The following is a 72,089-nucleotide window of genomic DNA, read 5'->3' as shown; positions in this document are numbered from 1 at the left end:
CTGAAGGCCCCTCGCCCGACGCCTCGAATCCAGGATAGAGTGAATAGAGTACGCCGGAGGGGGCGGAGGAACCTCCCGCTCCTCAGACTCCTGGAGCGGGCCAACCACAACCGGCCTGAGGAGAGACAAATGGAACGAGGGGTTAATACAAAAATCAGGAGGAAGCTGTAACCTATAACAAACCTCGTTCACTCTCCTCAGGACTTTAAATGGCACCACAAACCGCGGACCCGGCTTCCGGCAGGGCAAGCGGAGGGGCAGGTTCTGGGTCGAGAGCCAGACCCGGTCCCCCGTTGCGAACACCGGGGCCTCACTGCAGTGGCGATCTGCGCTGGCTTTCTGGCACAGCATGGCCCGCTGGAGAAGAACATGGGCTGCATCCCATGTCTCCTCCGCGCGCCTGAACCAGTCGTCCACCGCAGGAGCCTCGGTCTGACTCTGATGCCAAGGCGCCAGAACCGGCTGGTACCCCAGTACGCGCTGGAAGGGGGAGAGGTTAGTGGAGGAGTGGGGGAGCGAGTTCTGAGCCATCTCGGCCCAGGGCACGAACGCTGCCCACTACCCTGGCCGATCCTGGCAATACGACTGCAGAAACATGCCCACATTCTGGTTCACTCTCTCCACCTGCCCATTACTCTCGGGATGAAACCCTGAGGTAAGGCTGATCAAGACCCCCAGACGTTCTATGAACACCTTCCAGACCCTCAAAGTGAACTGGGGACCTCGATCAGACACTATATCCTCAGGCACCTCATAGTGCCGGAAGACGTGCGTAAACAAGGCCTCCGCAGTCTGTAGGACCGTAGGGAGACCGGGCAGAGGGAGGAGACGGCAGGACTTAGAGAACCGATCCACAACGACCAGGATCGTGGTGTTTCCCTGTGAGGGGGAGGTCGGTAAGAAAATCCACCGACAGGTGCGACCAAGGCCGCTGTGGAACGGGTAAGGGGTGTAGCTTCCCTCTGGGCAGATGCCTAGGAGCCTTACACTGGGCGCATACCAAGCAGGAGGAAACATAAACCCTCACGTCCTTGGCCAAGGTAGGCCACCAGTACTTCCCAAACTAACAGCGCACCATCCGACCGATCCCAGGATGACCAGAGGAGGGTGACGTGTGGGCCCAATAGATCAACCTGTCACGGACAGCAGACGGAACGTACAGACGCCCAGAGGGACACTGGAGGGGAGCGGGCTCTGAACGTAACGCCTGCTCAATGTCCGCGTCCAGCTCCCCGACTACCGGCACCACCAGGCAGGATGCCGGGAGTATGGGAGTGGGATCCATGGGCCGCTCCTCTGTGTCATACAGTCGGGACATACAGTCTGTTTTCACGTTTTGGGAACCTGGTCTGTAGGAAAGGGAAAAAAGAAAACAGGTGAAAAATATGGCCCATCTTGCCTGGCGAGGGTTCAGTCTCCTTGCTGCCCAGATGTACTCCAGATTGCGGTGGTCAGTCCAGATGAGAAAAGGGTGTTGTCAATGTCTCCACGTCTTCAGAGTTTTGACGACAGCCAACAGCTCCCGGTCCCCCACGTCATAGTTTCGCTCCGCCGGGCTGAGCTTCTTCGAGAAGAAGGCACAGGGGCGGAGCTTCGGTGGCGTTCCCGAGCGCTGAGAGAGCACGGCTCCAATCGCAGCCTTGGATGCGTCCACCTCCACTATAAACGCCAAAGAGGGATCCGGATGGGCCAGCACGGGAGCAGAGGTAAACAGAGCCTTCAGGTGACCAAAAGCCCTGTCCGCCTCAGCCGACCACTGCACCGGGCCCCCTACACTGCACCGGGCCCCCTACAGCAGTGAGGTAATGGGAGCCGCTACCTGACAAAAACCCCGGATAATGCTCCGGTAGTAATTGGCAAAACCTAGGAACCGCTGCACTTCCTTTACCGTGGTGGGAGTCGGCCAATTACGCAAGAATGAAATGTGGTCACTCTCCATCTCCACCCCCGAGGTGGAAATGCGGTACCCTAGGAAGGAGACGGACTACTGGAAGAACAGGCATTTCTCAGCCTTGACGTACAGGTCATGCTCCAAAAGTCGACCAAGCACCCTGCGCACCAACGACACATGCTCGGCGCGTGCAGCGGAGTATATCAGAATGTTATCAATATACACCACTACACCCTGCCCGTGCAGGTCCCTGAAAATCTCGTCTACAAAGGCTTGGAAGACTGATGGAGCATTCATCAACCCGTACGGCATGACGAGGTACTCATAATACCCAAGGTCGTACTGAACGCCGTCTTCCACTCGTCTCCCTCTGGATACGCACCAGGTTGTAAGCACTCCTGAGATCTAGTTTGGTGAAGAAGCGCTCCCCGTGCATTGACTCAATCGCCGTGGCGATAAGGGGTAGCGGGAAACTATACCTCACCGTGATCTGATTTAGGCCTTGGTAGTCAATACACGGGCTCAGACCTCACTCCTTTTTCTTCACAAAAAAGAAACTCGATGAGGCGGGTGAAGTGGAGGACCGAATGTACCCCTGGCGCAGGGATTCGGAGACATATGTTTCCATAGCCTCCGTCTCCGCCTGTGAGCGGGGATACACGTGACTCCTGGGAAGTGCAGCGTCTACCAGGAGATTTATCGCACAATTGCCCTGTCAATGGTGCGGTAATTGAGTCGCCTTCTTTTTGGAGAAGGTGAGAGCCAAATCGGCATATTCAGGGGGAATGCACACGGTGGAGACCTGGTCTGGACTCTCCACCGTAGTAGCACCAATGGAATCCCCTAAACACCACCCCGAGCACTCTCGCGACCACCCCGTGAGAGCCCTCCGTTGCCAAGAAACAGTGGGGTCATGACAAGCTAACCAGGGTAGGCCTAGCACCACAGGAAATGCAGGAGAGTCAATGAGGAAGATACTAATTCTTTCCTTGTGACCCACCTGCGTCCCCATACCCAGAGGAGCGGTGGCCTCCCTAATCAACTCTGACCCTAATGGTCGACTGTCTAAGGCGTGAACGGGGAAAGGCACAGCCACGGGAACAATGGGGATCCCTAAACTAAGGGCGAACGATCTGGCTATAAAATTCGACGAGCGCTGACCCTTGTGCTGACCCTTGTGCTGACCATCGTACGCAGCTGGAGGTTGAATGTTTGAAGGGGTACGGGACCATAAAAAGTTTGGGAACCACTGTATTATGTGGACATGTCGATTGACCGCTCTAACAATGGAACTACGTGTCCTCAAAGATAGAAAACGAGGAGAAGGAGAGATCAGGTGTGACAATTCTAACCAATGAGAGGGCAGATACGCAACTCTTCCTCTCCGCTACAGTTCAAACCCCCTAGTTGCCTCGCTGGGTGAAGAAACACTAAAATTTAGAAGCGAAGCAAATAGCCTTAACATTGATTAAACTATTAAAATACACAGACAGCCCCCAATTTCTAATTTAACATTTAGGCATTCTTTTAATGTTATATTGTAATACATGATGACTTCTGTTTATAAAGCATTTTATAAATGTCATGTAGATGGCTATACCTATGTGTTATAAAAGCCAATCTAATGACATATTAGGCTATATGCAGGGGCGGACTGGGACAAGTTCAACCCTGGCATTTCAGCCAAGAATACCCCTTCCTAACTGTTTTACATTCCCAAAAACCAAGCTGAAATGTTTCCTTAGCCAAATATTCCAAGATTTTCATAAAACAGCCACAAGTGGTCTTTTGTGTCTGCATGACCAAATTTTGCCCGAGGTAAAAGAGTAGGCTACATGTGCTTCAATTAGTTGGTTTGGTGCAGTGGGAGTAGGGGTGTAGTGCTGGATCTTATAGACACTCAGCCACTACTCACAATGGTGCTCTTAGTAAAGTTAGATCAATGCTGAATCAATTGTCTTAGAAGATCAGATAAAGATTAATTAGTGTTCTATATAACATAACCCAATATAATAGCACAGTAGCATAGTATAACGTTACTGCTACATCAAAAACACCACATTAGTCATTTCTCATGTTTAAGACAAATACAACATGTAAACTGGAGATACAACTCACCACTATAACTGGGCCTTTGTTTTCTCCTTGTTGTGCAGTCTGAATCTTCTCTGCTTTCACTCTGTCTGTTTGTCTGTCCTTCTCCTTCCTCTTCTCTGTTGTCACTGTCTGGCTTTGCTTTTTCTTGTGCTCCTCTGTTGTCAGTCTGTCTATCTGTCTGTCTGTGTCTGTCTGTCTGTCTGTCTGTCTGTCTGTCTGTCTGTCTGTCTGTCTGTCTGTCTGTCTGTCACTCCTAAGTGTTGCTGTTACGTAATAGAGCCAACATATTGGTGAGGGAAATTCATTTCAGTAAAGTGACAGATAAAACATTTTGAATAAGAATTGCCACTCCACCACTTCTACCCTGTCTGTCAGCGCTGAACACATTATAACCCTCAATATTGATATGATTCCAGAATGTCCCCTGAGATCCATGTTTCAGTCAACAGCAGAATGTACGGTTTTGTCTGCATAGCCCAGATCTTGATGTATTCCAGGTTAGGAAGTAAGCCCCTAATGTTCAGATGCATCAACCCAAGTTCTTTACGAAGTTCCATGTTGTCTCCTACTCAAATTACAACACCCCTGTCAGTGTAGACAACAGTATGACGATAACACTTAGAAAGGATGGGAGGTATTACCTGAGAGGGGCTTGGTCTGTATCTGAGTCAATATCTTAATGTGGCATTGAAATGTGAAGAGAGGGTCCATGATCATTTGATTTATGCATTATGACATTTTATTGATGGTTTGTTCTCAGATTTTCATTCCAGCACATGCTGAATAAATTTAAACTCACCGAGGGTGAGATTAAGGAATAGCCAACTCTCAGTGTCCTTCCTTCTGCCAAACCATCTTACCGTGGTTCACCTGTTCACCAATTTTCTCCTCCTGGCCTAACCAGTCACCCAAGTGCCCACACTAATTTTCAAAAACGTTTCTGTAACCGTTACTGAGAATGTGGTTGTAGTTCAATTGTTCTGTTTTTTTTGTGTCAGAAAACTTTGAACATGACCACTGTCAGTTTGATGCTATTTGAAAAAGGCAAGTGGCAGATAGGAGCAATCATAAATATTTCAAAAAGGTCTACTGCAATCTTGTTTGTTATTCCATTCTGCAATATTATTTTAATTTGAAATAAAACTTTTGAATGTGACATACGTTTTTTAAGGTGAAAGTAGTGAAAGAGAATTTATTTACGGCTAAAAATATGCCATAGAAACAATTAATCCCCCCAAAATACGTATTTTTAACATCAGGAAAAGTATTTTAAATGTCCAAAAACAATGTATTTTCAACATCCGGAATAGGCGTCTTTTAAACTTTCATTCAGAACTGAACATGTACGTGATTTTATGTCTAGAAAATAGACATTTTCAACATAATATGGCTCACTGGGAGATGATGAATATGCAAAGCAACATAGTTTTCTATATAGGCAAAAATAATTCCAGACTCCATAATTTATCAAGGGTATATACGACTGTATGAGTAGCTACAACAAGGGGTGGGAAATGCCCAGTGGTGGAAAAAATACCTATTTGTCATATTTGAGTTGAAGATACCTTAATAGAAAATGACTCACGTAAACGTGAGTCACCCAGTAAAGTACTACTTGAGTAAAAGTGTAAAAGTATTTGGTTTAAAATATACTTAAGTATCAAAAGTAAATGTAGTTTCTAAAATATACTTAAGTATCAAAAGAAAAGGTAAAAGTATAAATAATTTCAAATTCCTTATATTAAGCAAACCAGATTGCGCAATTTCATTTTTAATTGACAGATAGCCAGGGGCACACTCCAACGCTCAGACATCATTTACAAATAAAGCATGTGTTTAGTGAGTCCACCAGATCAGAGGCAGTAGGGATGATCAGGAATGTTCTCTTGATAAGTGTGTGAATTAGACCATTTTCCTGCCCTGCTAATAAGCAGCTAAGTAACGAGTAATTTCGTATTCATTCCTTTACACTTGTGTGTATAAGGTAGTTGTTGTGTAATTGTTAGGTTATATTAGTTGTTAGATATTCCTGCATGGTCGGAACTAGAAGTAGAAGCATTTTGCTACACTTGCATTAACACCTGCTAACCATGTGTATGTGACAAATACATTTGATTTGATTTGATTTAATTTGGGGTGTCAGGGAAAATGTATAGAGTAATAAGTACATACTTTTCTTTGGGAATGTAGTGAAGTAAAAGTAAAAGTTGTCAATAATATAAATAGTTAAAGTAAAGTACAGATATCCCCAAAAAACAAGTAGTACTTTAAAGTATTTTTACTTAAGTACTTCACACAACTAGAAATGCTATTCCTAATGTGACCATAAAGCAATGAATGAAGATGTGAAAAAGGTATGCTAACTCTTATTCATGACTCCAATTCCATTGCATTACATTGAGCCATTGGACATCCCCTTTAGCTTTGTAAGGAAAACACTTTGACACTCAGACTCTGCCCAAATGCTGTCTAAATGCAAATACGTCTCCCACACATACAGTGTACAATACAGTACTGAAAACATTTGGAACTTAACTTTCATATAAACGAGAAATAATTTTCCTAATACAAAAGATACACTTACAATACACAGTTTAGGAAAGTTGCACCCGGCTGTATTCTCAAGAACACCGCCTCCAACTGAAACGTTACTTCATCCCCTCCCATTTCTGCTTCAAACGTCTCCAATGGAGCATAACTGGATGGGAAGTTGTGTACCTCGGCTGTGGGGAGTGTTTTCCTTTCTCCTGCGGGTGCAACAAGGTTGCAACTTTGCTAAACTGCATACATTAAGTGTATATTGTTTCAAAACGTTAAAACAGAGTATTGGGATTGTAGTTTACATGTAGTCAGCTTTCCACCATACCATCAGCTGAGAACCCAAGACCAGGACCGGATGTAAGCCCCATTGGATTCTCTAGAGCAGGGATTCCCAAACTCGGCCCCTGGGGCTTCCCCTGGGTGCATGTTTTGTTTTTTGTCCTAGCACTAAATCGTGCGGCTGGGGCCCCAGGACCGAGTTTGGGAAACCCTGCTCCAGAGCTAAGGTAGGCTAATTCCTTAGACTCGAGACCCCAACCTCACACTCTCTGCAATGCATGCCTTTGTAAAATACTAGGCAGCATGAAAACAAACAAATTAATCAAGCCACTGGCTTCCCATCACATGATTTGGCATAAATGCAGTGAAACAGATCAACCATATTAGCCTAGCCTAATCAATGAGATGTGGTGACTTCAAACATGTCATATCTTAAAAACAGGGCATATTGTGCCATAAATGTCTTTTTGCGTCAATGCCAGAATCATCTTACCTTGAAGTCGCACCTGTCTTCACTCCTCCGTCCTGTACGCTCAGCCTCTGATGCTGACTCTATTTATTTAGTTGCACACCTCACCTAGGTAAGCTAAACACGCCTCCTTTATTCACCCGGATGGAGGGTTTCAAGTTGTAGGTTCAAAGTTGTGTAGTACTGTAACAGGAACGCCCATTTGACAAGACAGAAAGTTATGTGACTTTTGCCAGGAAAGTTTTTCAGTTCCTATGGCAATAACATTATTTCAAGACTAAATGGGACCTTAAGAAAAGTTAAACAGTGCAGCTTTAGCAAACTCCATAATCTTGGCTTCAGAGTAGTCCTCATAGTGACCCAGTCAACCTAAATAAAGTGACATGATTTACATTTACATTTAAGTCATTTAGCAGACGCTCTTATCTAGAGCGACTTGCAAATTGGTAATTGGTGATTTGACAGTAGGCTATTTGGGCTGAAGTTCATAATAGTATTTTAAACAATACAGTTGCTCCAGACAAAATACATACAAAATGGCACTTTATTTGCCACATGACTTAGAGACAAACTAAATAGATGAATATAGATTAAGGGTATATCTTCACACTCCTTTACTCCCTATTGGATAAAAGCATGTTTGCTCCCTACAGAAGAAAAACTGTTGTTAATTCTTCTTTAACATTCTATGGTAAACGATGACCACAGTCTGTGTCTTGCCCGCACTGTTGCATGCAATCAATAGAAATCATGCAACTTCGATTTTCTTTCCTTCCCAGCTAGCACATTTGATTCCTTGGAAGTTGTGCGATCGTGTGTTTTGGGATTTCACATTGGTTGTGGGAATGAAGTTAGTAAAACTGGGAAGTTTTTTATAAACGTTCTGAGAACAGATGTGAATATTTCACCTGTTCTGGGAACATTTATTTTTAGGTTGCAGGGAGAACAATTTATTCTGGTTCTTTCAAAGTTTTCCTGGGTTTTATTAACACTCAGAATGGAAATTATAGGTTATTTTGAGGTTTTTGAATAACTTCCTTAAAACCTTCACTGTGTCACGTTCTGACCTTAGTTTTGTTGTTATGTCTTTGTTTTAGTATGGTCAGAGCGTGAGTTGGGTGGGTAGTCTATGTTCCTTTTTCTATGTTATTCTGTTTCTATGTGTTTGGCCTAATATGGTTCTCAATCAGAGGCAGGTGTCAGTCTTTGTCTCTGATTGGGAGCCATATTTAGGTAGCCTCTTTGTCATTGTGTGTTGTGGGTGATTGTTCCTGTGACTGTGTTTTTTCACACGGGACTGTTTCGTTTTCGTTCGTTCACTTTGATGTTTTTGTTTCAGTGTTCTATTTCTTTATTAAAATATGGACACTTACCACGCTGCGCATTGGTCCTCTGATTCTTCCTACTACTCCTCCTCAGAAGAGGAGGAAGAAGAGCGTTACACACTGAATGTTTCAATAAGACTTAATAACATTGTTAGCTTATTTTGGATTAAACTTTTTTGAACTCCAAGCATAGATAGGACACATGGAATTAATTTCCTTGGCATTAGTCATGCAAACACATGTATTTTTTATTGTGACACAGCACCTGTGAGATTCTGTATAATCTTCTGTTCTCTATCCATGAAAATGAGTCAGGATGGAGCTATTATGCTATGTTTTTCTACTCATACAAAGCATTTAATTTGAGTCTATTCAAACAGACCCCATTTCAAAGGTAACAAGCACTCATTATGATCAGTGGTGTAAAGTACTTAAGTAAAAAATACTTGAAAGAACTACTTAAGTAGTTTTGGGGTATCTGTACTTATCTGTACTTGTATCTGTACTTTGCTATTTATATTTTTGACAACTTTTCCTTTTACTTCACTACATTCCTAAAGAATACTATGTACTTTTTACTCCATACATTTTCGCTGACACCCAAAAGTACTACTTACATTTTGAATGCTTAGCAGGATTGGAAAATGGTCTAATTCACACACTTATCAAGAGAACATCCCTGGTCATCCTTACTGCCTCTGATCTTGCAGACTCACTAAGCACATGCTTCGTTTGTAAATGATGTCTGAGTGTTGGAGCGTGCCCCTATCTATCCATAAATTTAAAAAACAAGAAAACGGTGCTGTCTTGTTTACTTAATATAAGGAATTTGAAATTATTTATACTATTACTTTTGATATTAAGAACAAGTGTATCTTTAATTCTATGTAAAACATGTATCTTTCATCAAAGTTTATGATGAGTATTTATGTTATTTGACGTGGCTCTCTGCAATTTCTCTGGATATTTTGGAGGCATTTCTGAACATGGCGCCAATGTAAACGGAGGTTTCTGGATATAAATATGAACTTAATCGAACAAGACATATATGTATTGTGTAATATGAAGTCCTATGAGTGTCATCTGATGAAGATCATCAAAGGTTAGTGATTCATTTTATCTTTATTTGTGCTATTTGTGACTCCTCTCTTTGGCTGGAAAAATGGCTGAATTCTTCTTTGAGTTGGTGGTTACCTAACATAATCGTTTGTGGTGCTTTCGCTGAAAAGCCTTTTTGAAATCGGACACTTTGGTGGGATTAACAACAAGATTACCTTTAAAATGGTATAAGACACATGTATGTTTGAGGATTTTTAATTATGAGATTTCTGTTGTTTGAATTTAGGGCCCTGCACTTTCACTGGCTGTTGTCATATCGATCCCGTTGCCGGGATTGCAGCCATAAGAAGTTTTAAGGTATCTTTACTTTTACTGAAGTATGACAATTGGGTACTTTTCCCAGCAATGATTATGATTAGGTGTGCCAATTAGGGGGCGCGGTGAATACACCTGAACAAACAAAAGAATATAAAGCAGGGGCATCAAACACATTCCATGGAGGGCCTAATGTGTTACACCCTGATCTGTTTCACCTGTCATTGTGCTTGTCTCCACACCCCTCCAGGGACACCCATCTTCCCCATTATCCCCAATGTATTTATAGCTGTGTTCTCTGTTTGTCTGTTGCCAGTTTGTCTCGTCAAGCTTATCAGTGTGGTTTTCCATGCTCCTGTTTGCCTAGTCTCTGTTTTCTAGCCCTCCTGCTTCTGACCTGTTCTGCCTGCCCTGACACTTAGCCCGCCTACCTGACCATTCAGACTGCCCTGACCATGAGCCTGCCTGCCCCATGTACCTTTCAGACTCTGATCTGGCTAATGAACTTCTGCCTGTTCTCGACCTGCCTCTTGCCTGCCCTTTGTATTTTAATAAATATCAGAGACTCAAACCATCTGCCTCCTGTGTCTGCATCTGGGTCTCGCCCTGTGTCGTTATATAATGTAGTTTTTTCCTTTCAATTAAGCCCTAGACAACCAGGTGAAGAGAGTTCCTTACTAATGAGTGACCTTAATTCATCAATCAAGTACAATCAAGCGACAACCAGCAGACACTCAGCCCTCCGTGGAATGAGTTTTCCACTACTTAGACGTTGCATGCATCAACCAATAGTTGTGTGCCACGTCATCAACTGTGTCATCAACTGACAGATTGCTACAACATGATGTGGTTGGCTGATAAGTAAAATACCTATCCAGGCATTGTACGATCTGGTAACGTCAAAGCAGTGGAGCACGACCAGAGTTAGAGCTGATGCTGAGAATGGAATGTAAATGTTTTTAAATAACATTCATAGAACATTCTCTGAACGTTACAAGAGTGTTGTGCTTTTTAAGGAAATGTTGCTTCCTGTTCTGGGAATGGATTGTATGTTTTTCAATAATATTCTTAGAATGTCACTGAAGTTTTCTTGTGGTTTTTATGGAATGTTTTCTTAACGTTCTCAGAACTATATGAGAACATTCCCAATGCCAAACCAGTTGGAGAACAATCCAAGAACATTCCAACAATTGAAACAAATGTAAATGTTTCAACTTCTGGGAAACCTTCTGTTAAAGTAATGAAACACCACGAAAAAAATGTACGCTAAGAATTTTCCAAACATAAGCAACTATTCTGCACTATTCCCAGAATGTTGTGGGAAGGTTCTATGCAAAATAACCACCAGACAACCGCACTCTCACTAAGTTCTCACTCACCAAGAAACATATTGTTCTCAGAACGTTATGTCCTAGCTGGGCTGTCTCTCCACATTTTCCATTACAACCTACACCACTCACTGATATGAGCTGTGGGGAGAATTGAAATAACATATTGAAATAGAAACAAGGCAACCAAGGCAGACACCATTATATGCCAAGTGAATCAATCATCCCTGAGGTTTTTTTGAAAAAAATGTTTGGGGACCCACCAGTACATGGACATGTCATAAGCAATACCAAAATGTGTAGAATTGCAGGAAATTAGCTTTAACGGTCGATTTTAGGCACAAAAAAAACGGTCCAACTTTTCCTCTTTCTCAATTTTCACACAGAAATGGGGTGTGCCTTTGGTGGTTCATCGATGTGTCATTCTGGTCATGCGCGCCCCGACCGACGTAGATAGTTCGTTAGCTAAGCTAGCCACTTGTAGCTAGACAGTCACAGGATTTGTTTTTGTACGGAAGCTGTAGAGATCGGTAAGAAATGGCACTTCTGTAGCCCAAAATCATATTTATCTCATATAAATCATATTTATATATATATACATTTTTGGCTAATGTCGAGATTTAAAATATTTGCTTTGGTCACAAATCCAAGTATAGGATGAGTCAACAATATTATTTGGGAATTAATTAACAGAATATGAACTTTAAAAGTGAGATTTTGAAACTGAAACATTTTCTCTCAGCCTCCTGGCAAAATGTGTAGAGTAATAGGAAATGTGCTTCAAACCACAGAACCTTCTCTCATTCTCATCACAACATGTAAAGAATAGCATGAGATGAGCTATAAAACAGCACATTTTTATTTGTAGAATTGCAGGAAAATTGCTTTTCTTTGCCCCACGGCAAAATGTAATAGAATATAAAATGGGAAAAAACGAATCTGCGGATGACTCCCCGGACCACCATCTACTGTTCCTCCACCCCAATTTCTACACCACAATTCCACCTTTGGTACATCTTCCTCCTGCAGACCAAGTCCCTCTAGTTATCAGGACTGGAAATATAAATCCAATGGGCGATGATAATGATTATTATTATACCATACAAAATAATCACATAATCCACCATAGTATAATTTATTTCAGCTAAGGTATCCAGCTTTCAGTCTGCCCTTTAAAAATAAATCATAATTTGAAAATTAATCTGGGGATGACAATATTTTTTCTTGTCTTATTGTATTGGAGGTGATTGGATCATTTATTAAACAACAACACAAATACATTATTCTACAAATACTATTCATACATTTCCAATGTTCATAACCCCTCCATCTTTCAATAGCCTACATGCACACAAATCCACTATTTGTTTGCTGTTGTATTTGTGCTGTTGCCAGTGTCTTCTGTCTGTGTTGTCCGTTTGCCTTAAAATGTTTTTTTCTTCATTTTTTTCTTCCAGCCCCCGTCCCCAGAGGAGGCCTTATGTCTTTTTCCAGGCTGCCATTGTAAATAAGACTTAATTCTTAATTGACTAGCCTGGCTAAATAAAGGTTAAATAAATAATAAAACCTCCAAATGCAGTTATCTTGCTCTCTCTGTGTTCACCCATCCATTTCTTCCCCTCACTTTCTTTAATACCTTCATAGGGGTAGATACTGTACATTGTTTGTTCAAATAGGTTTGTCACTATTTTATACAAATTCTCAATCTCATTGTTATACTCAATACATATAGTGATTACATCTTTCATCTTTCTTTGAATTAAGAAGTAATTTCTTGGAGAAAGTCAGTTGCTCTACTAGCAGTTACAGTAATTAAATTGTCAGTCTATTGACTCCTATTAGCCTTTCACATTATCTTGCCTATCAATACTGCTCTGAGCTGGCTCAGCTATTTCACATTCACATTGTCCTTTCACGCATTGTTCCAGCATGCATAACCAGGCCAGTGCAGCACAGCTTCATTCAGCTCCGCACAGCTTCGTTCAGCATGGTTCAGTAGTGAGAAAATGTACAAATGTGACGTCGCACGCGAACAGGGGCGGAAGACGGACGTTACTACTTCACAGGAGAGGCATTTGAAACATGATATTATCATTCTTTCATCAAAATGCATCTTTTTGGTAGAAATGGCTTCTTGAACATGTGAACTTTCACTGTGGAAAGAATTCATAATCTGGTTGATGCCTAGTGGGAAGGATTTTATGAAAGTGTCAGTCTGCCATGATGAATCATAATCAAAAGATATGCAGGTAAGATTCTACAGTTAAATAGTTTGCCAGCTGTTGTGTATAGTAACTGAAGACTTTACTCAGTTACAAAGTTCCAGGCAGAGAGGTAAGTTTTAACATGGCTTTACTCACATCCGTCTTATCATTCTTCCAGTCTGCATTGCTTCACCTCTTTATCCATACAAGTCATTAATCTTGACCTTTCTAACAGTGACACCTTGTGGTGAACATATTAAGTGAAAACAACATCTACCCTTAACTTAAAACAAAGCACATTTCTGAAATGTGTGTACATATGCCGTATCTTTTGATCATCCTGTTGTTGCAGGAATTGTTTAAAAAGGTTTCTAAATTTTGTAAATTCCCTTCTTGTGTAATCCCTTACAAAGCTCATGTTGGGTACTATACTTCTGAATCATTGCTTTTAAAATGTTTGAAAAGCAGAATGGAGCATTAAAACATGTTTGGATATACAGTACCAGTCAAAAGATTGGACACACCTACTCATTGAAGGGTTTTTCTTTATATTTACTATGTTCTACATTGTAGAATAATAGTGAAGACATCAAAACTATGAAATAAAACATATGGAATCATGTAGTAACCAAAACAGTGATAAAAAAATACATTTTATATTCTTCAAAGTAGCCACCATTTGCCTTCATGACAGCTTTGCACACTCTTGGCATTCTCTCAACCAGCTTCATGTGGAATGCTTTACCAAGAGTCTTGAAGGAGTTACACATATGTGACTCGTTTTAGGAAACTAGGCGTATGTCGCGGGTCACTACTTCACAGGAGAGCCGTTAAAACGTAAACCTTTTTTAAATCAAAATGCGTTTTTGGGCAGAAATGCCTGGAATGTGAACTTTCATGTGCCTTAACATGTACTGTTAGCTAGGTAACGTTAGCTGGTTGGCTCGCTAGCTAATGTTACGTGTATGATCTTATTATTCATATCTAAGAGCCATTTGCTTTGCTAGTTATAGCCTAATGTTAGCTAACATTGAACATGGTTGGTTAGCTACCTGTAGATTCATGCAGAGTAGTAACGTCATGAGTTTGGATTATGGTCAATTGCTAGCTAGCTAGCTACATGTATTAACAAAAGACTCCACTATTCAAGTAACCATTTTGGGTGCATTCATAAATTCAGTCTGGCCATCTACTCCAATTTCAGAGCACTCTCGTCTGAGTGTGCTAGAGCGCAGAATAACTGATACATTTACGAACGCTCAACACCCGTTGAATAAGTCTGGTGTCTGTAAACATCAGCAAAAAAGTGTCATTAAATTGTTGCCAGCAGTACAGTTACAGTCACCAACGCTCTGGATAACATGAAAACCTAACAAGCTCTGCTAGGGTGAGTAAAATGGTCAGAGTGGGCTATTCTCTAATTTGTGTCTGGACGTAACTAGCAAGCTAGCCAATGTAGCCAGTTAGCTTGGCTGCTTGACTGCCGTTGTAAGGTCAGAACTATTGGATCAACCCTACTCATCGGCCAGAACGTCCAGTGTGCGCTCTGAATGCTCCGTGAGTGAAACGGTATGTGAATTTACGAACAGACAATCTGACAACGCACTGAATTTATGAACGCCCAGAGCGAACTCTGGCACTCCAGATTAAATTTACGAACACACCCTTCAATAGAATGTCACTGAGACAACTGTTGATAGACATAGCTGGTAAATTAGCTTTGGCTATTTACTCCGATTTCAGAGCACTCTTGTCTGAGCGTGCCAGAGCGCAAAATAACTAACGAATCTACGAACGCTCAACACCTGTTAAATATGCAAAAAATGTTGACAGCAGCACAGTTGCAGTCACCAACACTCTAGTTATCATAAAAACAGCCTAACCAGCTCTGCTAGGGCGAGTAATGGTCAGTGAGCTGTTCTCTCAATTGTGTCTGGAAGTAGCTAGCAAGTTAGCCAGATAGCTTGGGTGCTTGACTGCTGTTGTTCGTACAAACACTCAGATCAACACATAAAGAGATGGGTGGGGTTAAAGCTTAAGAGGGTGTGAATGATCAAATCAAATCAAATGTTATTGGTCACATACACATGGTTAGCAGATGTTAAAGCGAGTGTAGCGAAATGCATGTGCTTCTAGTTCCGACAGTGCAGTAATGTCTAACAAGTAAGCTAACAATTTCACAACAACTACCTTATACACACAAGTGTAAAGGGATGAATAAGAATATGTACAAATAAATACATGGATGAGCGATGCCCGTGAGGCATATGCAAGATGGGGTAGATGGTATAGAGTACAGTATATACACATGAGATGAGAAATGTAGAGTATGTTATCATTATATAAAGTGGCATTGTTTAAAGTGACTAGTGATACTGTACATTTATTAAAGTGGCTAAAGATTTGAGTCAGTATGTTGGCAGCAGCCACTCAATGTTAGTGTTGTCCTTGAGATAGAAGCTGTTATTGAGTCTCTCGGTCCCAGCTTTGATGCACCTGTACTGACCTTGCCTTCTGGATGATAGCGGGGTGAACAGGCAGTGGCTCGGGTGGTTGTTGTCCTTGATGATCTTTTTGGCCTTCCTGTGACATCGGGTGATGTCGGTGTCCTGAAGAGCAGGTCATTTGCCCCCAGTGATGCGGTGTGCAGACCGCACTACCCTCTGGAGAGCCTTACGGTTGTGGGCAGAGCAGTTGCTGTACCAGTGATACAGCCCAACAGGATGCTCTCGATTGTGCATCTGAAAAAGTTTGTGAGTGTTTTCGGTGACAAGACACAATTCTTCAGCCTCCTAAGGTTGAAGAGACTGTTGCGCCTTCTCCACCATGTTGTCGGTGGGTGGACCATTTCAGTTTGTCCGTGATATGTATGCCGAGGAACTTAAAAATTTCCACCTTCTCCACTACTGTCCCGTCGATGTGGATAGGGGGTTCTCCCTCTGCTGTTTCCTGAAGTCCACGATCAACTCCCACGATCATCTCCTTTGTTTTGTTGATGTTGAGTGTAAGGTTATTTTACTGACACCACACTCTGAGGGCCCTCACCTCCTCCCTGTAGGCATCTCGTGGCTGTTGGTAATCAAGCCTACCACTGTAGTGTCGTCTGCAAACTTGATGATTGAGTGGGAGGCATGCCTGGCCACGCAGTCATGGGTAAACAGGGAGTACAGTAGAGGGTTGAGAACGCACCTTTGTGGGGGCCCAGTGTTGTGGATCAGCGGGGTGGAGATGTTATTTCCTACCCTCACCACCTGGGGGCGGCCCGTTAGAAAGTCTAGGACACAGTTGCACAGGGTGTGGACAAGACCCAGGATCTCGAGCTTAATGATGAGTTTGGAGGGTACTATGGTGTTAAATGTTGAGCTGTAGTCAATGAACAGCATTCTTACATAGGTATTCCTCTTGTCCAGAATGGTTAGGGCAGTGTGCAGTGTGATTGCGATTGCATCGTCTGTGGACCTATTGGGGCGGTCGGCAAATTGGAGTGGGTCTAGGGTATCAGGTAGGGTGGAGGTGATATGATCCTTGACTAGTCTCTCAAAGCATTTCATGATGACAGAAGTAAGTGCTACAGGTCGATAGCTAAGGTAACTGAGCTGAACAACTTTTTTGGGGACAGGATGGTGGCTGTCTTGAAGCATGTGGGCACAGCAGACTGGGATAGGGATTGATTGAATATGTCCGTAAACACACCAGCCAGCTGGACTGCGCATGCTCTGAGGACGCAGCTAAGGATGCCATTTGGGCCAGCAGCCTTGCGTGGGTTAACATGTTAAAATGTTTTACTCACGTTGGCCACGATGAAGGAGAGCCCACAGGTTTTGGTAGCGGGCCGTGTCAGTGGCACTGTATTGTCCTCAAAGCGAGCAAAGAAGTTGTTTAATTTGTCTGGGAGCAAGACGGTGTCTGCGACGGGGCTGGTTTTCTTTTTGTAATCCATGATTGACTGTAGATCCTGCCACATACGTCTCGTGTTTGAGCCATTGAATTGCGACTCTACTTTGTCTCTACACTGACGCTTGTTTGATTGCCTTGCGGAGGAAATAGCTACACTGTTTGTATTTGGTCGTGTTTCTGGTTGCCCTGCCATGATTAAAAGCAGTGGTTTGCGCTTTCAGTTTTGAGCAAATGCTGCCACTAATCCACAGTTTCAGTTTAGGGAAGGTTTTAATATTCACCGTGGGTACAACATCACCGATGCGCTTGCTAATAAACCCGCTCACCGAGTCAGCATATACATCAAAGTTGAATGGACAAAGACGAGCTCTACAGTAGGTGCCAAAACATTCAAAGGCCATTTTCTCAAAAGTGGGTTTACAAGTTTATAAATTTTCAGAGCAGAAATGTTCCTCAAATGTAGTGTATGATATACCATTTTGTAGCTCTTTGTCTCTGCTTTTATTCAAATTTAAAAACACAATTTCAAATTTTGCAACATAAGACATAAGACCGAATCAAGGCAGTCACATAAGCTGAGCACTTGTTGGGTGCTTTTCCTTCACTCTGCAGTCCAATTCATCCCAAACCATCTCAATTGGGTTGAGGTTGGGTGATTGTGGAGGCCAGGTCATCTGATGCAGAACTCCATCTCTCTCCTTGGTCAAGTAGCTCTTACACAGCCTGGAGGTGTGTTTTGGTTCTTTGTCCTGTTAAAATGTTTTAGTCACGTTGGCCACGATGAAGGAGAGCCCACAGGTTTTGGTAGCGGGCCGTGTCAGTGGCACTGTATTGTCCTCAAAGCGAGCAAAGAAGTTGTTTAATTTGTCTGGGAGCAAGACGGTGTCTGCGACGGGGCTGGTTTTCTTTTTGTAATCCATGATTGACTGTAGACCCTGCCACATACGTCTCGTGTTTGAGCCATTGAATTGCGACTCTACTTTGTCTCTACACTGACGCTTGTTTGATTGCCTTGCGGAGGAAATAGCTACACTGTTTGTATTTGGTCGTGTTTCTGGTTGCCCTGCCATGATTAAAAGCAGTGGTTTGCGCTTTCAGTTTTGAGCAAATGCTGCCACTAATCCACAGTTTCAGGTTAGGGAAGGTTTTAATATTCACCGTGGGTACAACATCACCGATGCGCTTGCTAATAAACCCGCTCACCGAGTCAGCATATACATCAAAGTTGAATGGACAAAGACGAGCTCTACAGTAGGTGCCAAAACATTCAAAGGCCATTTTCTCAAAAGTGGGTTTACAAGTTTATAAATTTTCAGAGCAGAAATGTTCCTCAAATGTAGTGTATGATATACCATTTTGTAGCTCTTTGTCTCTGCTTTTATTCAAATTTAAAAACACAATTTCAAATTTTGCAACATAAGACATAAGACCGAATCAAGGCAGTCACATAAGCTGAGCACTTGTTGGGTGCTTTTCCTTCACTCTGCAGTCCAATTCATCCCAAACCATCTCAATTGGGTTGAGGTTGGGTGATTGTGGAGGCCAGGTCATCTGATGCAGAACTCCATCTCTCTCCTTGGTCAAGTAGCTCTTACACAGCCTGGAGGTGTGTTTTGGTTCTTTGTCCTGTTAAAATGTTTTACTCACGTTGGCCACGATGAAGGAGAGCCCACAGGTTTTGGTAGCGGGCCGTGTCAGTGGCACTGTATTGTCCTCAAAGCGAGCAAAGAAGTTGTTTAATTTGTCTGGGAGCAAGACGGTGTCTGCGACGGGGCTGGTTTTCTTTTTGTAATCCATGATTGACTGTAGACCCTGCCACATAGGTCTCGTGTTTGAGCCATTGAATTGCGACTCTACTTTGTCTCTACACTGACGCTTGTTTGATTGCCTTGCGGAGGAAATAGCTACACTGTTTGTATTTGGTCGTGTTTCTGGTTGCCCTGCCATGATTAAAAGCAGTGGTTTGTGCTTTCAGTTTTGAGCAAATGCTGCCACTAATCCACAGTTTCAGGTTAGGGAAGGTTTTAATATTCACCGTGGGTACAACATCACCGATGCGCTTGCTAATTCACTTCATACGTATTCCACTAGAAGTCGACAAAGAGTGAGAGAAGAAATGGAGTGTGCAACTTGATCTGGGCTCGTATAATAGCTCTTTGTATGACGTGTCACCAGTTTCCTGTTTTCTGGAGAGCGCGTCAAGGGACCTGGATTTGCCTTGTAATAAGCTGTCGTTATGGACGACTAATATCTCCGGCTTTGATTTTATTTGATACATGTGACAATATCATCGTAAAGTATGTTTTTTCAATATAGTTTAATCAGATAATTGAACATTTTTCGGGAGTTTTGCCGTGTTCCGTTCTCTTCCGTTTGTTGACATGGAGAGATTCGCGCCACTTGGCAAGTGTGCTTGCTAAATTGAGAGGGAAAAAGGTCGTTCTAAATCCAAAAAACGATTGTTCCCGACAAAGGACCCCTTGTACAACATTCTGATGAAAGATCAGCAAAAGTAGGACCCATTTTATGATGCTATTTCATATATCTGTCGAACATGTTGTGCTAGTCGTTTGCGCCCAGCTTTTGGGTACTCTCTCGCTATACCTAAGCTGGATGTCGTAATGAAGTTATTTTTAGAATTCTAACACGGCGATTGCATGAAGAACTAGTGTATCTATCATTTCCTATACAACATGTATTTTTTAGTTATGTTTATGAATAGCTATTTGGTCAGAATATGTGTGTCAGAAAAAGTGTCTGAAAAATATCCGGACGTTGTGGGAAAAAGATGCTACGTTAGCACAATGTATAACCACTGATTTCAGCTCTAAATATGCACATTTTCGAACAAAACATAAGTGTATGTATAACCTGATGTTATAGGACTGTCATCTGATGAAGCTTATCAAGGTTAGTCAAAAATTATATATCTTTTGCTGGTTTGTTACGATCGCTAACTTTTGCTACTGGGGAATGGCTTGTGTTTCTGGCTATTGTGGTAAGCTAATATAACGCTATATTGTGTTTTCGCTGTAAAACACTTAAGAAATCGGAAATATTGGCTGGAATCACAAGATGTCTGTCTTTCATTTGCTGTACACTATGTATTTTTCAGAAATGTTTTATGATGAGTATTTAGGTATTTGACGTTGGTGTCTGTAATTATTCTGTCTGCTTTCGGTGCAATTTCTGATTGTAGCTGCAATATAAACTATGATTTATACCTGAAATGTGCACATTTTTCGAACAAAACATAGATTTATTGAATAACATGTTATAAGACTGTCATCTGATGAAGTTGTTTGTTGGTTAGTTTGGTTGGTTCTTGGTTAGTTAGGTTGGCTTTGTGCATGCTACCTGTGCTGTGAAAAATGTCTGTCCTTTTTTGTATTTGGTGGTGAGCTAACATAAATATACGTGCTGTTTTCGCTGTAAAACATTTTAAAAATCGGACATGTTGGCTGGATTCACAAGATGTGTACCTTTCATTTGCTGTATTGGACTTGTTAATGTGTGAAAGTTAAATATTTAAAAAATATATATTTTGAATTTCGCGCCCTGCACTTGAAGTGGCTGTTGTCATATTGTGGCCGGCCTCGGGCTTGCAGCCAGAAAAAGTTAAAAAACAAATGATAGTCCCACTAAGCCCAAACCAGATGGGATGGCGTATCGCTGCAGAATGCTGTGGTAGCCATGCGTTCTGTGGTAGCCATCCGTTCACCCACACCGCGTTTCACAAAGACATGGCATTTGGAACTAAAAATCTCAAATTTGGACAGATTTCCACCGGTCTAATGTCCATTGCTCATGTTTCTTGGCCCAAGCAAGTATCTTCTTCTTATTGGGATCCTTTAATAGTTGTTTCTTGGCAGCAATTCGACCATGAAGGCCTGATTCACAGTCTCCTATGAAGAGTTGATGTTGAGATGCATCTGTTACTTTAACTCTGTGAAGCATTAATTTGGGCTGCAATTTCTAAGGCTCAGTAATGGAATAAAGTCTCAGCACACTTAGGATAAATTCACAAATGTAATTTCATTAGGCTAAGCTTTTGGTCGCAAGACCATCATCAGAGCTCAAGGAAACCCAGGCAGTCATCATTATGTGCCAAATGAATCAATCATCCCTGAGAATTTTATGAGAATAATGGTTCTCGGATGAGATTTCTAGATCTAATTGAAGATGTGTGTCGATGCTGTACACTCTTTAAAAAAAAAAGTGCTATCTAGAACCTTAAAGGTCTGTTGTCCCCTTAAGAGAATCCTTTGAAGAATCCATATGGGTTCCAGATAAAAACTGTCTTGGGTTCCATGTGGAACCCTCGGTTGAAAGGGTTTTAGATGGAACCCAAAAGGTTTCTACTTGGAACCAATAAGGGTTCTTTAAAAAGTTCTCTTAAGGGGACAACAGTTTTTCCAATGCTTTGCAGAGAAGGTTACTTATTGGTAGATTAGTAAAATATAAAATAGAAAGCATACATTGAATATCCCTTTGAGCATGGTGAAAGTATATTTTACACTTTGGATGGTGTATCAATACACACAGTCACGGCAAAGAAACAGGCGTCCTTCCTAACTCAGTTACTGGAGAGGAAGGAAACCCCTCAGGGATTTCACCATGGTGACTTTAAAACAGTTACAGAGTATATTGGCTGTGATAGGAGAAAACTGGAAATGGATAAACAACATTGCAGTTACCCCACAAAACTAACATAATTGACAGAGTGAAAAGAATGAAGCCTGTACTAAATAAAAATATTCCAAAACATGCATGATGTTTGCAACAAGATACTGAAGTAATACTGCAAAATAAATGTGGAAACAATTAACTTTTTTCCTGAATACAAAGTGTTATGTTTGGAGCAAATCCAATATAACACATTACTGAGTACCATGCTCCATATTTTCAAGCATAGTGGTGGCTGCATCATGTTATGTGCATGCTTGTAATCGTTAAAGACTGGGGGTGTTTTTCAGGATAAAGAATAAATTGAATGGAGCTTGGAGCTCTCTTGTCTGAGCCGTTGAATAGCGACTCCAATTTGTCCCTGTACAGTTTTTTTTCCTCTTTCATTGCCTTACAGAGGTCGTAGCTGGTCTGTTTGTACACGTCCATGTTCCCAGTAACCTTGCCATGGTTAAACGAGGTGGTTCGCGCTTTCAGTTTTGTTTTTTTGGTTTAAATAAGTTCCAATTGTCACACTGGGAACAACTTCCTCTATGCACTCCCTGATTAACCCAGTCACTGAGTTAGTCTATACATTGATACTATTCTCAGAGGCGGCCTGGAACATTTCTCAGTCTGCGTGATCAAAACATTCTTGAAGCATAGATTCCGATTGGTCAGACCAACGTTGAACAGTGCTTACCATGGGAGCTTCCTGTTAAAAACGTCTTAGGGCTAGGCCCCTTTTTTCTCAATTTCCGCCTGAATGACGTGCCCAAAGTAAACTGCCTGTTGCTCAGGCCCTGAAGCCAGGATAAGCATATAATTGGTACCATTGGAAAGAAAACACTCTGAAGTTTGTAGAAATGCTACAATAACGTAGAAGAATATAACGCAACAGATATGGTAGGAGAAAATCCAATGAAAAGACCATCCTCTTACAATGGGAAGTATGAGGTCATACTGAGAATTAGCTCCCTGGATGCAATTCCCATGGCTACCAAAGGGGGTCAGCAGTCTATGTTCAAATTTTCAGGCTTGTAACTTCAAAAACAAATAAGAAATATCAGTTTCAGCAGAAGGACACAGTCTTGGAAATTCATATTTGCGCGCGCTATGAAGACAGGATGCACCTACTAAAATCTGTTTCCTATTGAACATACTTCTTTCCGTAAGAAATATGATAGTTTGATTACATTTTAAGGTATCTGAGGAGTAAATACAAACTTATTATGACTGGTTGAAACAAAGTTTAGGGGTAGATTTTCGGATTCCTTTCTCTGAATGTTGATCGAGTACTCGAATCGATGGTGCCAACTAAACTGACTTTTTGGGATATAAAGAAGAATTTTATCTAACAAAACGGCACTTCATGTTATAGCTGGAACCCTTTGGATGACAAATCAAAGGAAGATTTTCAAACAGTAAGTGAATATTTAATTGTGTGAATTATTTGTGAATTTCTGAAACGTGCCGGTGGAAAAATATTTTGATGTGGGGCGCCGTCCTCAAACAATTGCATGGCATGTTTTCGCTGTAATAGCTACTGTAAATCGGACAGTGCAGTTAGATTAACAATAATTTAAGCTTTCAACCGATATAAGACACTTCCATGCACAAATGTTTAATATCCATAATTGTTATGATTATTTATTTGAATTGCGCGGCCTCCAGTTTACTGGAAGTTGTCCCGCTAGCAGGATGCCTAGAATTAAGAATTTTCGGCCTATAGGTGGGGGGGAGCAGAATGGAGGCGTGATCTTATTTGCTGAAAGGAGGGCGGGGGAAGGTCTTGTAGCCGTCCCAGAAGGGAGAGTAGCAATAGGTCCGTGTTGCACGTGTAATACATGAGCTGTGTTGATGGAATTTCAGTAGCGTTTTCCTTCCAGAGTTCCTTTATTAGAGGTACCCAGTGTCACGGATTCATTGCTCCAGACCACAACAAGGGGGAGTTAGAGCACTCATTATGCATTTGGGTGCCAAGGTTTTATATGACCAATCATATCGAGTGGTTCCAATGACGAATTTTGATGTGAGCCACCCTTGCCTTGTGGCATTCTTCAACAAAGATGGCTGACAAAACATTACGGTTGAACCAGATGTAAGTTGTTATAACATCATAACGAGTCAAGCAAAAAATGTACAATTGAGAGGAATATGTTAGTTAACATTTCTCTCCCCGGGGTTCCGCTAACGAACACCCACAACATTCTGCTGCCTTCGCAGCGCGCGAAATTCAAAAATATTTTTGGGAAATATTTAACTTCCACACATTAACAAATCCAATACAGCAAATGAAATATAAACATCTTGTGAATCCTGCAAACATTTCTGATTTTTCAAATGTTTTACAGCGAAAACACAATATATATTTATGTTAGCTCACCACAATAGCCAAACACACAACGCCATGTTTTCACCGCCAACATAGCTTTCACAAAACCCACAAATAGAGATAAAATTAATCACTAACATTTGAACAGCTTCATCAGATGACAGTCTTATAACATCATGTTATACAATACATTTATGTTTTGTTTGAAGATTTGCATATTTATAGGTATAAATCGTAGTTTTACATTGCAGCCACTGTCACAAATAGCACCAAAACAGTCAGAATAATTACAAAGAGCAACGTGAAATACAGAAATACTTATCATAAAACATTTATGAAAAATACATGTTGTACAGCAAATGAAAGATAAACATCTTGTGAATCCAGCCAATATTTCCGGTTTTTAAGTGTTTTACAGCAAAAACACAATATATATTCATGTTAGCTCACCACAATAGCCAAACACACAACGCCATTTATTCACCGCTAACATAGCTTTCACAAAACCCACAAATAGAGATAAAATTAATCACTAATTTTGAACAACTTCATCAGATGACAGTCTTATAACATCATGTTATACAATACATTTATGTTTTGTTCGAAAATGTGTATATTTATAGCTACAAATCCTGGTTTTACATTGTGAATATGGTGCGAGAATGCACCAAATTGTCCGGAGAAATTTTGGACAGTCCCGTAATCTAACCAAAAAACTCATCATAAACTTTACTAAAAAATAAATGTTGTACAGCAAATGAAAGATACACTGGTTCTTAATGCAACCGCTGTGTTAGATTAAAAAAAAATAACTTTAGTACAAAGTACAGCATGCAATATTGTGAGACAGCGCCCAGCAATTCTCCGCCATGTTGGAGCCAACATACACCACAAAAATACAAAAATAACATAATAAATATTCTCTTACCTTTGATGATCTTCCATCAGAATGTAGTGCAATGAGTCCTATTTCCACAATCGTTGTTTTGTTTTAGAATGTCCATTTCTTCTGTCGAATTAGCAACTTTGGCTAGCATTGTGAAGGGCACATCTCCATCAACTCTTGGCGCATGGAATGAAAAATTCCAAAAGTCACAATAAACGTTGAATAAACTGGTCAAACTTGGTTGAAAATCCATCTTTATGATGTTTTTCTCATATGTATCCAATAAATTCCAAGACGGAGCATTTCGTTGTGTATACCTAAAGCATTTCAGAAGACAATGTGGGGTTCCCTGGTGCGCGGCTAAATACTGCCAATAGGGCGGACCTGTCACCCCAAAAGCTCTCATTCGGTCTCACATCAAGCTAGACACCCCATTCAACATTCTACTGCCTGTTGACATCTAGTGGAAGGCGTATGAAGTGCATACAGATCCTTAAATAAAAGGCAATTGAATAGGCAAAGCCTGACACAGAGCCCCATTTTCAGAATTTTCACTTCGTGTTTGGAAGTTTGCTGCCAAATGAATTCTGTTTTACTCACAGATATAATTCAAACAGTTTTAGAAACTTCAGAGTGTTTTCTATCCAATAGTAATAATAATATGCATATCGTATGATCTAGAACAGAGTACGAGGCCGTTTAATTTGGGCACAATTTTTTCCCAAAGTGAAAATAGCGTCCCCTATTCACTAAAAGGTTAATGTAGAGAAAGGTTTGTGCATGTTTTTTTGTCATAAAGTTGATTTACGAAAATCCCTATTTAGCAAGTAATCTGACTAGCTAACATTAGCCAGCTAGCTAGTGTTAGGAGAATGCATTTGTAATTTGTGTTGTTTAATGTTTTAGGGACTCCTGAGAAAACCAGCAAACCAGGCTGTGTTCTTGTGAAACAATGGATGTAAAGAAACTAGCTAGCTATAGCATTTACTGCAAATTGAAAGTACAATTGTGTAAGCTTGCCTTGCAATGCAGCTGAAGTAACATAGCTAGCTAACTATATACTTGCTTATTGTGTAGTGGAGGATAAAAATAACTGAATGCCTATGGATGTGTAGCTAGCTACAGTATGTAGCCGATATGTGTATGGACCCTAAAACATTAGGTTCTGAACTAATATTCATACCAATCTATGAACCTCAACTATCATAGTTGTTGTGTCAACTTCAAGTCTGAATGGCATTAATGAAGCCTATGGATAGAGTAGAATTTAATATTTTACTGTGCCAAGGATGCAAGTCCTATATACACATGTACTGTAGTTATTACCACGCATGAGATTCCCACATTGTAGCCTGTACATTGAATATATTCACTGATCATGTACTCTTCCTTGGCAAATAAAGGTGTGGTTCAGATATGAATCTCTGAGACATTATTTTTCAGTCATATTAAACTCCATTATTTACTATTACTTCATCCCTTCTAACTCCCTTCATCTGGATCTGGATTCATCTGAGGACACAGGATTTCAATGAGATACTCAATTTCAACCAGTGGAGAATGTGAAACGCTTTATTGAAAGAAGTTCATTATCCAGGTGATATAAATACATAAATACATTATAATTATGATAATTGTAATATTATAAATACAAGTTCAATCTGTATTTCAATGGACATATGGTGTGCATTATAAAACAAGGAAGAAAGACAAGGTGGGGAGAGAGGTGTAGAACACAGAAAGGGAAAGATATGATGCATGAATTACAGTGCCACCCTAATATTCTCTCAGTTCATCAGAATTGCGATGTCTCCTAACCAGCCTTGGGCCCCCAGTTGGCCCGAAGGTTATCTTAAGAGCGGTTGAGGTGGCAATGACGGGACTGGCTTCATCTCTCACATCAAAACATTCCTGCAGACGAGAGCATGATTAAGCCATGTTTTTTTTATTCTAACACAGTCAGTCATCCTAAATCAGAAGGTGAAATGCAGAACTGACCTTGGATCATTACCTCTGGGACTACTACATGTCTGTCTGTATTTCAATGTAAAGCATCTATTTAATAATACTTCCTGTTGATCCGACCAAGTGACATCTCTCCTATGATCATGCTGTGCCCTCTGTGTCAGCCAGTTAAGATGCGGGAGGGGTTCACCGAAATAGCTGATATAACCTAGAGGATTTAGGGAGAAGGGGGAGAGGGATGAAGTGAAGAAGATAGACTGTTATTGTGTGTGTGTGTGGTCTCACCTGGTGTCAACACTAAGTGGCTACATAGTACGTTATGCTGAAAAACAGACACATGAGTACACACAATAGAAGATAATGTCAATAGAAGAGACTGTATGTGATGCAGACACCTATCGGAGTGTACCTGAAACATGTAAATATAGAGGGCTATGTGTCTTACCACTTGGTTATTGCAAGGCTAACCCCTGGGGAAATCATGACTTGGCAGCAACAGATAGTCCAGTTAAAAAGTGTTTATGTGGTGTAAATATGAAAATTAGCAGGTGACATCTTAAGGGTTTTTTCATGAATGCATGTGAGACAGGTTCCATGTACAACAAGACAGGCAGAGATGGAGAAAAAGAACACATAACAGTTTAATCACCTCTGGTTATGGACACTTTTGCCAGCAATAAAGCTTCCACGGCCTGTTCCTCGGACAGTGAACATTTGGCAATATCTACATTTTCGACCCCTTGTTCAGCTCGCTCTCTGAAAGTAAAGAAAACAGCTTATTTTTATAGATATGAAAACAATAACTGAGATATGACCGTTCAATCTAAAGCAGCAGATGTCATTTTCAGGATACGTCAATACAGCCTAGTGCTGCCTACCTGAGATGCCATCTTCGTAGGTGTCCGCTTTGACTTCCTTTGTGTGGGAAAAAAGTTGCTTTCAGAACAATTATTTTTGATTGAAAATAAAAAAGGTTTTGCTCTCGACAAAAAGACACAAATGTACCGCCATAGCATATAACAATTTCCTTGTGAATAACCATACCTTCATACAAATGTGCTACTCTATGCAGAATTCTTGACGCACAACCAAAGATGCTGCCATATCCTGCCAGAACGCCCACAAGCGAGCAACTCAGGAGTAGAATGAATACTTGTGGAAGAGGGAAAGGAATGAGAGGGGAACAGCATCTCTCACATCAATGAGCCGGTCTCATTGCCAACAATAGCAAAGCAGGCACTCTGACGTTGAACAATAAGATGGGAATAGAACGTTCGGAAGGCGAGTTGGTGCCACGGTGCTCAATAGAACAAATAGGAGTTGTCAGGGTGAAAAATGCACTAAAATAAGGCCTGTTTTTTCATGATTACTTCCAAATGATGGAAGCTGCTGGGAAATATGGTCATATTACGAAACTGGGCTCCACGGCAGATGTAGAAAGTAAACATCTGCAACTCGATGGTGTTAACTGTGCTTGTGTCTGCGTAATGAAAAAGTAGGGAAAAAATAAAAACCTCGGACTATTTCTGGTTTAGCGATTGATGACAAATGAGCTCGCTGCCCAGATTTAGGTAAATACAAAGAGGAGATTCTCCTGATTAAAATGGTGTCTGTGTAACAGTTTTGCTTCCGTCCCTCTCCTCGCCACTACCTGGGCACAAACCAGGGACCCTCTGCACACATGGACAACAGCAACCCTCGAAGCATCATTACCCATCGCTCCATAAAAGCTGCAGCCCTTGCAGAGCAAGAGGAACAACTACTTTCACGTCTCAGAGTGAGTGATGTCACAGATTGAAGCGTTATTAGCGCGCACCCTGCTAACTAGCTAGCCATTTCACACCGGTTGCACCCGACTAGAAAAAAAACTAAATATACACATTGCGAGATATTTGGCAAAATAGACAGACATGCCTATATTTCCCCCATATGAAACAAGGGGAAGACCGCAGAGTTCCAATATTATTTTTGTTGTTTACATTTTGATGCATACATTTGAACTATAAAACAACGTGAGCAGGTCTCATTGCCAACAATAGCAAAGCAGGCATTGTGACGTTGAACAATAAGCTGGGAATAGAACGTCCGGAAGGCGAGTTGGTGCCACGGTGCTCAATAGAATGAATAGGAGCTGGCAGGGTGAAAAATGCACTAAAATAAGGCCTGTTTTTTCGCAATGGCAAGCAGCTGGAAAATATGGTCATATTATGAAACTGGGCTCCACGCTAACTAGCTAGTCATTTCACACAATTTAGCTTAATTAATTTGATTAATATTATGGTGTTTCCATTCAGAGAAAATTGTCCGTTTGTAAATTCAGACCATTTCGCTCTCGGAGCGCACACAGGACGCTCGGGCTGAAGAGTAGGGTTGATTTGAGCTTTCTGTCTTTACATCGGCAGTTGTAAGATTCTCACCACTTATATGTGAATCACTAATCAACCCTGTTCAGAGGGATCACATTCCTCTTCTACACCTGCATTGCTTGCTGTGTGGGTTATAGGCTGAGTTTCTGTACAGCACTTAGTGACATCATCTGATGTAAGAAGGGCTTTATAAATACATTTGATTGATTGATTGATTGATAACAGTACCTCACTTATGCTGCGTTTTTAACCAAGTGGGAGTTAGAATTTACCACAACTGACTCCTCCCACATGCTGACCTTTGACATCACTTACTAAATAATTTACCTCAATAACAACATTTTTCTGCAATTAAAGGTAACAACAAAACATGATTTATTTAAAGAATTTTATCAATGTTTTTTTTACTCTATAATTGTTTACCAGCAGCTGCAATTTTTGTTTAAGGTTAACGCAGTTTGTTGGCCATTAGCAAATCTGCATTTCTCAATGAGTTCAAAGCACGGGAAAGCAACCAACTGGTATTTACGACTTCACAACTGTTAAATTCCCACCTCTTACTTGGTAATGAACGTAGCAGTACTGAGTATACATAATTGTAACGAGTGCGCTGAGAGTCGGGAAGCAAGTACAGGGAGTGTGTGTTTTAATAAATGAACTAAACAACAAACACGAAACACAAACAACGCACCGACATGAAACAGAGTCAATAACACCTGAGGAATGAACCAAGGGGAGTGACAGATATAGGGAAGATAATCAAGGAGGTGATGGAGTCCAGGTGAGTGTCATGAGGCGCTGATGCGCGAGACGATGGTGACACGTGCGGGATAATCAGCAGCCTGATGACCTAGAGGCCGGAGAGGGAGTATACGTGACAGTACCCCCTCCCCGACTTGTAGCTCCAGCCGATGGGACAAACCCAGGGATCAGGAGCGGACCGATCACACCTTCTGAAGCGCGGGAAACTGTAATGCTGGCTGAGGCGCGGTAACCTGTTGTGCCGGCTGGAGCGCTGGAACCTATCAGACCGGCTGAGGCAGGGGAGCCTGGCGATCCAGTTAAGGCATGAGAGTCTGACGAGCCGGTGGAAGCAGGGGTGCCTGGCAATCCCTTAGAGGCACGAAAGCCCGACAAACTGGCTGAGGCAGGGGAGTGTTTCGAGTTTCGTTGTTTGTGTTTTGTGTTTATTGTTTTGTTTATTTATTAACACACTCACTTCCTGTTCTTGCTTCCCGACTCTCAGTTACAATAATTCATGGAGGCAATAGTGCAAATGTGGCAAATTAATTATAGGAAAATTGAGACAAGCATTCAGGTATAGCACTGAAGTCTTTTTTTGTCACATTTATTTAACTAGGCAAGTCATTGACGAACAAATTCTTATTTACAATGACGGCCTACCCTGGCCAAAACCTAACCTGGGCCAATTGTGCGCCGCCCTATGGGACTCCCTATAATGGCCGGTTGTGATACAGCCTGGAATCAAACCAGGGTCTGTGGTGATGCCTAGCATCTAGCACTCAGATGCAGTTCCTTAGAGCGCTGCACCACTCGGGAGCCCAAATCTTCCCCCGCCCTAAGGCTTCTACAATGATGTTGTCATAAGACGACTATTCATGACAACTGGGAAAGCTGCAATGACTCAAATAATTGATAAAACCCATTTTGTTTATCCATGTTCATCAATTGGCTTGTCATGCTATGGCAGACACCATGTGCTCATCCCTTTAAACCTCAAGCTTCTTCCTATTTTTCATTACTTTGTCAATAAACCTGTTCTTAAAAAATCTAAATAATTGTTTAGTGTTTCTTTATCAATATGGACTTTTAAAAAAAAATTTTTTTTTGAGATGATATTGACCCCAGCCCAAAACACTCAATTCTGCATATAGTAATTTCATAAATAGGAACTTTACTTGAATAAAGGTTTTTCTGTATACATACTGTAATTACAAGTTATCCAGGGGGGCCTTTATCAGTGATTTTTAACAGTAAGACAGATCATCTGCACAGATATAGCTCCCCATGTAATCACCTAAGATTCTACTTTTCAACACCACGTGTCGTAAGACTGTGTACAAAACCAAAACAAACTCATTTTTGTACATATAACAACCTTCTAATTGTATACAAAGTCTGCTAATGGTATACCTACTAGATATAACTGCAATACAGAACACAGAAACACTCTGAATCTACAAAGAGAGCTGTGTTGATGTGTATTCTGTATTGATGTGTATTGATGTGTATTACTCTGAAAAGTAATCATTCTAGGGCAAATAAGTCTTCATTTGAATTCAGGTTTCTCTGGATATGTACCATTAGGTTATACATATCATCATAGGGTGTGAGGGGGAACTGTATCAGTGATTTTGACCAGATAAACAGATAACCTGCAAAGATGGAGCCCCTTAGGGCTTTCAGAAAGTATTCAGAACCCGATGGTCACTCTGACAGAGGACTAGAGTTCCTCTTTGGAAATGGGAGAAACTTCCAGAAGGACAACCATCTCTGCAGCACTCCCCCAATCAGGCCTTTATGGTAGAGTGGCCAGACGGAAGCCACTCCTCAGTAAAAGGCACATGACAGCTCGCTTGGAGTTTGCCAAAAGGCACCTAAAGACTCTCAGACCACGAGAAAAAAGATTCTCTGGTCAAATGAAACCAAGATTGAACTCTTTGGCCTGAATACCAAGCGTCACGTCTGGAGGAAACCTGGCACCATCCCTACGGTGAAGCATGGTGGTGGCAGCATCATGGTGTGGGGATGTTTTTCAGCGGCAGGGACAGGGAGACTAGTCAGTATCAAGGGAACTATGAACGGAGCAAAGTACAGAGAGATCCTTGATGAAAACCTCCTCCAGAGCGCTCAGGACCTTCGACTGGGACTGAAGGTTCACCTTCCAACAGGACCACAACCCTAAGCACACCGCCAAGAGCATCAGCAGCAGCATACCGTCAGCAGCATACCACCCTGCATACCACTACTGGCTTGCTTCTGAAGCTAAGCAGGGTTGGTCCTGGTCAGTCCCTGGATGGGAGACCAGATGCTGCTGGAAGTGGTGTTGGAGGGCCAGTAGGAGGCACTCTTTCCTCTGGTCTAAAAAATATCCCAATTCCCCAGGGCAGTGATTGGGGACACTGCCCTGTGTAGGGTGCCGTCTTTCGGATGGGACGTTAAACGGGTGTCCTGACTCTCTGAGGTCATTAAAGATCCCATGGCACTTATCGTAAGAGTAGGGGTGTTAACCCCGGTGTCCTGGCTAAATTCCCAATCTGGCCCTCAAACCATCATGGTCACCTAATAATCCCCAGTTTACAATTGGCTCATTCATCCCCCTCCTCTCCCCTGTAACTATTCCCCAGGTCGTTGCTGCAAATGAGAATGTGTTCTCAGTCAACTTACCTGGTAAAATAACGGTAAATTAATAAATAAATATTAAGACAACGCAGGAGTGGCTTTGAGACAAGTATCTGAATGTCCTTGAGTGGCACAGCAAGCCTGGGCGTGAACACGATCAAACATCTCTGGAGCGATCTGAAAATCGCTGGGCAGCAACGCTTCCCATCCAAACTGACAGTGCTTCAGAAGATCTGCAGAGAAGAATTGAAGCAACTCCCCAAATACAGTGTGTCAAGCTTGTAGTGTCAATTCTGTTATCGCTGCCAAAGGTGATTCAACAAAGTATGGAGTAAAGGGTCTGAATACTTATGTAAATGTGATATTTCCGTTTTTTATTTGTAATATATTAGCAAACATTTCTAAAAACCTATTTTTGCTATGTCATTATGGGGTATTATGTGTAGATTGATGAATTTTAGAATAAGGCTGTAATGTAACAAAATGAGGAACAAGTCTAGGATTTCTATACACCTTCCGAAGGCACTGTATATTAGTTTGGCTGTATATTATAATATCAATTACATGTCTAAATAATGATGTTTTGATACAAAATAAGTTTCTATTTTGCTATGATTGTTGTTTTTTCCAATAGTTTCTCCATGGGGTCAAAATGACCCATGTGGTAATCAATGTACAGTATTTAGCTTTGGGGTTAATGGAGACATGGAAGTGCACTTCAGGTAAGGCATTAATAGCCGTCACTAAACCCTCAGCAGCATCCAGGCCAGCGCCATGAGGGCCAGAGAGGAGCACATTGTGGAGGCTCCTGACACTGGCGGGGCTGTGGTCGGGCTGCTCTGGGTCGTCACCATCCGGCCGTTGACAGGCTGGATGTTCCTGAAGACGTTGGTCATCAAGGCAGAGGTGGAGTTGTGGCCAATGTGCAATGTAGTGCTGAAGAGATCAATCTAAGGGGAGAAGGTTAATTAATTGCAGATTGGATCCTAGACATAAGTGTGACATCAGGCTGGCCCAATGGCTTTACCCACTGGGCATAGACGTCAGTTCAACATCTAGTTTTATTTGAGATGCCAAGTAACGTGAAATCAACTAAACTTTGAGGCAAATTGCTCTCCAAGTAAATAAATGAATCACCCCAAAAAAACTTTGAGGTATGTAATTGCATTTTGGTTAAAAGTTAGATTAAAACCAGACAAATTCCTGAAATGTGTGTACAGTTGAAGTCGGAAGTTTACATACACTTAGGTTGGAGTCATTAAAACCCGTTTTTCAACCACTCCACAAATTTCTTCTTAAACTTGGGGATAGGAGTCCAGCTAGCGTCTAACTGCACTGTCCAATTTACAATATCTATTACAGCGGACGCATGCCATGCGATTGTTTGAGGATGGCGCCCCACATTAAAATATTTTTCCACCGGCACAGGTTTCAGAAATTCACAAATAACGATTAAGTATTCACTTACTTTTTGAAAATCTTCCTCTAATTTGTCATCCAAAGTGTCCCAGCTATAACATGTAGTGTGTTTTTTTAGATAAAATCCTTCTTTATATCCCAAAAAGTCAGTATAGTTGTTGCCATCGATTTGAGTAATCCACTCCAAAAAGTTACCCCTATAACTTTGTTTCAACAAGTCAAAATACGTTTCTATTTACGCCTCAGATACCCTAAAATGTAATCAAACTATAATATTTCTTATATAAAAAAGAATGTTCAATAGGAAACGATTATTGCAGGTGTGTCCTGTCTTCATTCTCTTGCCTTTCTCAGAGGATGGTCTCTCAACCATTGGTTGGTTTTTCTTTGGATTTTCTCCTACCATATCTCCTGTATTATATTCTCTTACATTATTTTAACATTTCTACAAATTTCAAAGTGTTTTCTTTCCAATGGTACATTTATATGCATATCCTGGCTTTAGGGCCTGAGCTACATGCAGTTTACTTGGGCACGTCATGCAGACAGGAAGAGGAGAAAAAAGAGGTCGAGCCCTAAGAAGTTTGAACTAATTATAGTTTTGGCAAGTCGGTTATGACATCTACTTTGTGCATGACACACGTACTTTTTCCAACAATTGTTTACGAACCGATTATTTCACTTATAATTCACTGTATCACAATTCCAGTTGCTCAGAAGTTTACATACACTAAGTTGACTGTGCTTTTAAACAGCTTGGAAAATTCCTGAAAATTATGTCATGTCTTTAGAAGCTTCTGATAGGCTAATTGACATAATTTGAGTCAATTGAAGGTGTAGCTGTGGACGTATTTTAAGACCTACCTTCAAACAAAATTCCTATTTGCTTGACATCGTGGGAAAATCAAAAGAAATCATCCAAGACCTCAGACAAAAATTGTAGACCTCCACAAGTCTGGTTCATCCTTGGGAGCAATTTTCAAACTCCTGGAGGTACCACGTTCATCTGTACAAACAATAGTACGCAAGTATAAACACCATGGGCCCACGCAGCCGTCAAACCGCTCAGAAAGGAGACGCGTTCTGTCTCCTAGAGATATACGTACTTTGGTGCGAAAAGGGAAAATCAATCCCAGAACAACAGCAAAGGACCTTGTAAAGATGCTGGAGGAAACCGGTACAAAAGTATCGATATAATGGCATACATTTTTTTTTCTGTATTAAGACCCTTTACTCAGGAGTTTGTTGTAGCAACTTTGGCAGGGATTACAGCCTCGAGTCTTCTTGGGTATGACGCTACAAGCTTGGTACACCTGTATTTGGGGATTTCTCCTCTTCTTCTCTGCAGATCTTTTTAAGCTCAGTCAGGTTGGATGGGGAATGTTGCTGCACAGCTATTTTCAGGTCTCTCCAGAGATGTTAGATCAGGTTCAAGTCCGGGCTCTGGCTGGGCCACTCAAGGACATTCAGAGACTTGTCCCATTGTCTTGGCTGTATACTTAGGGTCGTTGTCCTGTTGGAAGGTAAACTTTCGCCTCAGTCTGAGGTCCTGAGAGCTCTGGAGCAGGTTATCATCAAGAATCTCTCTGTACTTTGCTCCGTCCATCTTTCCCTTGATCCTGGCTAGTCTCCCAGTCCCTGCCGCTGAAAGTTATGCTAGTCTCCCAGTCCCTCCCCACACCATGATGCTGCCACCACCATGCTTCACTGTAGGGCGGTGCCAGGTTTGCTCCAGATGTGACGCTTGGCATTCAGGCCAAAGAGTTCAATCTTGGTTTCATCAAAACAAATCAAAGTTTATTTGTCACGTGCGCCGAATACAACAGGTGTAGACCTTACAGTGAAATGCTTACTTACAGGCTCTAACCAATAGTGTGGGGAAAAAAAGGTATGTGTGTGTGTGTAGGTAAGTAAAGAAATAAAACAACAGTAAAAATACATTTGAAAATAAGAGTAGCAAGGCTATATACAGGCACAGGTTAGTCAGGCTTATTGAGGTGGTATGTACATGTAGGTATGGTTAAAGTGACTATGATGAACAGAGAGTAGCAGTAGCGTAAAAAGAGGGGTTGGCGGGAGGTGGGACACAATGCAGATAGCCCAGTTAGCCAATGTGCGGGAGCACTGGTTGGTCGGGCCAATTGAGGTAGTATGTACATGGATGTATGTGAAAAGTGACTATGCATATAAGATAAACAGAGAGTAGCAGCAGCGTAAAAGAGGGGTTGGGGAGGAACACAATGTAAATAGTCCGGGTAACCATTGGTTACCTGTTCAGAAGTCTTATGGCTTGTCGGGTAGAAACTGTTGAGAAGCCTTTTTGTCCTAGACTTGGCACTCCGGTACTGCTTGCCATGCGGAAGTAGAGAGAACAGTCTATGACTGGGGTGGCTGGGGTCTTTGAGAATTTCTAGGGCCTTCCTCTGACACCGCGTGGTCCCGTGTGGCTCAGTTGGTAGAGCATGGCGCTTGCAACGCCAGGGTTGTGGGTTCAATTCCCACGGGGGGACCAGGGTTCAATTCCCACGGGGGGACCAGGATGAATATGTATGAATTTGTAAGTCGCTCTGGATAAGAGCGTCTGCTAAATGACTTAAATGTAAATGTGGATGGCAGGCAGCTTTGCCCCAGTGATGTATTGGGCCGTACGCACTACCCTCTGAAGTGCCTTGCAGTCAGAGGCCCAATTGCCGTACAAGGCAGTGATGCAACCGGTCAGGATACCGGTCAGGCACATGCTTGGTGCTCCTTTTCCTGTAGTCCAAAATCATCTCCTTAGTCTTGGTTACGTTGAGGGATAGGTTGTTATTCTGGCACCACCCGGCCAGGTCTCTGACCTCCTCCCTATAGGCTGTTTCATCGTTGTCGGTGATCAGGCCTACCACTGTTGTGTCATCAGCAAACTTAATGATGGTGTTGGACTCGTGCCTGGCCATGCAGTCGTGGGTGAACAGGGAGTACAGACGGGGACTGAGCACGAACCCCTGGGGAGCTCCAGTGTTGAGGATCAGTGTGGCAGATGTGTTGCTACCTAACCTCACCACCTGGTGGTGACCCGTCCAGTTGCAGAGGGAGGTGTTTAGTCCCAGGTTCCTTAGCTTAATGATGAGCTTTGAGGGTACTATGGTGTTGAACGCTGAGCTGTAGTCAATGAATAGCATTCTCACATAGGTGTTCCTTTTGTCCAGGTGGGAAAGGGCAGTGTGGAGTGCAATAGAGATTGCATCATCTGTGGATCTGTTTGGGCGGTATGCAAATTGGAGTGGGCCTAGGGTTTCTGGGATAATGGTGTTGATGTGAGCCATTACCAGCCTTTCAAAGCACTTCATGGCTACATACGTGAGTGCTACAGGTCTGTAGTCATTTAGGCAGGTTGCCTTTGTGTTCTTGGGCACAGGGACTATGGTGGTCTGCTTGAAGCATGTTGATATTACAGACTCAATCAGGGACATGTTGAAAATGTCAGTGAAGACACCTGCCAGTTGGTCAGCACATGCCCGGAGTACACATCCTGGTAATCCATCTGGCCCCGCAGCCTTGTGTATGTTGACCTGTTTAAACGTCTTACTCACGTCGGCTACGGAGAGCGTTATCACACAGTCGTCCGGAACAGCTGATGCTCTCATGCATGCCTCAGTGTTGCTTGCCTCGAAGCGAGCATAGAAGTGATTTAGCTCGTCTGGTAGGCTCGTGTCACTGGGCAGCTCGCGGCTGTGCTTACCTTTGTAGTCTGTAATAGTTAGCAAGCCCTGCCACAGCCGACGAGCGTCGGAGCCGGTGTAGTATGATTCAATCTTAGGCCTGTATTGACGCTTTTCCTGTTTGATGGTTCGTCGCAGGGCATAGCGGGATTTCTTGTAAGCTTCTGGGTTAGAGTCCTGTACCTTGAAAGCGGCAGCTCTACCCTTTAGCTCAGTACGAATGTTGCCTGTAATCCATGGCTTCTGGTTGGGGTATGTACGTACAGTCACTCTGGGGACGACGTCCTCAATGCACTTATTGATAAAGCCAGTGACTGATATGGTATATTCCTCAATGTCATCAGAAGAATCCCGGAACATTTTCCAGTCTATGACAGCAAAACAGTCCTGTAGTTTAGCATCTGCTTCATCTGACCATTATTTTATAGACCGATTCACTGGTGCTTCTTGCTTTCATTTTTGCTTGTAAGCAGGAATCAGGAGGATAGAGTTGTGGTCGGATTTAACAAATGGAGCGCGAGGGAGAGCTTTGTGGGCGTCTCTGTGTGTGGAGTACAGGTGATCTAGAATTTTTTTTCCTCTGGTTGCACATTTAACATGTTGATAGAGATTTGGTAGAAGTGATTTAAGTTTCCCTGCATTAAAGTCTCTGGCCACTAGGAGCGCCGCCTCTGGGTGAGTGGTTTCCTTTTTGCTTATTTCTGATTGTGGTGGTAAATAAACAGCCACAAAAAGTATAGCTGAGAACTCTCTAGGCAAGTAGTGTGGCCTGCAATTTATCACAAAATACTCTACTTCAGGCGAGCAAAATCTAGAGACTTCCTTAGATTTCGTGCACCAGCTGTTGTTTACAAATATGCACAGACCAGCCCCCTCGTCTTACCGGAGTGTGCTGTTCTATCTTGCCGGTGCAGCGTGTATCCCGCTAGCTGAATATCCATGTCGTCATTCAGCTACGATTCAGTGAAACATAGGATACTACAGTTTTTGATGTCCCGTTAGTAGGATATTCATGATCGTACCTCATCTAGTTTATTGTCCAATGTTTGTATGTTGGCGAGTAATATTGACGGTAACGGCAGCTTTCCTGCTCGCCTTCTGCAGATCCGGACGAGGCATCCGGCTCTGCTTCCTCTGCGTCACTTCCTTATGCAAATAATTGAGATGTCTGCCCTGCGGAACTCTGGAGCTCTGTCAGAATGATCATCGGTTTCTTGGTCACCACCCTGACCAAAGCCCTTCTCCCCCGATTGCTCAGGCCAGCTCTAGGAAGAGTCTTGGTGGTTCCAAACTTCTTCCATTTAAGAATCTTGAGGACCTTCAATGCTCCAGACATTTCTTGGTACTCTTCCCCAGATCTGTGCCTCGACACAATCCTGTCTCTGAGCTCTACAGACAATTCCTTCGACTTCATGTCTTCATGGCTAGCTAGCTAGCAAACGTTAGCTGCCAGCTAATTAGTTATCATTGACATGACAGAAGCAATTTGTTTAGCTAGCTTTTTTGGAATAGCACGCTAGCTAGCTAGTTATCTAACCTTTGAACTCAGGTCCTGTCTCTAGCTAGGTAGCTGCTAGTGGTTAATATTTTAAGACTAACTTACTATCTAGCTAGCTAGCTAGTATTTTAGCAAAAGTGTGATAACAAGCTAATCCCTTTAATCTGTGGTAGCTAGCTATTTATGTTAGTAAATAATGTTAATCTGGAGACGAAAGAATGCACACCTGTTGAGGTGAGGTGCTGGCTAATGGAGTAGAACACTTGAAAAAGAAAAGGAGAGCAGCAAACTAGCTAGTATTATTATTATTATTATTAGCAAGTAGTGGATAACATACACTACATGGACTAAAGTATGTGGACACTTGCTTGTTGAACATCTCATTACAAAATCATGGGCATTAATATGGAGTTGGTCCCCCCCTTTACTGCTATAACAGCCTCCACTGTTCTGGGAAGGTTTTCCAGTAGATGTTGGAACATTGCTGCAGGGATTTGCTTCCATTCAGCCACAAGAGCATTAGTGAGGTCGGGCACTGATGTTGGGCGATTAGGCCTGCCTCGCAGTCGGTGTTCCAATTCATCCCAAAGGTGTTCGATGGAGTTGAGGTCAGGGCTCTGTACAGGCTAGTCAAGTTCATCCATGGCGATCCCGACAAACCATTTCAGTATGGATGTCATTTGTGCACGCGTGCATTGTCATGCTGAAACAGGAAAGAACCTTCACCAAACTGTTGCCACAAAGTTGGAAGCACAGAAACATCTAGAATGTAATTTTATGCTGTAGCGTTAAGATTTCCCTTCACTGGAACTAAGGGGCCTAGCCCGAACAATGAAAAACAGCACCAGACCGTTATTCCTCCTCCAACAAATTGTACGGTTCACAGTATGCATTCGGGCAGGTATGTCCGTTGGACTGCCAGAGGGTGATGCGTGATTCATTTTGGGGCAGCAGGTAGCCTAGTGGTTAGAGCGTTGGGCCACTAACCGAAAGGTTGCTGGATCGAATCCCTGAGCTGACAAGGTAAAAATATGTTGTTCTACCCCTGAACAACGCAGTTAACCCAATGTTCCCCAGTAGGCTGTCATTGTAAATAAGAATTTGTTCTTAACTGACTTGCCTAGTTGAATATTAAATATTCATCAGTACAGAGAGTGTGTTTCCACTGCTCCAGAATCCAATGGCGGTGAGCTTTACACCATTCCATCTGACTCTTGGCATTACGCATAGTGATCTTAGACTTGTGTGCGGCGACTCCGCCATGGAACCCCATTTTATGAAGCTCACCGACAAACAGTTATTGTGCTGATGTTGCTTCTAAAGGCAGTTTGGAACTCGGTAGAGAGTGTTGCAACCAAGGACAGGCTTCAGCACTCAGTGGAACCCATTCTGTGAGCTTGTGTGGCCTACCATTTTGCGGCCGAGCCGTTGTTGCTCCTACACTTTTCCACTTCACAATAACAGCACTTACAGTGTATCGGGGAAGCTCTAGCAGGGCAGAAATTTGACAGACTGGCTTGTTTGAAAGGTGGCATCCTATGACGGTGCCACGTTGAAAGTCACTGAGCTCTTCAGTACGGGCCATTCCACTGCCAATGTTTGTGTATGGACAAATTCAACATTGTGAGAAGATACTTCCTCCACTGTTTCACCAACCAAAAGGTATTACTGTTACCATTTCACACCAGAGCATTTACCATACTTGGACTATCACAGAGAAGTGGTAAGTGCGTTGATATAATCTGGAAAGGGGTAATATGTTAAGAGTAATGATTGAATAATGTCCTGGATGTAAATTTGGGAAGGGCTTCAGGGATTCAAAGGTGCATCAAGCCACGCTCCCTCAAAACAATTTAATCACTGAGCAAATTTCTGGTCTGCTGAGCACAAACTTTAACATTGTTGTGAAAATTCAGAGCAACTTTACTGTGCACACTGAGGCTGTACACACTTTAAGTTAGTTTTAACAGTGGTCAAATAGGCTACTGTGGCTATTTTATCATAATATACCAGAGTGGCCTACCATGAAAAGCAATGGAGAAAATGCATCCCATAACATTTTAACATGGAAATAGCTGTTCTAACATTCAGCCTACAGTAGCCGCCAATATGTGGTGTTCAATGTAGGGCTTGACATTAACCTGTTTATTCACTTGTCTTTCAGACAAGGAGGTGACTGAAAATGTTGTTGTGTTGTTTGATGTAAGAAACCACTTTACAAAATAAAATGCATCATTATTCCCATACCCTTTGCCTATTGGCTACTTAGCTTATTCAAGCCTGTCTCAAAATATAATACTGCCATTTTATTAATGCAATGCATTTTCCTGACTCTTTTCAAAGATGTCTAGAAATGCAGATATGTGTGCTCTTGTAGGAAGCAATCACTCCCCCATTGCTGACTACAAACTATCTATAAATGGGCAAATAACTCACTACCTAACAAAGGATATTAACAAATGTGCAAATGTGCACAGGTTGCTACATGTTGCTCTCACTTTGATCTCAAAACAAGCACATCGACTCACAACCGCTCATGCTGTAAAAACAGTCCCGTTCAAAGTAAATGGCACAGATCCATATATGGCATTGGTCTATTTTCATGTAGGCCTACTGCAGCTTTGGTTGGTTATGGCGCACCAGACTGTGTAGACTAGAGTATGGGCCTGAGTAGTGCCTGTCAATGCAATAGAATTCTACTTCGATGCCTTCTGCCTACAACAAAATCTTTTGCATAGTTTATTTTCCATACTAAGTCTTCCATAGTTCGTTATGTTTCGGTATGTTGCATTGAAAGTGGCTGATATTGCATTGATTCTATCACAATCCCCACAGTAAAGGGAAACGTTGATAGTGTTAACTAAAGGGGAAAACTCTAGAAAGTTGAGTGAAGTTCAATCTCGTGCTTCTCTGTACGTGCTGGTATTTCTTCTGGGCAGCAGTACCCGAGGGAACCTTGGCGTCAAGACACATCATTAAAAGCAACCTCTAATGTTCCTTGGACAGAGCACCTATGCATCACACCCTAAAGTGAGACAATCACTGTTCAACTGCAATTATTGAAAATTAGGTTTTATGATAACACATAAGGGTTAATCTTATAAGCATTTTCTAAGTGCATTTATTAATGGTTAATAACTGGATGTAAATACTGGCTCAATATTTTACAAACACTGACCAGTTATTTAACTATTTTGACCAATTTCGATAACTTTTTATTTGTTTATAATGCATTTACAAGTTATTCAATAATTGTTAATAACGTAATTATAACCCCTTTATAAACTCTTTACAAATGGAACCTTATTTTAAATTGTTACCGATATGGGATTATAGTCCACGGTGTTCAGTTTATGGTACAATTGTTGTACAAACTCACCAAGTCCTGGCTGACTTTGATAGGGTCCTTAAACACGGTCCAAACCACAGCCTCATTGCAATTTGGAGTGGTCAGGGAGCCAAGGTAACGGTAGTATTTGGTACGGTCCACCCCTTCCAGGAGCTCATCCAATGAAATAGCATGAGTAATGTTTACAATATCATCTTAACGAAGAGAGAAAGAAAAAACATATATAAAATCATATGCTACTGAAATTGAACAGTAAAATTACTCATTTTGAATTCAAAGAGAAAAAATCTTTCCAAACTTTATTTTGAGAAAGTAGTTCTTGATCAAATCAGAACCAATTAAATCTCTCCTCTCACCTTTTAGTGTGATGTTGGCCAAGTATGATGTCAGAGTATTCCATGCTGCATTCCATGTCGCATTACCTGGCATTGACTATTTGAAAAAACAGCAATAAAACATTGAAATGCCTAATCTACTGTGGAACAATGTATGCCATTTCTAAGAAAGTTAAAGCAAAAAAAGTTTTTTGAAAATGTTAAGAAAATTTAAAAAAGAAAGTTAAACCTCTATGAAGAATCCAAGAGCAGCGAGTCCTGTGTCGTCTGCAACGGCCGCAGTCGTGTTACCATTGAGCGAAGACTTGGAATGTACTATGTGTAACTGAAAGGTGAAGCATAACAGTTGATATAAAAAGGTATCTGAATCCATTGGGAAATTCAAACGTTGGAATAATACATTTAAAAAGGTAGTCTACAATCTGCCATATATACAGCTGTTCAAAGGTCACTGAGACCTTGACATTGATCCATTGCAGTATGGTATATTTGCATCAGTATTAAAAATTCACCACATGTAACATGGGCTACATTCAGATTCTCTACTTTTCTCCCAAAGTGCCCTCATACATTTCTCCTCATGAATTTAAAAGGACCACAGGAAGAGTAGTTGCTGCTTCTGCAAAAGCTAATGGTGATTCAAATAAACAAACAAATGTAATGGACTAGTGTTTGGAATATGGTGGAAACTCCCTCCAGCCATGCTTGCTCCAATCCATGAAGGGTGGTGGGGTGGGGTGGGTTGAACCTTTCCATACCTCCATGGGGTAGCGTGTTCCATCCACTGTGTGCTCCGACCCAGGTACTGAGGTACCGTTCCCCCAGTGGAGGTGAAACTGCAGGCTGTCATAGGCCTCAGACAGTGCCCCACCTGTAATCTGGACGCCACTATTGAGCATCACTTTGACTGAAAGAAAGAGAGGAGGAACAAAAAGAGAGGAATTGGTTACATTTTGAACATTAAGGTTCCTGGTTTGGTACATACAGTACATGTCAAAAGATTGAACACACTTACTCATTCCAGTTTTTATTTTATTTGAACTATTTTCTACATTGTTGGATAATAGTGAGACATGAAAACTATGAAATAACACAATCATGTAGTAACCAAAGCAGGGATAAACAAATCAAAATACATTTCATATTTGAGATTCTTCAAAGTAGCCACCATTTGCCTTGATGACATCTTTGCACACTCTTGGCATTCTCTCAACCAGCTTCATGAGGTTGTCACCTGGAATGTATGTCAATGAACAGGTGTGCCTTCTTAAAAGTTAATTTGTGGACATTATTTCCTTCTTAATGCGTTTGAGCCAATCGGTTGGGTTGTGACGGGGTAGGGGAGCAATACAAAAGATAGCCATATTTGGTAAAATATGACGTCCATATTGTTGAAAGAACAGCTCAAATAAGTAAAGAGAAATGTCAGTCCATCATTACTTTAAGACATGAAGGTCAGTTAATCTGGAAAATTTCAAGAATTTAAAAATGTTCTTCCAAGTGCAGTCGGACAAACCATCAAGCTCTATTATGAAACTCGCTCTCATGAGGACCGCCACAGGAAAGGAAGACCCAGAGTTACCTCTGCTGCAGAGGATAAATTCATTAGAGTTACCAGACTCAGATTGCAGTCCAAATAAATGTTTCAGAGTTCAAGTAACAGACACATCTCAACATCAATTGTTCTGAGGAGACTATGTGAATCAGGCCTTTATGGTCGAATTGCAGCAAAGACACCACTACTAAAGGACACCAATAATAAGAAGAGACTTGCTTGGGCCAATAACCACAAGCAATGGAAAGGTGGAAATCTGTCCTTTGGTCTGGTGAGTCCAAATTTGAGATTTTTGGTTCCAACCGCCGTGTCTTTGTGAGACGCAGAGTAGGTGAACAGATGATCTCTTCATGTGTGGTTCCCACCGTGAAGCATGGAGGAGGAGGTGTTATGGTGTGGGGGTGCTTTGCTGTTGACACTGTCTGTGATTTAAGGCACACTTAACCAGCACGGCTACCACGGCATTCTGCAGCGATATGCCATCCCATCTGGTTTGCGCTTAGTGGGACTATCATTTGTTTTTCAACAGGACAATGACCCATAACACACCTGCAGGCTGTGTAAGGGCAATTTGAGTGATGGAGTGCTGCATCAGATGACCTGGCCTTCACAATCACCCCAACCCAATTGAGATGGTTTGGGATGAGTTGGACTGCAGAGTGAAGGAAAGCAGCCAACAAGTGCTCAGCATATGTGGGAACTCCTTCAAGACTGTTGGAAAAGCATTTCAGGTGACTACTTCATGAAGCTAGTTGAGATAATGCCAAGAGTGTGCAAAGCTGTCATCAAGTCAAAGGGTGGCTTCTGTGAAGAATCTAAAACAAATTATATTTTGATTTGATTATCACTTTTTTGGTTAGAACATTCGTCCATATGTGTTATTTCATAGTTTTGATGTCTTCACTATTATTCTACAATATAGAAAATAGTACAAATTAAGAAAAACCCTTGAATGAGTAGGTGTGTCCAAACTTTTGACTGGTACTGTACATTATCCTCAAGTGGGACTTTGTGTGTATGGATTGCAGTGGTGTAAAGTACTTAATAAGCAATACTTGAAAGTATTTTTATTTAAGTCGTTTTTTGGGGTCTGTTTTTTGGGTCTGTAAAGTTTGTATTTAACTTGACAATTTATATATTTTTTTTACTTTTACTCCACTACATTCCTAATGATAAGAATGTACTTTTACTCCTTACATTTTCCCTGACACCCAAAAGTACTCGTTACATTTAATTGTCTAATTCACACACTTATCAGGAGAACATCCCTGGTCATCCCTACTGCCTCTGATCTGGCAGACTCACTAAACACAAATATTTTGTTTATGAATTTCCCTGGCAATCCGTAAAAAAGAAAATTGTGTTGTCTGGTTTTCTTAATGTAAGACATTTTAAATGATTTATACTTTTACATTTGATACTTCAGTACATTTAAAACAAAATACTTTTAGACTTTTACTCAAGTAGTATTTTACTGGGTGACTTTCACTTTTTACTTGTGAAAATTGGGTACTTTTTCCACCACTGATGGATTGAGAAGGCAAGGCATCCATCCAATCTCCTCACCAGTTTCGCCAGTGTTCTTGATATTCTTCATTGTAGAGTTGTCTCCGTATTTGGTGAAGTTGAATTCAGTCAGGTTTGCGTCGCCCACTGCCGATGCGGAGATGATGTTGATGGGAGACTGATGGGAACCGTTGCAATGTTCAGTGGCAATGGTGGGCCAAGTAGTGTCATCTTAACATGGAATCAATCATACAATGGTTTCAATATACCATCGTTTTATAAGTGTCATATAATATGCGAATACATAAATAATATGCTAATACATAAAACTATAGTCTATTATCCACTGCCATCACAATCACTTCAAAGCAAATGCTTAATGTACAATTTGTGAATAAAAATTACACTGAGTATACAAAACATTAACACCTGCTCTTTCCATGACAAAGACTGACCAGGTGAATCCAGGTGAAAGCTTATTGATAGCACTTGTTAAATTCACTTCAATCAGTGTAGATGGGGGGGAAGAGACAGGTTAAAGAAGGTTTATTATGCCTTGTCACAAATGAGATTGTGTATGTGTGTCAGTCAGCGGGTGAATCGGCAAGACAAAAGATTAAAGTGCCTTCAAACGGTATGGTAGTACGTGACAAGCGCACCGGCTTGTGTCAAGAACTGCAATGCTGCTTTGTTTTTCATGCTCAACAGTTTTCCATATGTAGCAAGAATGATCCACCACCCAAAGGACATCCAGCCAACTTGACACAACTGAATCAACATGGGCCAGCATCCCTGTGGAATGCTTTCGACACCTTGTAGAGTCCATGCCACGATGAATTGAGGCTGTCCTGATGGCAAAAAGGGGGTGCAACTCAATATTAAGAAGGTGTTCCTAATGTTTGGTATACTCAGTGTACACTGTAACCATGGGGTTAAAATCAATACTTACTACAACTAGGATCATGGTAACACCACACTGTTCAAATTGAAAAGGGGAAAAGTTATGCAAAGAGTCACAAAATGTATAGCAGAAGACAGTCACAGGCCAACAAAATAATAAATTAATCGCTTACAAACTTCTGCAGCACTGTATCCAGTGGGGACAAGGATAGTCGCAATGATAACCACAAGACGATTCATCTGAAAGCGAGATGAAGGCAATTATGAATGGAGAGCCCACTGAGCAGCGACTGACGCTGGACGTCCACGGACGTTAAAAAGTTGTTGAAATTTGGTCAGTCCGCCCTGGCTTTGATTTTAACAGATGCAGATTTTTGATCCGGTATGGACCGGCCTTGATTTCAACGTCACAACGTCCACAAACATAGGTGTTATTCATTGGTTCAGATCTGTCCCGGTCCGAACCGGCCTTGATTTGACCTAAACGTAGACATCTACGTTTCACATGTTCGGAATCTACCGTACTCCACTATACTTTACTATGCTCTACTGTACTGTACTGTGCTGTACTGTGCTTTCTAAACTTGTGAAACATGGACGTCTATGATTGGTTCAGATTTGGTCCAGAGTGACCAAATTTAGTCTTGTTTAGTAACGAAGCTCATTAGTATAATACCCAGTGTGCTTACACTGGGTATTAACACTTTGCAAGTGTATATTTTTACATTTACATCTTGGTAATTTAGCAGACACGTTATCCAGAGTGACATACAGTCATTGCATTCAAGTAAGGTAGATAAACATCCACATTTCAACGGCTTGCTGGGAGCCTGAATCTCTCACCTTGAACTCAAAAGGGCATTGGATAACATGAATAAAGGCAAATCACCTGGTTGGGATGATATTCCTCCTGAGGTCTATTTAAAATTTTGGAACCAATTAGGTCCACTGTTACTTGAAATGATTAACACAGCTGTTCACAAAGGTTCATTTGAAATGGATGTATATACAGCACTAATTTCGCTTTCATAAAAAAAGGTAAGGAGGCCAACAAGTGCTCTCACTATCCCCTTTATCTTTGATAGACACATATATTAAACTATTTTCTCAAATCATGCCGTCCCGTCTCAAAACTCACTTACCCAAATTGGTACATCCGACCAAAGCGGGTTTGTAAAAAACTATTATCCCCGATAACCTCTGTTGTCTATTACATATCTTACATGCTTCATCATAAACCAAAGCTCCTTGGGCAGTTCTCTCTCTCAACGCAGAAAAAGCTTTTGATGGATTAGAATGGTCACATCTTTGGTCAGTTTTGGAATGTACAGCATGGGACTTGGCTCCAATTTCATTGATATGATTACAATACTGTATGCCAATCACCTCAGCCATAGTAATAACAGGCAATACCTACTCTGTTCTGTTCCAAATAACTAGAAGTAGAAGGAAAGGTCATCCCATCTCACCACTGTTTTTTATTGTCTATGGAACCCCTGGCCTAGGCAAATTTGACAATCGAAAGAAATTACACTAATATCTCTCAATTCTGCAGATCACGTCATCTCATTATACAGCGATGATATCTTACTTTATCTAGACAATGTATCTCAATTCCGCCCAAACGCTTTAAATATCATATTCAAATTCAGTTCCATCTCAAGTTATAAAATAAATCCAACCAAATCTGCCCTACTGCCTCTTAAGACCATGGAGGACTACATTTCTACTTTAAATATTTGGGAATAGATATGTTTCCTTCCTTAGATACAATCATTGCTAGAAACTTTTACAATTCTCTCCATGGGACGGTTGAGCTAACGTGAGCTTATGTGATTAGCATGAGGTTGTAAGAAACTAGAACATTTCCCAGGACATATAAATATCTGATATGGGCAGAAAGCTTAAATTATAGTTAATCTAACTACACTGTCCAATTTACAGTAGATATTAAAGTGAAATAATACCATGCTATTGTTTGAGGAGAGTGCACAGTTATGTGCACAAAATGTATTAAATAACCAATTAGGCACATTTAGGCCGAAATGCAATGGTTCATTGGATCAGTCTAACACTTTGCACATACACTACTGCCATCTAGTGGCCAAAATCCAAAATGTGCCTAAACTTAAATAATACATTGTGGCCTTTGTCTTGCATTTCAAAGTTGATAGAAAAAAATCTGATAAAAAAACATTTTTTTTCCCTTTGTATTATCTTTTACCAGATCTAATGTGTTATATTCTCCTACATTCCTTTCAAATTTCCACAAAGTTCAAAGTGTTTCCTAAACGGTATCAAGAATATGCATATCCTTGCTTCAGGTCCTGAGCTACAGGCAGTTAAATTTGGATACGTCATTTTAGGTGAATATTGAAAAAAAGGGTCCGATCCTTAAGTTAAGGAGAAGTTTATCTAAAGTTCCATGCATAACACTTGAATTTATCAACATTTATAATGAGTATTTCTGTGAATTGATGTGGCTCTCTGCAAAATCACAGGATATTTTGTAACTACTGAACAAAACACACCAATGTAAAATGAGATTTGGGGATATAAATATGCACTTTATCGAACAAAACATACATGTATTGTGTAACATGAAGTCCTATGAGTGTCATCTGATGAATATCATCAAAGCTTAGTGATTCATTGTATCGCTATTTGTGCTTTTTGTGACTCCTCTCTTTGGCTGGAAAAATTGGCTGGGTTTTTCTGTGACTTGGTGGTGACCTAACATAATCGTTTGTGGAGCTTTCGCTGTAAAGCATTTTTGAAATCAGACCCTGTGGCTGCGTTAATGAGAATTGTATCTTTAAAATGGTGCCTAATAAGCATTTCAAGCATTTCGCTACACTCGCATTAACATCTGCTAACCATGTGTATGTGACAAATAAATGTGATTTTTAATATTTGTATGTTTGAAAAATTTGATTTACGAGATTTCTGTTGATATTGTATTTGGCTCCCTGCAATTTCATTGTCTGTTGGCGAGGGGTTCTGCTAGCGGAACGGGGTTGCGAAAGGGTTTTCTAATGATCAATTAGCCTTTTAAAAATGATCAACTTGGATTAGCTAACACAACGTACCATTGGAACATAGGAGTGATGGCTGCTGATAATGGGCCTCTGTACGCCTATGTAGATATTCCATAAACAAATCAGCCATTTCCAGCTACAATAGTCATTTACAACAGTACATTTACATTACATTTAAGTCATTTAGCAGACGCTCTTATCCAGAGCGACTTACACGTACATACATTCATACTTTTTGTTTGTTTTTGTACAGTAACCATGTCTACACTGTATTTCTGATCAATTTGATGTTATTTTAAACTGACAATTTTTTTAATTTTCTTTCAAAAACAAGGACATTTCTAAGTGACCCCAAACTTTTGAACGGTAGTATGTTTTCAGTATATACCGAACAAAAATATAAATTAAACATTCAAAGTGGAAATTACAGACCATCGAAGCCTATTTAAACCTCAAATACACTACAAAGGTTTCAATTTCCTTGTGATCAAGGTGATCAAATTTAGATCCTGTCCGTAAATTCACATCATGGCCCCATTTCCATCATGGCCACCTAATCATCCCCCTCATTCCACATTGGCAAATAACACTCCTCACCTCTCCACCTGATAGCTGATATGTGGTCCGCGTTCTGGCACAGATGGTTGCCATGCATCACCCAAGTGGGTGCTACACATCTATGGTGGATGAGGTGAGTTTGCCCCCCATTACAGCGCTTTGAGCAGCTGGAAGGCGCTACATAAATAAATGCAATCAATTATAATGATTTACTTATTATAGCAAGTAAAGCGTATTTTAGTAAGTATAACTCAGCAGAGCCTGTGTTACAAAGGCCAAAATGTTGTTCTGGCCCTTTAAGAGCTGCTAATGCTCCTGTAACTTAATGGGCATGTACTGTACCTCCGCCCAGGCATTGCTGACACATGCCAGCTCTTACAATGCCTTGATAGGTATTTTATGTGTCAGCTATCCACATCATATATAATACTGTAGCAATCTGTCAGTCGATGACACAGTCGATGTGGTTAATGCATGCCATGTCTCAGCAGGGGAACATGGCCATAATGTTTGTCGGGAAAGGCTGGCATTAAAACTCCACCTTCACCTGTTGTTGGGTATCTTCCAGCTTCTCCTGCAATAGTTAATATTTTTAGCTTCCTTCGTGTGTCCAAGCGGCAAAGGTGAGTAAATAGACATGTTTTTCTGTTTGACTGTTTTTCCTGATGTGGCTCTAAATGACATAAATGCAGTGAAACAGATGTTTCTTCTTAGCCCAGCCTAGTCAATGAGATGTGTGCCACTTCAAACATGTCATATCTTAAAAGCAGGGTATATTGTGCCATAAATGTCTGTTTGTGTGAATGCCAAAATCATCTTACCTTGAAGCTGCACCGGTCTTCACCTGTCAGTCCTGTGCGCTCAGCTTCCCATCCTCCCTCATTTTATTCAGTCGTACACCTCAACTAGAAACAATAAACACGCCTCCTTTTTTCAATAGGCTTGGGGGGTTTCAAGTTGTGGATTCAAAGTTGTGTAATACTGTAAAGAGAACACCCATTTGGCAAAGCAGAAAGTCAGGTGAGTTTTGCCAGGAAAGTTAAGCAGTACCTACGGAAATGACAGCAATGAAAGACTAACTTGAAAATGTTATGCTGAAGTACAGAAATTCCCACAGAAGAACATCTCTGAACTATTTTAGGACATTCCCAATGTCGAACCAGTTGCAGAACGTTCCTAGAACACTACCAGAATTTAAATTAAATTTAAATGTGAACTTTTATGAAACCTTCTGTTAAAATAATGAAATACCAAGAAAATAATGTATTTATTTTGTGCTGAGAATGTTCCAAAGCCAAGCATCTATCCTGCACCATTCCCAGATATTTGTTAAATGTTGTACGCAAAATAACTTTTGGACAACCATGCTCTCACCAAGCTCTGATAAATATATGGTACTCAGAATGTTATGCACTAGCTGGGTAGTCTCTCCACCTTCCCCATTGAAGTACAACCTAATGTTATGCACTAGCTGGGTAGTCTCTCCACCTTCCCCATTGAAGTACAACCTACACAACCCACTGATATGAACTGTGTGGAAAATTGAAAGAACATGTTAAAATAGAAACAAGGAAACTCAGGCGGACACCATTATATGCCAAGTGAATCAATCATCCCTGTTTTCATGAGAAAAATATATCAGCTGAGATTTGTAGATCCTATTGAAGATGCATGTCGATGCATACTGGCAATTTATCATATTATTTAAGATCCATTGTAATAATTTGAGTCGTCGTCAGGGCAGATTGTCAACCCCTCCGGTACATTGTGTCAGAAACAAAACAAAGTGTATTGTTATGTCGCCTCCTGTAATCCCTGTATACCTACTAATGTGTGGCCTCACACAGTTCCAACTCCGTCATCAAGTTTACTGACGACACAACAGTAGTATGACTGATTACCAACAACGAGCTCGCCGGCCTGCACGGAGGAGGTAGGCACTCTCACGGTGTTGTGCCAGGCACAGTAAACAACCTCTCCTTCAACGTCAGCAAAATATAGGAGCTGATTGCACACTTCAAGAGGAACCAGGCTAGGCACGCCCCCATCCTCATCAACGGGGTCAGTGTGAAGACGGTTCAAAAACGTCAAGTTCCTCGGCGTACACATCTCTGAAGAGCTGAAATGGTCAAAACACACAGACACCATGGCGAAGAAGGTTTGACAGCGACTCTTCAACCTCAGGATGCTGAAGAAATTTGCGTAACTATTCACCCCCCCAAAGTCAATACTTTGTAGAGCCACCATTTGCCACAATTACAGCTGCAAGTCTCTTGGGGTATGTCTCTATAAACTTGGCACATCTAGCCACTGGGATTTTTGCCCATTCTTCATGGCAAAACTCCAGCTCCTTCAAGTTGGATGGATTCCACTGGTGTACAGCAATCTTTAAGTCACACCACAGATTCTCAATTGGATTGAGGTCTGGGCTTTGACTAGGCCATTCCAAGACATTTAAATGTTTCCCCTTAAACCACTCAAGTGTTGCTTTAGCAGTATGCTTAGGGTCATTGTCCTGCTGGAAGGTGAACCTCCGTCCCAGTCTCAAATGACTGGAGACTGAAACAGGTTTCCCTCAAGAATTTCCTTGTATTTAGCGCCATCCATCATTCCTTCTGACCAGTTTCCCAGTCCCTGACGATGAAAAACATCCCCACAGCATGAGGCTGCCACCACCTTGCTTCACTGTGGGATTGGTGTTCTCGGGTGATGAGAGGTGTTGGGTTTGTGCCAGACATAGCATTTTCCTTAATGGCCAAAATGCTCAGTTTTAGTCTCATCTGACCAGAGTACCTTCTTTCATATATTTGGGGAGTCTCCCACATGACTTTTGGCAAACACCAAACGGGTTTGCTTATATTTTTTCTTTAAGCATTGGCTTTTTTTCTGGCCACTCTTCCATAAAGCCCAGCTCTATGGAGTGTACAGCTTAAAGTGGTCCTATGGACAGATAATCAATCTCCGCTGTGGAGCTTTGCAGCTCCTTCAGGGTTATCTTTGGTCTCTTTGTTGCCTCTGATTAATGCCCTCCTTGCCTGGTCCTTGAGGTTGGTGTGCGGCCCTTTCCTGGCAGGTTTGATGTGGTGCCATATTCTTAATTTTTTTTATAATGCATTTAATGGTGCTCCGTGGGATGTTCAAAGTTTCTTGGTGCCCCTTGCTTAGTAGTGTTGCAGACTCTGGGGCCATTCAGAACAGGTGTATGTATACTGAGATCATGTAACAGATCATGTGACATTTAGATTGCACACAGGTGGACTTTATTTAACTATTTATATGACTTCTGAAGGTAATTGGTTGCACCATATCTTATTTAGGGGCTTCATAGCAAAAAAAAAATCATTTCACTTCACCAATTTGGACTATTTCGTGTATTGCCATTACATGAAATCCAAATAAATCCATTTAAATTACAGGTTTTCATGCAACAAAATAGAAAAAATGCCAAGGGGGTGAATACCTTGTAAGGCACTGTAGCTCTGACACCTGTGTCGCACCAGGTTGTTGCAGCAAGGCCAAGAAGATCATCAGGGACCCCAGCCACCCAAGCAATGGCCTGTTCTCTCCACTTCCATTACTCAGACGTGGGCAGTATAGGAGCATCACGGCAAAAACTGGAGGACTTGTCTATCCCCAACCTCAATGGACATTTTACCCTGCCCCTTGGCAAATGGGTGTTTATCATGCTAAATACCACCACTAGTCAGCAGCTGCTCCCCTGGTCTTCCTACACCCCCTTCCCCGCTACTGCTCTTCCTATGGACCCCCCCCCCCCTCTCTGTCATCGGACATTTACCCTTCTTCCACCCCAATGCTGTAACTAAAATTTACTACGGTATTTAATCCTTGGTTTAAAAATATAGACCCAGGTTACGGCATTTACTAACATTGATGACTGTAAAACAAACCAGAGATCGAAGTCATCGTACTTGAGAGGTATGATTGATAAATTCAATGTAGTTGTGTTGTTCTGTTGGTTATAGTGACTTCTCGTGTGACCGTGTTGTAGCCTGGCTGGCGCGGTACACAGTGAGGGAGAGCTGTGACACACAGGTCTGGACTAGAGTTGGTTGTTAGTGCAGTATTCATGCAGAAGTTGATTGAGCTTTGATTGGTTTTCTCAAACGTAAAAACATTTTCCTGGGGTATTGAGACCTCTCGTTTGGATTTGAAAATCCAACAGTTGTTTTGGAAGGGGGCACTGCTCGGGGGCTGTGTGTGGCTGTCCATGTGGGTGTTTGAGAATTTGTATTTATGATGGATCCCCATTAGCTGCTGCGAAGTCAGGAGCTACTCTTCCTGGGGTCCGGCAGAATTAAGGCAGTTGAACATTTAAAAAAAATGACATTCATTCCAGAATTCACAACACACTAAGTGTAAGCCCTCAGGGACATACTCAACTATCACATATTTACAACACAAAATCCATGTGTACGTGTGTGTATAGTGAGTATGTTATCATGTGTGTGTATGCTTGTACAGTGGAAGTCAGAAGTTTACATACAGCTTAGCCAAATTAATTTAAACTCAGTTTTTCACAATTCCTAACATTTAGTCCGAGTAAAAATGCAATGTTAGGTCAGTTAGGATCACCACTTTATTTTAAGAATGTGAAATGTCAGAATACTAGTAGAGAGAATTTTTTTTCTTCAGCTTTTATTTCTTTCATCACATTCCCAGTGGGTCAGAAGTTTACTTACACTCAATTAGTATTTGGTAGCATTGCATTTAAATTGTTTAACTTGGTTCAAACGTTTCGGGTATCCTTCCACAAGCTTCCCACAAAAAGTTGGGTGAATTTTGGCCCATTCCTCCTGACAGAGCTGGTGTAACTGAGTCAGGTTTGTAGGATGCTTGCTTGCACATGCTTTTTCAGTTCTGCCCACAAATTCTCTTTAGGATTGAGGTCAGGACGTTGTGATGGACAGTCCAATACCTGGACTTTGTTGTCCTTAAGCCATTTTGCCACAACTTTGGAAGTATGCTTGGGGTCATTGTCCATTTGGAAGACCCATTTGCGAACAAGCTTTAACTTCCTGACTAATGTCTTGAGATGTTGCTTCAACATATCCACATAATTTTCCGTCCTCATGATGCCATCTATTTTGTGAAGTGCTCCAGACCCTCCTGCAGCAAAGAACCCGCACAATATGATGCTGCCAACCCCGTGCCTCACGGTTGGGATGGTGTTCCCAACCGTGAAGGTTATGTCGATATAGGACTGGTTTTACTGTGGATATAGATACGTTTGTACCCGTTTCCTCCAGCATCTTCACAAGATCCTTTGCTGCTGTACTGGGATGGATTTGCACTTTTTCCAAAGTACATTAATCTCTAGGAGTCTCCTTCCTGAACGGTATGACGGCTGCGTGGTCCCATACTTGCATACTATTGTTTGTACAGATGAACGTGGTACCTTCAGGTGTTTGGAAATTGCTCTCAAGGATGAACCAGACTTGTGGTGGTCTACAATTTTTTTCGGATGTCTTGGCTGATTTCTTCTTATTTTCACATGATGTCAAGCAAAGAGGCACTGCGTCAGAAGGTAGGCCTTAAAATACATCCACAGGTACACCTCCAATTGACTCAAATGACGTCAATTAGCCTATCAGAAGCTTCTAAAGCCATGACATCTTTTTCAGGAATTTTCCAAGCTGTTTAAAGGTACAGTCAACTTAGTTTATGTAAACTTCTGACCCACTGGAATTGTGATACAGTGAATTATAAGTGAAATAATCTGTCTGTAAACAATTGTTGGAAAAATTACTTGTGTCATGCACAAAGTAGATGTCCTAACCGAATTGCAAAAACTATAGTTTGTTAACAAGAAATTTGTGGAGTGGTTGAAAAACAAGTTTTAATGACACCAACCTAAGTGTATGTAAACTGGGGTGGCAGTTACCCTAGTGGTTAGAGCTTTGGACTAATCACAAAAAGGTTGCAAGATCAAATCCCCGAGCTGACATTTTAAAAATGTGTCGTTCTGCCCCTGAATAGGGCAGTTAACCCAGTGTTCCTAGGCTGTCATAAAAAAAACATTTGTTCTTAACTCACTTGCCTAGTTAAATAAAGGTAAAATAAAAAATAAAATACTTCTGACTTTAACTGTATGTGCCTGTGCCCATGTGTGTGTTACTTCACACTCCCCGCTGTTCCTAAAGGTGTATTTTTACCTGCTTTTTAAAATCTGATTCTACTGCTTGCATCAGTTACCTGATGTGGAATAGAGTCCCATGTAGGCATGGCTCTATGTAGTACTATGTGTTTCCCATTGCCTATTCTGGACTTGAAGACTGTGAAGAGACCTCTGGTGGTATGTCTTGTGGGGTATGCATGGGTGCTCGGTACCTTCAGCTTGTCAACACCTCTTACGAAAACAAGTAATGATGATGTCAATTTCTCTTCCACTTTGAGCAATGAGAGATTGATATGCATGCCATTAATATTAGCTCTCCGGGTACTTTTAAGGGCCATCCGTGCTGCCTTGTTCTTAGCCAACTGCAAATTGTGAATGAGAAAGACACAGAGGAGAAACAATCAGTAAAAAAACACATCCCTTTTCTTATCGACGCATCTTGCCAACAATATCTACTGTAAATAGCCTTTCCAGACTCTGAAGTCAGGAGGACTTCAAGTTAGGTGTCAGTCAGACTACCCGTGTCGTGCTCTACTTCTCAAATATGAGTCAACACAATGTGACAGATCAAGATCAAGATTAGGATTGCGATAAGGGTTTGTGGAGCAGAAAGGCGGAAACGATGGTATCAATGCATTTTTTTACTTATGACACCCAGCATTCGTCAACACCTGTCCTCTTTGATAATAGATTGTCAGTCTCTAAAGTGAAAATACATTCCATGTCAATACTTATCAAGTGTATCTGCTTTCTCGGAGACTGTGGGTGTGTTTCATGTGATAAGTGCAAACGTCATTTCACTTACAGCACTGCCAAGAAATCTGAACGCAAGCTGCGGTAGCATCAATGAAAGGCTGTGCAGTCAAAGTACACTTGTTCACATTCGGTAAACTGCTTTGTGTGAATTACAAGTGCTGCAGATTGAGAGCTCAAATAAGTCTAAGGTAATATACTCCACATCTAAATTGCTATGTTGTTCATTGTTCAAATTAATGTCAAAATGTGGTACAGCTTCCTCTTGACTGCAGACAACGTCCCTCTAGTTACACCAAATCACTCCAATTACTCTCATGTCCATGAATCATGTGAAATTCTATGTCACTTTACACTCATTGGAGCATTTAGAGCAGGCTCAACATGCCCGACGGCTCAATTCACTTGCCCCAGGCAATAGGGCAACCCTTCAGGTCCTTGCTACAGCTAGGTTTCTGAGTTTTACCTGGTTACCATAAAAAAATGAATTCATTTCCCCAGAACTCTGAGACCTGTGGTGTGCCACATTTGCCCGGGGGTGGTTCAAGTTGTGGGTTCAAAGTTGTGTGGTACTGTAAAAACAACACCCAACTGAAACCCCATTTGCCGCCCAATTGTCATTGACCTTAATGTGCCCAGGACCAGTGGAAACAAAAGAGCCCCATGAAATCAAAGAGCCACCACCAAATTTAAAAGTAGTTAATTAAGTGACTACAAAATCAACATTTTGCAATGGCCATCTCAGTCTCCAGACATGATCCCCATTGAAAACCTGTGGTTTGAATTGAATAGGGCAGTCCATAAGCGCAGAGAAATGATAACAAAGATCTGAAAAGATTCTGTATGGAGGAATGGTCTAAGCCCACTGGGTGCCGACCTCAGTTCAACATCTAGTTTTCATTCACATTTGGCTGAGTTGTCAACGAACAAGAATTTAACGTGAAATAAACAAAATGTCAACATGTATTTGAATGTATTTAGGTTAAAAAAAAATGTAATGAAAAAAATACAAAATTCCCTTATGTTGATTACTTTTTGCAAATCCAATCAGTTTTCATGTAGAATCTATGTCATCACATTAACTGATTTCAAGGAGGGGTATACACCAATTGCAGTCTGGCCTTTGGAAATGAATGTGGGGGTGACAAAGAACAATTAAATAGAACAATTAGATTTGATTTTCAAAATTCTTGGGACGTCCCACCTCTGACGTCATCTCAATGAAATTGAAATATAAAAGATGAAGGTAAGGGTTAAGGTTAGGGTTAGGGTGAGGTAAGGGTTCATGTTGGGTTGGGTTAAGGCTAGGGGTTAATTAAGATTAGGGTTAGGGTTTATGGTTGGTACATCCCAAGGAACCTTTTTTTCTAATGTGATCACCAGCTAGCCTTTAAAAGGAAAAGAGGTAAAGAAGGTTAATGAAAAGACAGAAAAAGACGCAGGTCAATGTTTATTGTGATGAATCTTGCTCTGGAGGCAGAACTTAGCGATTTACGCTAGTTGGGCCAGCTGCAAAGTCAAAATTGGCTATATTGTAAAGATGTATGAAAAGAAAAATGAGCTTTTTGGACTTAATTTAACATTAGGGTTAGGTATTAGTATTAGCAGTGTGGTTAAAGTTGGGGTTAAGGTTAGGATTGGGTTAGATTTTTTTGACATTGTGGCTTGGTCAGATAGTGACCACTATTCATAGCTACCTCCAGAACAAGAATCATGACCAAAAACGCTAACCTTTGAACGAGAGGATGAGACAAACGTAGAGATGGTTTCAACTAAGCTAAGATGTGGAATTGTTGTAAGATGGTCATACCATAGATCATTTAACTATTTGATTTTGAATTTTAGGACCCCTGTATGTATAAAAAAATATATGAAATAAATGTACCACTACAGCCCACAGAAATGTGTTGAATAACACATTCATAATTGTCAAAAAAGACAGTCAAAAAAAGTATATGGTTTTGAAGTGTCTCTCCTATATCTAGGAGATATAAGAAAGCTCAGGTTTGTTTTATTTTTTGACACATATTCAACCCCTTCTTTTGTTGACACAAAACTACATCCGTAGTTTACATTTGTACATTTTGTAGCCCAAACGGTGGATTGAGATGCGGCCCATGCTGTGGGTTGAGATGTGGCCCATGCTGTGGGTGTGTCAATAGTAGGGTGTGGGTGTGGCTGTGGGTGTGGCTGTGGGTGTGTCAATGCTGAGCAATTAGTGTTTTTTGAGGTCAGTTCGGTTTCGGGTTCACATATTAAAAAATAATCACGGTTTCCGATTTCGGTTATGATATTTGCTTTTTTTTAAACAATAATTGCACTATGCATTGGTAGTGACTTCCCATTACTGCTTCACATTCACATTACTCTAATAACATATTTGTTTTATTTGATTACTTATTTCATTCCAAGTCATCATCTCTATAAAGTTACTTCCTATACTGTCTGCCAAAATCCGTATTTTAGTAGGTCTTCCAAGTAAATAAGGTACACTTTTATGACTGCTAAATACCAATTATGAGTAACTTACAGTAGACCATGTATTTTCAGGTAGAGATACCTCGCGAAGCAACTACTTTCTATCCCTCTTGATTGTGAAGGAACTGCTTTCTATCTCTGTCATTGCTAGCTCTCTCTTCTCCGTTTCTGTCTGCTCCAAACAGACCAGACAAATCAGCAGGCGCACAATTGATTATGGTCATTGTAATTAAATAAAATGTTTTCTGAGCTAAACTATTTAGAATATTGTCCTGTTGGAAACTACAACCCCTAAGATATCACACAGTTCGGGCTTGATCTGATGTATCTCTACAGAAACTGTGCATCGAGGTCACTGAAAGAAAGGAACAAAATGGAATTCAAATAATTGAACAAAATGAGTTCTTTAAAAACAGAAAAAGACCAGGTACATCGCTCAGCACTAGTCAATAGAATGTTAAGCACATTCAATTTGAAGTTATGCAGAAGTGAAGACATAAGGATCATGTAACACTGCAGTTAATTGTGTAAGATACCACCACCCTGGTGTGTTTTTCAGAGTAACTGACGCACACATGCGGAACAGCCCACTTGGCACAAACTGATTTAATCAACGTTGTTTCAACCTAATTTGTCAACATATTGTGATGTGGAATCTATGTACAAAAAAACATTGGATTTAAAAAAAGTTATCAAATGTTGTTTTGATGGTGAAATTTTAACCACAGGATCATGTCATCATCAGCTTCGTAAACAACTGGTGAAGACTAACACTGAAATACTAACTTGCGGGTTCTTTTCTGATTAAAAAGGTAATATTTATTCATATTGAATTGTGTTTGGTTGTCAACTGTGGTGGTTCATTTCTTTACTATCAAACGAGGAGAGACAAACTCAACACAAAAGTCAGAATTATACTTAAACTAAATCTTCATTCACTTATTAATAAGGGAGCAGGTCAATGCAACACACACATATAAAGTGAATCAATTGAGTGCTCTACGATAATGATGGCTGGTCGACAAATCAACCTCAGATGATGCGTTTAGAGCCCCGAGACAAAGGTACAAAGGTATTTTATAGCCAAGATACACACCCTTCAGTCTACATGAGGAACAACAGATGTATGGAATGGGTCACAAGGTTAAGATTTGTATGAAGGACACTTATAATTCACAGACAGTATCTGCCGTAAAAACTGTTCTCATTGTGTAGAAACCAGGGTCTGGCCCGAGCCATCTCTCCCTGGGACCTTATAGAACAGAAACATTAACTCATGCTCTGGAATGCGGTTTCACCCAAAGACATCGTAAATCTCCTGTCAGTGTTGAATCTCCATGAGGCTCACTTTCAGTTCATATTCTATTCTATTCTATTACATAAAACAACCATTTTATGCAATTACAGAATTATAACCTAATCTTGTAATTTTTCTCTCACACAACACAAAACAATTATGAACATTTGAAGGAGGTGTATCTTCTACTTGTATAGTTCCATCTATGCCACTGACTTAGTCTAGCTTTAATTGCATTTTCTCTACAATAAAAAATGTATATGTTGAGTTCACATATCCATCTCAACCAAAAATCTAAGTAATAGAATAGGACTAAATCAAATAAACATTTTTTAAAGTGCATTAAAAGTTTGATTTGATTAAAAACTTCTTATGGCTGCAATCCCGTTAACGGGATGATATGACAACAGCCAGTAAAAGTGAGGGCGCCAAATTCAAACAACAGAAATCATAATTAAAATTCCTCAAACATACATGTATTTTATACCATTTTAAAGATAATCATGTTGTTAATCCCAGCAAACTGTCCGATTTCAAATAGGCTTTACAGCGAAAGCACCACAAACGATTATGTTAGGTCACCGCAAAATTACAGAAAAACACAGCCATTTTTCCAGCCAAAGACAGGAGTCACAAAAAGCAGAAATAGAGATAAAATTAATCACTAACCTTTGATGATCTTCATCAGATGACACTCATAGGACTTCATGTTACACAATACATATATGTTTTGTTCGATAAAGTTAATGTTTATATCCAAAAACCTCAGTTTAGATTGGCGCCATGTTCAGAAATGCCTCCAAAATATCCAGAGAAATTGCAGAGAGCCACGTCAAATAACATAAATACTCATCATACACTTTGACGAAAGATACATGTTTTACATATAATTAAAGATACACTGGTTCTTAATGCAACCTCTGTGTCAGATTTCAAAAGCTTTATGGCAAAAGCACAATATTCAATAATCTGAACAGTGTTCAGGCACAAAAGTAAGCCATACAGTTACCCGCCAAATTGTGCAGTCAACAAAACTCATAAAAAGCATTAGAAATCTTCACTTACCTTTGCTGATCTTCGTCGGAATGCACTCCCAGGACTCCCACTTCCACAAGAAATGTTCGTTTTGTTCGGTAATGTCCATCATTTATGCCCAAATAGCTATTTTTGTTAGCGTGTTTGGTAAACAAATCCAAACGCTCGAGCAGGTCCAGCCGAACGTCGGACGAAAACTTCAAAAAGTTATATTACAGGTCAAAGAAACTTGTCAAACTAAGTATAGAATCAATCTTTATGATGTTGTTATCACAAATATTAAATAACGTTCCAACCCGGAGAACTCCTTTGTGTCTATAGAAGTAATGGAACGCAGGTCCCTATCATGTGGAATGCGTGTGACCAGGACCTGGCTCTCTGCCAGACCACTGACTCAAACAGCTCCCATCCGGATCCACATCACATTAGAAGATTCCTTCAAGGTTCTACAGACTGTTGCCATGTAGTGGAAGCCGTAGGAAGTGCAAACAGATCCATATCCTACTGTGTATTCAATAGGCGATGAGTTGAAAATCGACCAACCTGAGATTTCTCACTTCCTGGTTAGATTTCTTCTCAGGTTTTTGCCTGCTAAATGAGTTCTGTTATACTCACAGACATAATTCAAACAGTTTTAGAAACTTCAGAGTGTTTTTCTATCCAATACTAATAATAATATGCATATATTAGCAACTATGACTGAGGAGCAGGCCGTTTACTCTGGGCACCTCTGTGCACCTTTCATCCAAGCTACTCAATACTGCCCCTGTAGCCATAAGAAGTTATGCATGCCCATACCATAACCCCACCAGCACCATGGGGCACTCTGTTCACAATGTTGAAATCAGCAAACACCTCACCCATATGATGCCATACACAATGCCTGCCATCTGCTCATTACAGTTGAAACAGGGATTGATCCGTGAAGAGCACACTTCTCCACACTTCGCCCACTGAAGTCGGTAACGACGCCAAACTGCATTCAGTTCAACACCCTGGTGTGGACAGGGAGCTCGCAGATCAGCTTCCCTGAGATGGTTTCTGACTGTTTGTGCATAAATTATTCAGTTATGCAAACCCACAGTTTCATTAGCTGTCTGGATAGCTGTTCTCAGACAATCCCGCAGGTGAAGAAGCAGGATGTGGAGGTCCTGGGCTGTTTTTGAAGCCGGATGCCGGTACTGCCAAATTCTCTAAAACAACGTTAGGGGTCGGCTTATGGCAGAGAAATTAACTTTCAATTCTCTGGGAGCAGCTCGGGTGGACAATCCTGCAGTCAGCATACCGTTTGCAAGCTCCCTCAAAACTTGAGACATCCGTGGCATTGTGTTGTGTGTAACAAGACTGCACATTTTAGAGTGGCCTTTTATGGTCCCCATCACAAGAGTAATATGCTAAACCTGTCAGGTGGATGGATTATCTTGGAAGAGGAGAAATTCTCACTAACAAGTGATGTTAACGTCTTTGGGCTGCTAGCCCGAAGCCGGGAACAATATGACAACAGCCACTTCAAGTGCAGGGCGCGAAATTCAAAATATATTTTTTTGAAATATTTAACTTTCACACATTAACAAGTCCAATACAGCATATGAAAGATAAATATCTTGTGAATCCAGCCAACATGTTCGATTTTTTTAATGTTTTACAGCGAAAACACCACATATAATTATGTTAGCTCACCACCAAATACAAAAAAAGGACAGACATTTTTCACAGCACAGGTAGCATGCACAAAGCCAACCTAACTAACCAAGAACCAACCAAACTAAGCAAGAAACAACTTCATCAGATGACAGACATGTTATACAATAAATCTATGTTTGTTCGAAAAATGTGCATATTTGAGGTATAAATCAGTTTTACATTGCAGCTACCATCACAGCTACCGTCACAAATAGGACGGAAGCAGCCAGAGTAATTACAGACACCAACGTCAAATACCTAAATACTCATCATAAAACATTTCTGAAAAATCGATGGTGTATAGCAAATTAAAGACAAACATCTTGTGAATCCAACCAATATTTCCGATTTTTTAAGTGTTTTACAGCGAAAACACAATATAGCATTATATTAGCTTACTACAATAGCCTACCACACTACCGCATTCATTCATCAAGGCACGTTAGAGTTAGCAATAGGCACGTTAGCGATAGCGAATAAACCAGCAAAAGATATATAATTTTTGACTAACCTTGATAAGCTTCATCAGATGACAGTCCTATAACATCAGGTTATACATACACTTATGTTTTGTTCGAAAATGTGCATATTTAGAGCTGAAATCAGTGGTTATACATTGTGCTAACGTAGCATCTTTTTCCCAGAATGTGCGGATATTTTTATGGCACTCAACTATTCTGACAAAATAACTATACATAAACGTTACTAAAAAATACATGTTGTATAGGAAATGATAGATACACTAGTTCTTAATGCAATCGCCGTGTTAGAATTCTAAAAATAACTTAATTACAACATCCAGCTTAGGTATAGCGAGAGAGTACCCAAAATCTGGACGCAAACGACTATTTCACATGTTCGACAGATATATGAAATAGCATCATAAAATGGGTCCTACTTTTGACGATCTTTCATCAGAATGTTGTACAAGGGGTCCTTTGTCGGGAACAATCGTTGTTTGGATTTAGAATGTCCTCTTCTCCAGTCAATTAGCACGGAAAGCTAGCAAAGTGGCGCGAAGCTCTCCTTCCTGAAAAAGGCACACAACGCAACACGCCTAACGTCCCGAAAAAATTTCAATAATCTAATAAAACTATATTGAGAAAACATACTTTACGATGATATTGTCACATGTATCAAATAAAATCAAAGACGGAGATATTGGTTGTCTATAACGACAGCTGTACTAAAGGCAAAACCAGGTCCCTTCACGCCTCTCCAGAAAACAGGAAACTGTTGACACGTCATACAAAGAGCTTTTGTTCAACCCCAGATCAAGTTACACACTCCATTTCTTCTCTCACTGCCTGGCGACATCTAGTGGGAGACGTATGAAGTGCATGTATACTGATATATATCAAGGACATTTAAAGGCAGGCCCTAGAACAGAGCATCGATTTCAGATTTTCCACTTCCTGTCAGGAAGTTTGCTGCAAAAGGAGTTCTGTTTTACTCACAGATATAATTCAAACGGTTTTAGAAACTAGAGTGTTTTCTATCCAATAGTAATAATAATATGCATATTGTACGAGCAAGAATTGAGTACGAGGACATTTGAAATGGGCACCTTTTATCCGGATACTCAATACTGCCCCTGCAGCCCAAACAGGTTAACAAATTTGTGCACAACTTTTTAGAGATGAGTTTTTTGTGCGTATGGAAATATTTTGGGGATCTTTTATTTCAGCTCGTGATACATGGGACCAACAATTTTTTTATTTAATTTAATTTTTTTTAATTTTTTTTATCTACCCCCTTTTTTCTCCCCAATTGTTAGTAGTTACTGTCTTGTCTCATTGCTACAACTCCCGTACGGGCTCAGGAGAGACAAAGGTCGAGAGCCATGCGTCCTCCGAAACACAACCCAACCAACCCAACTGCTTCTTAACACAGCGCATCCAACCCAGAAGCCAGCCGCACCAATGTGTCAGAGGAAACACTGTAAACCTAGCGTGCACTGCACCCTGCCCGCCACAGGAGTCACTAGTGCGCGATGAGACAAGGATATCCCTACCGGCCAAACACTTTGTAGTAACCTGGTATATTTATGTTTACCAATAGATGGCAGTATTGACTCAAGACGGGGGTTTGCTTCCCGCTATCCGTAGCTATTTCCTATGTCTGCCTATAACTATGATTAAGAAAGCTTCAGGTAGTTTAAGCCAGGTGCATAAGAGAATGTAATTCTAAGTTACAATTAAATACTAAACCGTACGTAAGTCTCATGAGTCGTAACTCTAAGAAGCCTATAAGGATACCACACCCTCCCTAACCCAGACAACGCTAGGCCAATTGTCCGTCGCCCCATGTACCTCCCAGTCGCGGCCGGTTGCGACAGAGCCTGGGCTCAAACCCAGAGTCTCTGGTGGTACAGGTAGCACTGTGATGCAGTGCCTTAGACCACTGCGCCACCTGGGAGGCCGGACCAATGATTTACATGTTGCGTTCATATTTCTGTTCGGTTAAGGCTATCTTACAAACTAATGTAACATTCAACATTAAAATGAGTAACACATCCATGGGCACATTTTGAAGTTACTGTAACTATAACTTTCTTGTTATATCATATATCATCATGTTCAAGATAGACTGCATAGGTCGTTGCTGGTCTGTGGAGATTTTCACAATTGCTGTAATTCAACTGACTTTCGGCAGTTGAATTACAGCAATTGTGGGTGAATGTAGATTGTAATGCCATTGATCAATGTCTCAACAAATTATTACCCAATTATCAACATCAGTGGAGGCTCCTCAGAGGAGGAAAGGGAGAACCATTGTCAGTGAAATTCAGAAAAATAAAAAAGGGAAACATTCAAAAAGATATCCTTTTTAGAAAAAACTATACCAAATATATTCATGCCACCAAATAATTGATTAAAACACACTGTTTTACAATGGTCTGCAGTAGCCTCAACAGAACTCTAGGGTAGCACAAGGGTGTAGCCGGAGGACAGCTAGCTTCAGTTCTCCTCTGAGTACATTGACTTCAATACAAAACCTAGGAGGCTTACTTTCTCACTCCCTTCCTTAGGCTTACATAGTAATTATGACAACTTCCGGAGGATGTCCATCAACAAATCAGCTTTCTTGCAGCATGAATTGACATGTTGTCCACCCGATTAAAGGAGCAAAGAATGAATCTAGTACTGAAAGCATAATTTCATGAGTAGTTGACTCAAAGAGAAAGACAATAGTTGAACAGTTTAACAAATTACTTTCTTCCAAGGTGAAGGAGAAGCAAGAGACAGCGAGAGAGAGAGCTATATTTCATAGAGTATATATATATATTTTCATATTTTCATTTTGTTAATTAGCTAGCAATTGCAGCTAGCTAGTTTAGCCTACTCAAACACCTGGTTAAAACAGAGTGATGCTATTTTAGCTAGCTGGCTATGGCTATCCAACGCTGGAAATCTTCTAAGTGAAAGTAAACTTTTAGTTTTATCAATGTATTGCTACTGGGGCGCCGCCGGAGTAATTGCTAAACTGCTTGCTGTACAATGTACTGCATGATTGTAGCGGTTTACTAACAAGGTAGTTCTAGTAGCTATGTTGACTATGACGTTAATATGGTTAAAACAATGTTGGCTGTGTGTTGTGATTAGCGGTTAGAGTCTGAATGTTTGGCTTGGAAAGGATTTTTTTCGCCTAGCCACCGACAGCTGATGTGTGTGCTTTGAAGTCCACAAGAAAAGGGAAAAGGTGAGAGGAGGAGCGCAAAGATGCAAGAAGGAATTATATACTGAATAAAAATATGAACTCAACATGTAAAGTGTTTGTCCCATTTTCATGAGCTAAAATAAAAGCTCTCAGAAATGTTCAATATGCACATAAAGCTTATATCTCTCCAATTTCATTTACAAATCTGAAGATAATCCATCCACCTGACAGGTGTGGCATTTCAAGAAGCTGATTAAACAGCCTGATCTTTAGACAGATGCACCTTGTGCTGGGAACAATAAAAGGCAACTCTAAAATAAAAAAGGGAAACATTAAAACAATTATCCCTTTCAGATCAAACTTTACTAAATATATTCATATCACCAAATAATTGATTAAAACATACTGTTTTGCAATGGTCTACAGTAGCCTCAACAGCGTTCTGTAGGGTAGCACCATTGTGTAGTCGGAGGACAGCTAGCTTCAGTCCTCCTCTGTGAACATTGACTTCAATACAAAACCTAGGGGGCTCATGGTTCTCAACCACTTTCTTAGACTTACATAGTAATTATGACAACTTGCGGAGGATGTCCTCCAACATATCAGCGCTCTTGCAGCATGAATTTACATGTTTTCCACCCGATCAAATGATCAGAGAATGAATCTAGTACTGAAAGCATAAGCTACAGCTAGCAATCACTTAAGTGCATGAACTGTGTTGAGTAGTTGACTCAAAGAGAAAGACAATAGCTGAACAGTTCAACAAATAAATGTCTTCCAAAATGAAGGAGAAGCAAGAGAGAGCGAGAGAGATCTATATTTCAAAGAACTTTTTTTAAACATTCATTTTGTTAGTTAGCTAGCAATTGCAGCTAGCTAGTTTAGCCTAGTTTAAACAGAGGGATGCTATGTTAGCTATCTGGCTATGGCTAACAAACCATGTAATTCTTCCAAGCCAAGGTAAGCTTTTGGTTTAAATAATTTATTGCCACCGGGGCGAGCCGGTGTAATTGCTAAACTTCTTGCTGTACACTGTACTGCATGATTGTAGCGGGTTTACTAACAAGGTAGTTATAGTAGCTATGTTGATTTTGACTTTAATATGGTGAAAACAATGTAGGCTGTGTGTTGCGGTTAGCGGCTATGGTATGAAAGTTTGGCTTGGAAAGGATTTTTCACTTGATCACAGACAGATGGTGTTGTTCATTGAAGTCCACAAGAAAAGAGAAAATGTGAGAGAAGGAGTGCATAGATGTGAGAAGAAATTAAGTCTTGAACAAAAATATGATCGCAACATGTTAAGTGTTTGTCCCATGTTTCATGAGCTGGAAATTAAAGATCACAGAAATGTTCTATACGAACATAAAGCTTATTTCTCTCCAATTTCATTCACAAATCTGTTTACATCCCTGTTAGTGAGCATTTCTTCTTTACCAAGATAATCCAGCCACCTGACAGGTGTGGCATTTCAAGAAGCTGATTACACAGCATGATCATTACACAGGTGCACCTTGTGCTGGGAAGAATAAAAGGCAGTTTTGTCACACAACAACATGCCACAAATTCCTCAAGTACTTAGGGAGTGTGCAAATGGCATGCAGACTGCAGGAATGTCCACCAAAGCTATTGCCAGAGAATTTAATGTTCATTTCGCAAACATAAATCTCCTCCAACGTCGTATCAGAGAATTTGGCTGTACGTCCAACCGGCCTCAAAGCCCTTTATTACAAACATAAATTCTTTTGGCGGGCCTGGCTCCCTAATGGATGGGCCTGTGCCCTCCTAGGCCCACCCATGGCTTTGTCCCTATCCATCATGTGAAATCCATAGATTTGGGCCGAATGCATTTATTTATATTTGTATGAACTGTAACACAGTAAAATCATTAACATTTTTGAATGTTTCATTGATATTCTTGTTAAGTGTATATATACAACGAGCAAAGTGATCAAGCGGTTTAAATGTGGCTGTTAGTTCTGCGTTTGTGTGTAATCAGGGGTGTGTTCATTCGCCGTATCTGTGGAAAAACCTTTCTTAATCTGAAGCAAATGGACCTAAACGGGATATACATTCACTGAACCTATCGATGTTACACTGAGCTGGGTGAATGGAATATAAATGACAGTTATCCAATATGCTGTAACAGAACTAAGGCCATGCTCATGAAAACATTTTTTGTCCTCCCTCATCTTAAATGGCACCGACCGCCAGTGTTTGCCCAGTGAGAGAACACATGCACAGACACCTGTGTGAGCCATGAATCTCTGTTGCACGCGTGTTTCACTGAAGAGTATGCTGGTGGAGTACAGTACACATGAGGGAGACTCGTGACCACAAAGACAGATGACGCTCAGGAGATCAAGGACCAGATATAGTACTAATGTCATTGATTGACATGGAGATAAAGGCAGGAGATAGATGAGTCACCTCAGATGAATACTCATAGCTTACTTGTGTTGAAAAGAAAGGTGTACACGTCACTGTGAATTTGAACACAGCTCTTTGATTGAAAATGTGTTTTAATTTTAATGCCGGACCTGAAATTTAGCCAATTTGTGATTGGTTACAGGATCCTAGGCGTTTGACCCTCGTTCCTAAAGATTACGTTTTTGGGGGCTGAAATGTATTCTTGAATATGTTAATTTTCATTTGCCTTAATTACAAACTCATATGTGATCTGTAAATATGAATAAAAATGTGAAATATTTTAGCCAAGGCACTTAGCTACTGAGCTAACCATGATTGGCTGAGCTTATGGAGGGGCTGGATACGCCGAGAGATGAGTCCTGATTGGTCTGCCATGTCACAGGCTTCTGTCTGTAACAGATTGTCACTATTGATAATGTTGAGGAAAAAAGACTGGATAAAATAAATAACAGAATTACTGAACTATAGCGTATGCAAAAAAGAAGGGAAATCATACTATTTTTTACTAATACAATTGCTCAGAGATAAGGATATTAACAATAAATACTTTTTCTCTGAAAGATAGGGGTCAATTATTGGTACCAGTGTCTTCAATACCTCACCTTGCGAGGATAATAATGTCACTGAGTCTTTTTCTAAATTGTTTCATGAGATTGGAGAACACATTGGGATCTTAGACCATTCCTCCGTACAGAATCTTTCAAGATCCTTGATATCCTTCGTCTGTGCTCATGGACTGACCCCTACAATTCAAACCACAGGTTTTCAATGGGGTTCAAGTCCAGAGATTGAGATGGCCAAAGATTTTTTTTATTTTGTGGTCCATGAATCATTTCTTTTGAGTTATTGTTTTGCTGGAAGATAACTTTATTTTTGATGCAAAGCCCAATGCAGGTGTATATGACCAAAGGGATGACCATATATGGGGTTCCAATCCAAGTTCCCATGCCATTTACCAACTCCAGGCGTTTACATTTGTTGGATGACATGAACAAACAACTAAGTCTTTCAAACAACTTATTATCTCATTTGAACGACTTAGTATCTCATTTGAACAGCTTGGTATCTTGTTTGAATGGCTTACTATGTCTTTCGAACAAGATATCATTGTGTCTCGTTTGAACGACTGAATTGTTCTTTTGTAGAATGAAGCATCATTTGTTATACAGCTTGTCAGACCGTTTAATGGTTGCTGCAGCCATTCATTCACTGATTCCATCCATTGATATGATTATTCATTGACTGTTCTTTGATAGCCTAAAGCAGGGGTGCTTTTGAATGCAGAGCATATAAGTGGTTGAGTGTGGGGAGGACAGTGGAGTGTAATTCGAGCATGTTACGTTCCCCAGTTTCTGTGTTCTATTTTGTATTTTAGTGTGTGTGTTTCAGGAGATGGCTTCTGGAAGTACTCCCCAACCAGCTGATTGGTCTACCCCAGGCTAATTGATGATTGGAGCTGACTCTGCCCCCTCGTCAAGAAGCAGCTGACACTAATCACCATTGCCACCTGAAGATAAAAGCCAGTGTTCTGCCCCAAGAGATTTAGAGAGAGAGGAGAGAGATGAGATAAGGAGTAGAGATTTGGAGATTGAGAGAGAGAGAAAAATTAGATTATGATATAGTGTGGGTTGTGTATCAGAAAGTGTGGTATGTACTGTTGTTGTTGGTAGCAGTTTTTCTATGTCCTGTGTTTGTGAGTGTTTGTGAAATCATTAATAATTACTCTGTTTCATTTGTTCCCAGGGGGGAAGGAGAAGGCACTTTGGGAGTGCTTAG

At 40.9% G+C, this 72,089-nt stretch overlaps 1 protein-coding gene across 1 annotated transcript; it reads right to left on the bottom strand.

The window, feature by feature from the left end:
* Positions 1-33,543: 33,543 nt before the first annotated feature.
* LOC129814584 (carbonic anhydrase 4-like) lies at positions 33,544-47,488 on the bottom strand. Its single transcript, XM_055867759.1, has 8 exons — positions 47,422-47,488; positions 47,298-47,324; positions 46,409-46,579; positions 44,046-44,194; positions 43,517-43,612; positions 43,309-43,384; positions 42,983-43,146; positions 33,544-33,935 (listed from the first exon to the last, which is right to left on the bottom strand). The coding sequence occupies exons 1-8, from the start codon at positions 47,486-47,488 to the stop codon at positions 33,729-33,731; spliced, it is 957 nt and encodes a 318-aa protein (XP_055723734.1). The 3' UTR covers positions 33,544-33,728.
* Between the last annotated feature and the right edge of the window lie 24,601 nt (positions 47,489-72,089).

This window comes from Salvelinus fontinalis, chromosome 17 (assembly GCF_029448725.1).
Source record: "Salvelinus fontinalis isolate EN_2023a chromosome 17, ASM2944872v1, whole genome shotgun sequence".
Classification (NCBI taxonomy): domain Eukaryota; kingdom Metazoa; phylum Chordata; class Actinopteri; order Salmoniformes; family Salmonidae; genus Salvelinus; species Salvelinus fontinalis.
The sequence above is the reverse complement of the archived record's forward strand: the minus strand, read 5'-3'. Positions and strand labels throughout refer to the sequence as shown.

Excerpts from the sequence above, each read along its gene's own strand:
- LOC129814584 (XM_055867759.1), bottom strand. The coding sequence starts at position 47,488 with ATGAATCGTCTTGTGGTTATCATTGCGACTATCCTTGTCCCCACTGGA. Across the intron at positions 47,325-47,421 it reads ATACAGTGCTGCAGAAGTTT|TGTGGTGTTACCATGATCCT; the intron begins GTAAGCGATTAA and ends CAATTTGAACAG. Across the intron at positions 33,936-42,982 it reads TCAAAGTCAGCCAGGACTTG|ATTGATCTCTTCAGCACTAC; the intron begins GTGAGTTTGTAC and ends TTCTCCCCTTAG.